Source organism: Bombus vosnesenskii, unplaced genomic scaffold (assembly GCF_011952255.1).
Source record: "Bombus vosnesenskii isolate JDL3184/JDL3185 unplaced genomic scaffold, Bvos_JDL3184-5_v1.1 scf7180000013302, whole genome shotgun sequence".
Taxonomy (NCBI): Eukaryota; Metazoa; Arthropoda; class Insecta; order Hymenoptera; family Apidae; genus Bombus; species Bombus vosnesenskii.
Window position 1 is genome coordinate 5,226 of NW_022882951.1, and position 72,089 is coordinate 77,314.

Below are 72,089 nucleotides of genomic sequence, written 5' to 3' on the forward strand. Positions count from 1 at the left end.
AGTACTAGTAGTAGTAGTTTTTGTTTTTTTGGCCGATGTATATATCGGTCCATCGTCCCATTGGGCAAATCGCGATTTTTCTTATTAGTGTCGCGACAAATTAATTACGGGTTGTAGTAGAGTTGCGAAATAACATCGCAGCATTTCGTTAGTGTTGCGAAAAAGTGAATACGATTTGAATTAGAGTTGCGATAAAATGATAATCGTGTTTGCTTTCGGAATTTATTCTGTTTTCTATTGTTTAAAATGTGATTATAAAAATGTTAGCTTCTAATTAATTTTATAATATTGCAAGTAGCAATACCAGAATATTTAAAGTAACTTTTTCATATAGTAAATAACAATTTTCATTGAATTCACTGTAAAAATTAACGTTGCGATATTGTTCCATCGCGATTTCTACTAATTTTTCCCTTTAGCGTTGCGCTAATGAATGATCGCGTTTTGTTAAGTAGAGTTGCGTTTACAAAATGCCCAAACCCCCCGACTGCATTTGTCGGGCACTGTTCCTGGATCACACGATACAGCTGCAAGAGCTGTACAAGTGTGATCGTTCATCAGCAACCTCTTAAATGGTTGCACTTCGATCTCCCGCTATTAGTGTTGCGTATTGCTTAAATACGAGTGCATTAGCGTTGCGTATCAAATTTCGGGAATTTTCAAGATTTTTCTTTTTTTTTTTTAATAGTAGATTAATTGATATTGAATATAACGAGGCACTCGTCGCGTTTTATTCTGAGAATTTTCTGCTTCATAAATATTAGTAGTAAATTAGCGTTGCGAAATAAAAATATTCCGTTCCACTCACGGTTTGTTGATCGGGTTTATATAGAGTGGAAGACGATCGAATTTTAGTAGCCCTTCTGGCTACTGCTTTGTTTCTTTTTCAGCGCCCCTTATTAATGCGCCCCTTTTTACTACGTTTATTATTGAAAATACTGCTATAAAACATATTCCTTTGCCAGCGTTAACGTTACCATGACTGCTAAAATACAGAATTTTGTTTCAAATGTAATATATATATACACGTATAAAATTGTGAGGGATTTCATGCGTAACAAAGCATTATAATGAAATATATTAATGTTGCTATGAAGGCTTGAAATATTTTTTAAAATTTAATTCATCGTTATTAGAATTAATGCTGGTGATTGTTCGTTCTTAGTAGCATAACTTTTAGAATCTTTTCGACCGCGATATTTTTAATCTTTTAACAGTAACGTAGAATTTTATAAATATTCGAATTTCATTTGCATGAAACAAAAGTTCATTCGCGATCATCGTCACATTTGTAGTAGAAATTCTGCAAAAGATGATTTATGCTCATATCTTTCGGTTTACTATGTTACTTATATTGTTGTAGGAAATAACAGATACTGTTAGAAGTTAAAAGATAAAGCAAGTGATTTTATAATAATCGGGGTTTCTCTCATCTTAGTTATTTCAAATGAAATTTTCAAGTTTTAATTCACTTTAAATTCAATTACTCACAACGTAACCCTAACTTTCAACGTAACCCTAGTTTCTCTATTTTTGCTCAAATTTAATCAATAATAATTTGATATCAATAGTAATTTGATATATAATTGATCGTTATTAGTAGCTTATTTTTCATGTATAAAATGTTCTTGCTTTAGAGATTCCTGTTTCTTTTATATACTAAATCCAATAAATGAGTTTGTTTCAGATTTACCAATTTGTAAAAAATACATTTCAGTTGTATATTTGAGCATCTTAAATATGTATGCTTCAAAATAATGAGAGAAATAATGCAAGTGAACAAAAGAAAGAAGCTAATATTACGAAATAATGTTTGAGCCTTATACCAATCAGGGAGTAATTATACATATTTTATGGAATTTTAAGCATTCGCAGATTGAATTTGTTTCATGGTCTTTTGTGGCATCAGAGCAAGAGAACTCGTACTCCATACAATTCTAAATCATAATCAATTAGTCTTCGAAGTATTTCGACTTCGAGAAGTTGATAATTTTAATCCATATATAAAGCAGTGCCCCACTAAATTTTAATCTCACTGTAGAATTACAATTAGATTGGGCTTAGGTTGGGGTTAGGTGATTGTAGAATTACAATTAGATTAAAAATTAATTTAATTGTTAGATTTCAAATTTTCATAAACCCTAGTCAGGTTTCTAGTTTTCGCGTCGGTTTTTCCTCTTAAAGCTCCTTTTGCTGTTTGTTTCGAACATTGTGCAAACAAACACCAAAAAGAGTATTTATTTGATGATAAATACATTTTAAATTTTTTTGCGTAAAAGGAGGGTGGATGGGTCGCGATTAGGGTGGGTCTCCATTCGCAGCACTAATTGTATCACTATACAGTGAAGCAATTAACTGTGTAATTGATATAATTATTAATTATATGGCAAGTAATATGAGCTAATTGGCTGCGATCCTGACTAGGTGTTAATATCAATGTATTTATAGTATATCACATTAGTGAAATATAATTCGGATATTAATTTAGAAGTGTGACCAATTAACGAGTACTTTTGGTTACTTAGTAAAGTATAAATAAGAATGGAATATTCCAGAATTAAATAACTCCATCTAAACCTCTTATGGATTTCCATGAGTAAGCAGGTTTAATATTCATCCTACCATTTCTTTTGCAAAACGTCGTGCGGGGTCGTTTACGTCTATGAATACCATGGTCTTCTTCTCTATGACTTGTACGAGATAAGCTGCCGACCATCTGTCGTTCGAATTGAAGATCACAATGCGCTCCGCTACTTAGGCTGACCTCCTTTCGTTTATGTAAGGAGGTTCGCTAGTGTGCAGGAGTATTTTGACCGATTTTTAATTGATGATAATAATCTTGATTTTCGCCTTATTTCGGTTTTAAGAATCACCCCTTAAATTTCCTGACACCTGCAGCCAAACATCTGTTCGTTCCATATAATGCTGCAAACCCCGGTTTTGCAATTTCAGTTACTTTTGCTTACTTACTTACTTACAATATTATTATTGGTAATGTCTGATATTGTTGAGTCTCATAACTATGGAACAATCGATTGTAATAATTTGTACACTAATTTAAGGCGGTATATATGTAATACGTGTTATACCAAATAAAATTCAAGAAGAAGGAAGCTTCTTTTCTTCTAGTGGAAAACACTCTTCTTTTAGAGAATGAATCAGATTCTCATCTGTGTGAAATAACACGCGTGGCAGAACGGCAGTCTCTTCTAGACGGAACATCCTTTCAAGTAATACCCAGAGAAACAAACATAAATGGAACTGTAACTGCTATTTGTAAAAAGTGTACAAGAAAAGGAGTGAAAGTTAAGAGATCTTTTTGGTCCCACTCAAAAAGGGTACATGGAGGAGAGGAACTCAATAATTTTATTGAATATAAAGAACTAAAATCCTCAAAGGAAACAGTTGACGGACCAAACACATTCTCTTCTACATCTAAAAATATTGTTTCTACCTCTTCTTGTAAACTATCATATTGTCGACAAGAGTTTGAACAAGACATCGTAGATTCTGTTATTGACTCTTTTCTGTCTTTGGGTATTATAGAAAATGAAAAATTCCTGAACCATATTTAAAAATATGAATCTCAGTTCGATCTTCGATCGTAGAACATTGTTCTGGAAGACAATAGGTGCACGTAAAATACTACTCACTGATGTTACAAAAGCATTGCACAACGTAGGATACGTTTGTACTATTATTGGTATTTGATCTTCGAAACATTGGCGATTTTTCGGAATCACAGTTCATTGGATTGACGAGGATACATATGAAAGAAGATCATTGGCTTTGTCATGCCGTCGCTTCAAAAGCACGCGTTTGTTTGATCGTATTGCTCAGAAATTGCAAGAAATTCGCGTTTTATATAACAAGATTTTTTCTAAAACTGTTGCAATAGCGATTGTCGACGATGCGAATTTTTTCAAGCAAGAAATTATTCCAATTTCAAGAATTCACATGTACTGTGTGGTGTACTACAAAAATGTGTTCAACTTTGGAATTTGTTATCTCGTTCTAAAACTTGTGACATTATTAAAGAGAAAACTGGAATAATATTTAGACGACTAAGAGCGACAAGATGGAATTGGACGATTGATTATCTCAAATAGTAGCTAATAAGGAGAACATTCTTTTGTTACGTGAAACATTAGATACCTTATATAAATTCACAAATAAAGATCTCTTTCACTTGGATGTTTATCCAATTGTCAATACGTCTGTGCCCTTTTTCGACTGCTCCAGATAAAGTTCAGGCTGAAAATACTAGACACGTATTATAAATGTTTAATCTCATCTCTTCTATATCTTCACCGATAAATTAATAAATTAAAACTTCAAAACAATTATTCAATTCGGGAAACTTATTCAATTTTAGACGCAACTAGCACAAGAATGAAAGATTCAGAATGTTCCTGTCTTTCGAAACCAGTTCTAGGTTTAAAGGGCATTGGCTATCAGAAGTGGCAAACGAGAAACCGAGGTTTACTACGCATAGTTTTCATTAGTAAGATCATGGCAGCAAAGCATTAGCACGAAGAAATTACTAATTCTACCGAGTAATCACAGGTACATGACGATTTCGAATTTGTCGAAGATGAAACAGCAATCAATTTCACGTTTATTATTCAAAGACGAGAGGAAATAAATGGATTAACATTTTTGCAAGATAAAAGAACCGTTTTGTCCACGTTAAATGATTATCCGATAATAGGAGACATTTTTCTGAAAAATAACTCCTCTCTTCCATCTTCCGCACCAGTGGGACGATATTATTTTCTTTCGCGACAATATTAGACGGACTCAGGCGAGAACCTCTCACGTGCGAGCTTTTTTTGAAGAGAGAGTTTTGCGTAAAGCAAATTACTGCAAAGATTTCTGAAAATAAAATATTTTTGTTGCATACTCTGAGGATTATTTCTCTTATGAAATTTAAAATAAAAAAACAACGAAATAATTCATTACCCGAAATTGCTACTATTTCGAACGAATCGATAGTACTTTGATTTTCAAATAACAGTATTGAAAATAAATGTTCGCAATAAATTCTCTCAAATAGTTGTTTCTCATTTGTACTTCAACTAAAATTTGCCCAAATCTGCAACCCCCTGAATCGTTCATATAACTAAATTCCCAGATTCCAGATTCCCAGATTATATCGACCATCTACCACGCTTATAGAGCTTTTAATTACAATAGATTAATATGCAATTATAACAACTACTAGATAGATTTTCATTATTGGGCAACCTCGATCATCAACAGATTATTTAGACCTCCATAGAAACGAAACGGTGGCTCGATCCAACCTAACTTTAACTCGAGTAAATCATACTTTTTTTTAGAATAATACTACCACTATCATTATAATATTCATTGGTATATATTAATGTAATATACTTACATTTTACATCTAAAATCATGCGATGTTAATTTACTTATTCATTTTTGTACACATTCCTTCCCCTGTTATCCTTATCCTTTATTTAATATAAACCGTACCAAATTTACGTTATATGTACGAGTGTAATGTTATCGTATTCATAGAATTTCTGTGTGTAAATTTTGACAGTAAACACCTCTTATATATAATTCGCGTTTTGTTTGACCAACTCGATGTTATCAATGATAACGATAAATACCAGCTACGCGTAAAAGGGGACTTCGTTCACGTTAACAACGCAATGATCGTTTGTTAATTGCCGGCAAACTTCTTGGGGCTATATAACCCTGAGAAAAGCGGCAGAGAAGATCAGACGGACGAGCAACCGTGTCACCTTATGTAAGCGCAAAACCCTTTGCCTTAAGCGGAAAATCTTCCATTCGAGTGTTGCCACGCGACGTGAAACTGTTTGAGAATATCTTTGTTCGTCGAAAGTTTTATCTTTAAAACGCATTAATTAAAAGAGTGAATTGCTGAATTTTCTTTTTTCTTTCACGCTCTTTATCTCCTTCGATTCTATCCAGATGTAGGACCTCTCTCTTTACTTCTTTCCAGTGCATATATTTTACTAAATTTCTACTACAGTACAACCTGTTTATTTTTATCTTTATTCATGGTGATTTAATCGTTTTATAAAAACGAAGCAATTGTTTTAATCTAATTGTTTTAAAACATTTCGAAACGTAAAACGTTGATAACAGGACTTTAGCGATCAAATTTATGCAACAGCTTCGAAAAAATCAAAGTTCGATCGTAATCAATAGCCAAAAAGGACTGTGCTCGAAACACACGCATCGATATTTCAGTGGCAGACCCAAAGCCGTTTGATTTTCGATTGACCGTTCGTACACGATAGCTATCAGTACAGCAGGTTGTGTATCGTACAGGATCAGCGTCCATCATAATCCAATTTTCATTGTTTTCGGAATAACCATGAATAAATGTGAAAAACATTATAGTTTTCAACGTCACTTGCGGAAGCTCGCGAAAAAATTTTTACCGAAAAATACGATGCATCGCAAAGCACGCTAATACTCACAGACGAATTATTCTCGCCAAATACAACCTTAAAGTCATTAACGTGTTTCAACAATAAGCGAACTCATTAAACAGGAAATAACGAACAAACGAAATTATGAAAAAAGCGGTACGAAAACTTTTAACTCGCTATAACTCGAGTTCCCGGTTTAGACGAAGTTATAATTAAAAACGCGACGAAAATGAAGCGGTAATTAAAAGGAAGTGGCTACGAAATTGAGATAAACGAGACGAGGTTCATGGTCAACGATTACATTTCATCGATCAAAAAGTTTAGACAAGGATCATCCTTTTTTGTCCTATAGTTATTTCAACGAGATCCTCTGTCGCAGCATCTCACAATGAACACAGCACACAGCCTTGTTTACAAAATGATTCCCAGCCAGCACAATTATTAATCCGTGTTTAATGCACATTAAATGACATTAAATAAATCGCGGAATACGCGACGTTAGTTGGATGGATAACGGTCAGAAAAAGATAAATCCATGAGAAAATGACCGTAGGATGATTGGTTTGGGTTTTGACGGTTTTGCGATTGATAAATATTATAAGGGAACAAACGAGCATCACAGCGACGCGTATCAAGTTACACTCGGGGTGAAGCAGTCTCTTGGCGGCCACGGGGCTGGAACAAAATCCGTTTGGGATTTGAATAATTTTTGTCCCTTATCGTGAGCACGGCAGGAAACGAGGCCACCGGTAGTTTTGCCGGAAGGCAATAAATTATACTTGGAAATATCGAGCAGCTTCGACACTCTCTACATCTAACACGCGCAACTTTCGAATTCCAAACCGGAGTAATTCTACCAAGGATTAACAAGAGTTAATAGTTCTTGCGACGAATTTTCACTTAATTTATTTTCACCCCGGTACTGTCCCACGGTACCGTCGACGTATTCATAACGCGACGATATCTTTCAAAAGGAAACCGTGCTGAGACTTGAGAACCATATTCTTCGCGTATGTTTGAGACTCTCTCTCTCTCTCTCTCTCTTTAGGAGGAAACTTGATTGTACTTCCTACGCGCGCGCACTAACGAAAAAAGTAACACTAACAAATTCAGAAGTGGACAGACCGGCAACTTTACATTAGACGTACTGCCGTACATTTTTTGGACACCGATATTACACGTTTCACGTTACTTTTATTCAGGAGCAATAAGGTCAGAGCTGAATTCTGTAGAAAGAAAGGACTATTTTAGCCACTTTACACAACGTACTAGCTTCTAAACAGCTTTATAGGAACGATTCTCCTCTAATTAATCAAAAAGTCATTTGATCAGCGTCTTCTTATTTGACAGTACAGGACAAATAAATTCCGTGATGAAGTTTCCTACTTGGGGCGACAGTGTCCTGTAGCAATTTTGGTTGGACGACCGTATTGTACTTTCCTATTTGGCAGTGCGGGATTAGCGCAACCCCGTATTCATCTCGACGTATATTTCATATTGCACTTTCGTATTTGAAAGATTTGCGAAGTATATGATGTTTATTTCAAACTAATTAATAAATGTAATACGCATACAGTGGTCTTTTTCTGCAATCGGAATAATGAATTTATAACGGGTAGCACTGTTTCATTCTTAGCGGTACAGGACAAATAAGGTCCGCGTAACAAATCGTTACATTCTCGTAACACTACGGGACAAATAAGTTCCGTAGAATTGTTCACTGTGTTGCGTTACTTTACCCTGCAAACACTCAATTGGTATTTATTTCGTTGAGAAATGTGAAAAATGATGGAAATATCAGATTCGCAAATAGAGAAATTTCAGTGAAAAGGAGGCCACGCAGAAGGAAGGTTCATTACGGGGTCTATATGTCCCGTACCGCAGTGAACGTGTTAAAACTTTCAACTTTGAAGATGAATATCTCCATTTCGGCAAAGTTAGGCGTTTTAAGCATTTAAGCGCGTATGGACAAAAATCAACGTATCGATAAAATTCAAAGAAATTGCAAGAAAGTCAATCTACGTTACACGTAGGTACCATAGTGTTTCGGTGAACCGCGTTTCTCGCAAGAGCATCGATAAATTCGATCGAAGAATTTATTAGGAAAACGTCAATTTTAATCTCTTTCGTTCACTTGCGTCCATTTATCGTTACTAACGCCACATACAACGCTGTTGTATTGAAAATAATGTTCACGCACGTAGCTACAATAACAAATCGAATAAAAGATTTGTGTTGTTCTAGATAGGAAAGTGCAATAGACAGGATTATGTAAATTTACTCGTTTATATAGATAAAGAGAATTTCTCTAACACGATCGTTTACAGCGCAACAGTCCGAGTCGTGCAGCCATTACGCTACACTTTTCCTATGAAAATAATTGACAAGGACGCTACATTCACTTCCCTTGCTATTTGTTCGACAGATCCTCCCGTTCCTCTTCAACCCTGTTGTCTTATCTACCCAAAAGTTGAGCCAATTGATGAAAAATCTAGCCGATTAAATCCAAGATTACTCTTAGTAACCTAACTTTCCATGCACTGGAAAACTGATTTTTCAGAGGAACGCTTTTTACGTGGTCAGTAGTTCTAGTTTTCTTTTCTCCGACGGCCGTTTTTCTCATTTCACGGACGACCATCAAGATCATGCCGCCGCCACGGTCGCAACTCCCATTAGCTACGGAAAAGATGTTTTTCCGCGGGAAATGACATTTCCGACCGAAAGGATGTATTGGTGACTGCGCCACTCGACGATTTTCATCGTCGTATGAAGCGACGTCTCGTTGTGGTACACCATTCTTTCCGTGTCCAGTGCAGCTGCGAATAGTAAAAACACCATCGTGCCATGGATAAAGGATATTTCCATACGGAATGTGCAACTACCGGTTTCTACCAAAACTGTGTAACTTAATTTGCTGGGAAATTCGCCGAGCCAATTCGTGCTACCCGCATCCATTACGATAACGTTTGAAACTTACGCCGAGTCCTTGGTATTACGTAATATTTTTGCAATTAAAAGTTACACCGTTGTCCACGTCAAACGGTAATAATCTCGTTTCTACGATGTACCAAAGAATAACTCGGTCGTGGCAAGTTCATTACTTTATCTGTATTCATCGAGTCATTAATTAAGGAGACGTCGGAAGCAGATTTTCTTCAAGACCTAGTTCAGTTACCATTGCTATAATTGTTCTTCGAGATTCCATGCTATTATATATATATACACTTCATTGTGATATTGAAAACCATAGATCGAGGTTAACAAGTCTAAGAATACGATGCGTACGATTCAATTGTGTTTGTCAAGGTTCCAGAAACCATATGTATTTCGTCGGTGCTCTTCTCTGAAATTCCGTTGACATCGGTTAACAAACGTTGGTTAGCAACAACTGACAGCTGACAGACCGTCGGTTTACGCACCATGGGAGTATTTCTCCGATGTCCTCTATTTACCATGTTACAATCGCAGCAGTGACAGAGCAGCGGCTAAATTAATTACACCGTGATTCGAACGAAAAGAAAGACGACCAAAGAAAAAACGATAGTGTCTTTTTGATACCGAATGCATATGAGAAACGCACGAGCCAGTTTTGGCCAGTGCATATCTATAATTACCGAGTAAATGTAGGTTAGAAATAATTGGCCGCTTGAGGAGGCACGATCCTCTCGTTTTATCGGTGTGATTCATTAACAAATTGAGAAGGAAAAAAAACCGGGGCCCTTGTTGCGTAAATATGTCAAGAATAGGTGCGGTATCTGCCGATCTGGATGCTAATTGATTTACCCGGAGGTAATTACGTTCCATAATTAGGTACGCTATAGCGAGTAGGACCGACCAGTAGCAATTTGCTTTTCTCGATAAGAGCGCGACGTGATTGGCTCGGTACCTCTATTCCTGACCATCAGGTAAATCAAGGCTGCCACGTAAATCCAGAGCTCTTTGTGTGTGAAAGCACCACGACGGCAGAGACGTCAAGCTTTATATTATCACAAGCCAGCCTCGTGTTCTCTGAAATACAATACGGACCGAGGTGGGGCTAGGGTTAGCCCGAATTAAATACGCTTATCCCACGCACGAAGAAAGAGAACGTATGAAAAGACTCGATTAGAAAAGTTGCATAGATCGTCCTTCTGTAATATCATCTTTATAAAGGGGATTTCGCCGTGGCTTCATTACGACTAGCAATTTTTTCAAGATTTATACCAACACTGTGTAGCCTAGGATCGGGAGTATGCATAAAGGCGAATCCGGACCGCCCTTAACCAACGATAAATTTCCAATATTATTTTAACCTCCTTTTCTTTCCACATATTAATAAATTGTTAAATCCCATCATGTGGAACGGGTTAAGGAAGCCTTAACAAGATAGTGGAGGCATAACCAACCACAGTGTTCGGTTAACTTTGATATCGACGTTCCTTAACTCTCATCGCAATTAATTTAATTAAATGAAAACATCGGAAAGTTTTCGCTAAGAAAATCATAACAACGGCGGAAAGCGTTGATCAGAAACGAATGTAGAAATTAGAAGCGAATTTAAAGGAGTTTTCCGATGTTGAATCATGAAATTACAATATTGCTAGATTTTCTCGGGCGTCGTATTACGTCCTATGATAAAAGAAAAAAAATAAGACGTAACACGGACGCGTTGCGTTCGAACATTGAACTCTAAAATTATTACAGTAACAGCTGTGCTCGAAAACTCGCCTCGAACGCGACGTCAATCTCGATCAGTTTGGTGCAACATGAGCGAAACGATATCGTAACTCTCAAACTGGATAGAAGAAGTACAGAAATTAAAGGAACTTTCTCGAGCAGTTGGACGGTATGTCAAAAGTGGTAAACTTATCTTGAGATGATAGCACTAACAAACGTATAGAAGGCGTGAAATTAGTTCGATGAAATTTCTATTTTATAGCGAATTTCGTTACGCGCAAATTTCATAATTAAATTAACTAAACATTGTAATATCGTAACCACACACCGCGCATAACACATATTCCATTCCCACCGTTCTGTAAATCAATAACAGATATAAAATCTTCGACTCTATTAATTCTGTAACAATCACACACCATGCGCATTCCATTCCCCCGCCATTCTGCAAATCATAATACACCTGCAAATCATAATACACCATAATAAAGCCTTCGACTCGCAATAAACAGTTTAATTCAGTTTAACCAAAATCATTCGTTGTCATTCGTCACTTTCCAATACAAATATTCTCTGTTACATCATTGATATGTTAATCCAGTTGGTATTTCCTGTTTGTTCAACGCTACGCTCCTAATGTCCGATCAGATAAAATTAATATCCTTTACGTATTGCGAATATTGTTTCTCTGAACTCTCTGTTTTTGTTTCTTTCGTTTTTCCTATAGCATTTTGTCTTTTCGTGTATTCCGGCAATTTTTTTACTTTATCCTCCTCTCCCTCGTTTGCCCTCGTTATCTTCTATCAATAAACCGGTAGTTTTTCTCGGCATAGCTTTTATGGATGTTTTTCGTGCTTTCGACATTTCTGCATATAACGCGCATAGATATTTAGTTTTCATAAGATTCGTTTACTCTCGTACATTAATATTTATGTATGTGCATTTCACTGCATCATTTCAGGAGGAACGAAAAATATCTCTATTCGATCGCTTTAATTCGATTTGATTTCATATTGACGCGTGATATAACGTCACTCGAAAATAACTTTTTCGAATTGATATAGCACTGTTCGCTTCAGCATCACATTTGGTAAATTGACGCAGTTTACAATTTATTACAAATTTGAATAGATATGCTGACTTTTCAAATAAAGCCATCCGTTAAAACGAGCGTGTTTTTTTTTAAATATGCGTATATACGTGGATATCTGTTTCGATTTGATAATTTTATAGCGTAGTCAAAACGTGACTGTTTTAGGTCCGTCCGGAGGGAGAAACTTTTCTGGCAATTTCCATCATATTGGTGGAATGTAGAGACACGTCCCGCGAGATTAGCTTCGTGCGAAAGAAATTCTATGTTAAGAAGCAAGTTATTTAAAGTATTGTTTCTTACTGCAGTTTCAGGTTGTATAAAAATACGACACGATCAATATGAAACGCATTATGAACTTGCGTTTACATCCTATTTTTCAAGAATTTTTCTAAAATCTTTCGTTACTTTTACCATTGAAGTTTCTTACGTAGCAAGACAAAGACCTCCTCGATAACTTGCGTCACGCGATATCGAGCTTAACGAGGATTTTCATGTAAGTTGGAAAAATGGTTTCTATAGGTCGCATCGCGTGCTTTTACACTTGATTTGCTAACGACGATAAATCGAAGCAATTACTATTTGAAAAGCAAAAATGACAGCCCAATCGAAATTCTTTCGTAACGATTAATTTGATTATTTGATAATTAATAATCGTCGGTGAATACAATTTACAAAATGAAAACGCGCGATATCGAGACCCCGTAAATTCTCAGACTTCGTCGTAAAGTCGAAGCAACGTAAAGATCCCAAGATCTCTTGTAAACTTGGTACATTTGACAGAACGAAATGGAATAATCGTAAAATGGAGTGGAGTGGAAATTTCAGTCGATCCTAGGGACGCTATCAATTGACCTGAATTTTCTGGAAACATCGACGGGACTTCATTATTAGAAAAGCATATATTCCGAGTCTCAAAAGTGGTACGCTGTGCAGCAAGTGCTACACCATTTACGTATTGATATGCTGTACCATTGATCGTTATGGAACAGCACAAAGCACGACGGTTCGCGAAATTTCCAATTCCACGTTCGACGTGTAAGGTTTAGCAACGGCCACTATACGATCAAACATTATCCCGAACGAAACGGATCTGTTTGTTTAACCAATAAACGTTACTACGTCTGATATTACAATTCAGACCTGTTCAGGTAGACCACTTCTCGCACGCTTATATAAATATTATTCCCCTTTTATGTAAAACTTTTGAAAACGTTTAAGCATTTTGCTACTGTATTTTTACAATTCTTAACAGTTCATTGTTAAAGAAGCAATAAGGACTCTGCTGTTCTCCACGCAACGAATTATAATAATCATAATAAGAACACGTTCGATTTACAGCGCAACCGAAGATTCCAAAAATAAAATTCTTATTAAATAAATCATATACAGTCTAGTCCCCTATATGAAAATAAATGCACATCGAAATATTCGATGAAACGTGTCTTAATGGAAAGGCGGTTACACCAGGTCCGTACAAACGGTAGTTGCTCGCATCTACAAGCAACTGCTACCAGCGTAACGAGAACAACGGAAATGCCACAGATGCGTTGCACATAGGCACGCGCGCCGTACACGCGTGTGCAAATGTACACGACTAAACGCGAGGATACGCGTGGAGTAACAGTCACGGTACATCAACCGATGCTGACGTATGTCCCAACATGCGCATTGGATTAGTAGGAATCTCCAATATGTTGCGGAATATTCGCTCGATATAATTGTCGTCTTATTCGTGCGTTGTCTATGCCCTAATTTTGACAAAGGATCTCAAGCCAGCGGAACCGTTCGCGTATCTTCTATCGATCGTCACGAATAGCTGAACGACGCGATGTTTCGCCAGAGACGACGCGTTTACTGAACGTTCGTTAAAAATGTTACACGAAAATTTAAGCGGAACGTACCTACTCATTACCAACCGACTGGTTTGTTTAACGAGCAAGCCCTTCTTTCTCCGTCTCGCTCGCGAAAAGTAAATATTTGTTTGGAACGTACCGCTCGCACACGTTAACTTGCAGTAAAGCGAATCGACGAGATGTGTAGCTACACGCCAACGAGGACGAAGCTTAATCGCACCCTCGTACCGCGCTATGCCGCGCCGACGAGATTTTGTTCCAGTTCGCTTGCGTGTGTTACTTCTGCCACTGTTACTCTTGCATTATCCCAACTATTTGTATAATCATCCAGCAACATCCAAGAGAACTCCAGTTCATGAAGATTTGCTACATCGAAGCTTGTGACGCGAAGCATATACAATCTCGGTAAATTACTAATGGATTTCAATTTACCAAAGGGACCATTCGGTAACTCGATAGCGAGCGCAAAGGGCGCTTTGAACAAGGAACTGAAAGATATTGTCTTATGAAAGGAGAAGAAGGTGTGATTTCTATCTGATGCTACAAAGGATGTTACAGTTGGTACGAGTTCGTGCAAAAGATAACAAATGCAGACGAAAGTAATTAAAAGTGACGATATCGCGAGTTCACGCAAGAACTGCAAAGGGAGCACTTGCAGAGATCCATCCAACGAATTATTTTCCCCTGTTTCTTGTTCAAAAGGCAAGGCGCACAACGTATACGGAGGGCTGGTCGGTAAAAAGGACCGAAGCGGCAAGTCAAATAGAAATCAGTACGGGCGAACCCTCCCCTTGCCTCTCTTCGCACCAACATCTACTTCTATAAGCTCGCTCGTTCATTTTCTACTCTCCTCCATTCTTTCCCGCCATTATTCTTCGCCTCGTACGATCTCTAATACCGACAGACGCCGTCTTCCCCCAGTGTTCTTATTATTTATGGTGAAATTCATCGGTACGAGCTCACTCCCATAGTATTCATCGAGCTGCGAGGAAAAAGAGACAATGATCTGAAAGAACGAGCTTCGCTTCAACGTGACGCAATGTCCAACGATGATAAATACAAAGCGATCGAAAACGATGCACGAGATCAAGCGAGTTCCCATCGAATCAGAGAGAAATAAATTTAACAACGAAGACGTTTCTTCTATTTTCTCTTCCGTTCTTTCCCGACGCATAATCTCAATCTTATTGAAATCTGTGCTTCGTAAAATGCGTTTGACCAACGTCAAGACATTCCAAGCCCTTGCGAGGATAACGCTTGAATTGTTATTAAAGGCGGGAGAAGATGGTAAATAACCGGTTTTCCGTCGCATCAGTTGCACGACGCGACGGCGGCGTGGCCACATTACGCGACTCCTCGTCGCGTGATTCGCGTTCCACGTACGATATAATGGCACCTAGCCAAAACAATCGCCGGCTGCTAAATTTCCAGTCAACAAACATTGGACGAGAGCCAAGTGCTCTCCTGCTGGCTGCTCTTTGGTCCGAGAGACTTTTATCCCAGGACCGTTGCCACCAACCTTGCTACCGATTTCTTGTCTCAAGGAAGGGCTTCTCGGTCTTGTGAATAAGTAATTCCGTTTTTCAGGCAGACCGATTCATTGTCGGCCAACTTCACTTGCTGCGACGACAGTCTAACCATTTGCTTCTCGTCCGTTGCCCGTTTCTTCTCATAGACAAAAGACGCTTTCGTACCTTGCAAGTCTCGCTAATGCCGTAATCAACGATTCATACAAACAATTAAAGCCAACAATTTTCGACATTTATAAAAAGGTATCGAGGTAAATATGTCTCAAGACGAAAGATCAAAACGATGGAAAGTCGTTTGTCGCCAACGATATTAGGAAAATCGCGTCCAGTGAAACCGTGTTCCGGATTTCCAAAGCACGATCGGTGCTGCATGAAAAGTTGATCTTCTTTTTTCGTTAACTTTTTCTAACGACCCATCTCCGACGCTTTCTGTTCCCTGTTGCGTAAACGAATCATCGGAGCATCGAGCGCAGCGTTTTCGCTAAAAAATATCAATAACGAACGTGCATACGTAAAAACTATCTAGAATTCGTTGATAGACTTAAAACATATATGTACATTGCACAATATTAATATCTCTGCTAATAGCGTTGCAAATAAATCAAATCGAATAAATAAATGGAAATTGGAGCGAAGCTCTGGTTGCTTTTTCCGATGTTTCGATTACATCGTTATTATTGTTATATATTAGATTCTTAATGGTCCTTTTTCTTTTCGACTTTTCTTCCATTACATCTTTCTTCTGGCTTTTAATTAATAAAGATAATTAACGAGTGTGCAGAACAACGTGAATTTAGAATAAGAAACATAAAACGTTGGAAATTGAAAGATCGTAAATTCGTAAAATCGTAAATTCTCACGTTCGAGAGCCACAGAATCGGAGAATAAGTACACGGAAACCGCGAGACAGCTTGTCGAATTGTCATTCGACTAAGAAAAAGCACGTGTTATTTCAAAAATTATTACCGTGCTTTCTACCGCTTTCGCGTTTAGTCTCCTCTCAATTTCTGATACCTTATTAAACGCAACGTCTTTACTCACAGTTCAATTGTTAAGGCTCTTTTCTGATAAAACTATCGATTCTCCGATGTAAAAAAAAAAAACTATTCCATGGATTTGATTAAATCGAATAAAAAGAATTGTCTTTCTACTGCCGTTTCAGACTTTTTTACACTCTCGGTAGAAAACGAGGGAGCCACTTTTTCTAAAACAGATACCTATATCAATCGTGATCCTACTTTCCAGCTACAAGAAACAACGTACGAGATCAGTTTCCAATTGACCAGTGCCAGTAGTGTCCTCGTTCGTTTGCTTGGACGGAGTTTGGAAAAGTTGGACCGATCCGGTGATTTGTCAACGAAGAATATCGAATCCCATAGTATCGAAGTATAAATCGTTAGCTCGTAGCCGTTTTTGAAGGAGCGCAGCTAGCGTTCGTTAAAGTTTTAAAAGGATTCTTTACATCAAAGGACCGATTAGTTTCTCTCGTGAGGATTTCTAATTATAAACGCGTCAGCAAGAATTATTCAGCTCGATGGATAGGATTTACGTCGTTTGGTGAAGATAAATTTCTACACGCAAAGTTTGATGATTTTCGTGCGGTAAATTCAGCACGGCTATCGAGTTTCATTGATGAAACTTTTGAATATGCAGAAGAATTGAAAAGATCTCGTGCTTGTAGCTATATAAATATTTTACGTTATCGTCGAAATATAAATAGGTTGACGTCGAAAATTGGCATAGGGATCGACTCGAACAAACTATAAGGAACATCAAAAGGAAACATCAATCGTCGTGATTCACGTTATCGTTTCTATCTGAGGCGGGAATGAAATGAAGCACGGACACGAAAGATGGACGAGGGTGTTGGAAACACGGAAAGAAACTGGAAGAATATTTTTGTGATATATCTATTTCCACCTGTAGAATAAATTCAACCAGCCGTCTATCTAACTGCGATATCTCGAAGTGATCGAGTAACTTTATCGAGATCGTTTATCAAATTGCGCCAAGTATTAGTATGACAGACATAATGTATCTACGCCAGATGAAAGATGATCCTGACTCTCTAATTAATAATTAAACACATCAAAATGATTGTACGTATCAGTACTCCAAGGCACTAATTACGATAAAAACATCTGTCATTAAGTCTAAGTTCTATAGCGGACGCGTACACTGTTACTGTTTTTTGTTTTTTCAATATTCACACATATCGAACACATATCCATAAGCGAAATTGTGTCAGGTGCGGAAGCAGGAATCGCTCGTCAAGTATGCAAAACTTTTCAGCACTCTGACAATTTACAATGGAAATCGGCTAGCACGAACAGCGCTGTGCATCATATAAACGTTTGAGACAAAACGGAAGAATCTTTTCGCAAGGATTCTCGGCTCGCCTAATCCAATTATTCGGAATATTTGATGGCCGTGAAGATTCCATTGGTATCGATTGAACTTGCGAGTATCCTCGTTGAAGACAGTAAGGCATGTGTGTGCACGGGATTACGAGCCTCCCATGCAAAACCGCACGGCCGAACTAAAATATACCGAGCGAACATTTTCGCAAATATTGAGTCACATCGCTACGTCCGTATTCATAGATCGAGAGACACGCGGCTGCGATTGACAGCTATTGCCTTTAGAAATTTGGAATGCTCGGATTGTCCCAAACGCGGACAATGAAATAAAACGACGAAATTCGAAATTAACCGAAATCGTATTGCTTTTAGAAGTTCGTAAGTTTAAAATACAGAAAACTCAAGAATTCAAGAATTGTTCGGAAATTCATAAGATACGGAAACACAGTTGAAAGAGATTGGCTGGCGCTGCATATTTCCTGTGAAAAAGCGTCGAACGTGCAACCGAAATATTCCTGCACTATTTTGGAATCTAATTTGATCGTATGAAAAGCAAAAGCAGACGAAAGAGGACTCGAGAAGAGAAAAATAGTGGCTCGTTGCGAACACCTTCGGCTCAGAGTCTCGCGAACAGAACGAAAGAAAATGGAAAGAGTAGGATCAATAATCAGAGAACGAATGAAGGAAGTCGGAGAGTGATTGTGAACTGTGGTACATCCGGTGCAACGAAAACAGCAAAGAGTGGATAGGAATCGGAGAAAGGAACGCAAAAGGAAAAAGACGGGGAATGAGGAGGATAGGAGAGAAGAGCACGACCGATGCAACCGAGACGGAAGAAAAATGCGACGATCTGAAGAAACATTCCTCCCGCGTGCTGGGCCGCGTCAGAGAAAAACGGATAGAAAAGAAGCAAAGTTAGAGAGTCGGCCCTCTCCCATTCAATGTCTCGATAAACAAGCCTGAGAAACAAAGGAATGGAGAAACCGGTAGGATCGGTGGAAGGAGTTCCGTTTCGAGGTCCATCGTGTGCACAGACACTCCGTTGCATTTATTTATCCGTGGCAATCGTAACTCTCACGATTTCCTTGCTTTAACTCGATGCAGCACACCAAGGGTCACCGAAAGAACCCAAAGTGGAGTTTAAACGCCCCTGCCTTTCCTTTCTGGAATCCGTATCGAGATACAGTCACGTTCTTTCTTTTTCTAAAGGACCCTATTGCTTTCGTATTTGTCACGTTCTTCCAAATGTTTCGCTAAATTCGTTGTAGAATAGATACTTTTCATTATGTGTTTGACATTCTAAAAACTGTCATTTCGCGATACTTGCCAGTAGACTGCTCAGTCCCTTTGTTGCTCTTTAATTACGCTTCATCTACGATCCGACGAGGCGTTACGACGTTAATTAAATTTTAATCTCAGAATTTTTCCTGTCGAGGAAAGTTGAGATTATCCGCAGCTTTGCGTTACCCCTCTGTAAGTAAACTTTTGACTGCTGATACTCTGCGAATCCTTCGATTCCTCTGGACAGTTTCGGTGGTCGTCGCCGCAACATGGGCGTGTCATCAAGGAGATGTCGCCTTTGTATTATCGCGCGGCTGCCACCTACGTGGCAGTGAATGCATGTGCAGTCACTGTGCACTAATCGATGTGTGTATGTCTGATCATCTTCGGAGCAACGTCAAAGAAATAAACTCTTTCAGATACAGCTGTTTAAAAGGAAATCTTTTTCGGATTCGAAATACGTCGATATACTTTGTACGCGTGTTGTAGAAAGAACAACGGACTGATCTGTCTAACGTCATCATTATTCATCGAAGTAATGAATTGAAGCGAAAAACGAACAGCCATGAAAGTCACGTGTGTTGCACGAAAATGTATCGAGAGGTCGACGTAACGAACCAGAAAATAGCAAAATATGCTTCAAGCTTGACGTGTCAGTAGTTTACGAGAAATCGGTCAATTACGTGGCTATTTTTGACGACGACGACGCGACGACGACGAGAACGAAGACGACGACGACAACGGCACGACCGCACCCGATCGACGTACCCTCGGGGGAACCGCGTCGCGAAAAAGAATCGCACGTTGACGCAAACGTAATTATCGTCAGAGAGAAGTCGCGTCGGCTGGCAGCTGTCGTCCAATCGAATCATGCCATCGCTTTTCGTTCGCAAGATTTTTATCCGTCCTGGTGACGGACGTTTCACCAAAGCACGGAACTCTTTCTATCTTACGCTCAATTTCTTTTATGAACGCTCATTCGCAAATTCTACGTTGTTCTACATCGTTCTACATTTCCTCGGTTGTAAAATATCGATTAAGTTTTCATTAGAACTAACACGCATCGATTCGTCATCGAGAAAGGTATTGGTTAAAATTTTCAACATCGCAGAGCAAGCGTTAATAGCTGCAAAAGTAATTCGGATTACACAAATTTTCACAAAAGCTCAACTAATAACGTTAATAATAATGTTCCGTACAAATAGCTCTATTAATTAAAAGCTGTTCATTAGTAATTAAAATGTCAACGAAAGACTCAAATTCCTATAGAAATTACTCAACTTGGTCATGAATAGTTGCACGCTTGCACGTATGGCAATTACCATGAAGGTTTTCTCAATCAACGAGAATAGGTCAATGTTTTGTTTCTCCCTCTCGCTTTATTCCTATAGAAATAAAGATCAAAGCGTCGACCAACTTCTTAGTTATCCTTTATCCATCTTAGCGTTTACACTGAATAACCGGTTAATCGTTACATTTATTTCAAAATGGAAATATTTCTTACGAGCACGCGCTGTTGAAAAGATCGCGAATCGCACATACATCGGACAAGAAAAAATACTCTCAAGTTAAATCATGAAGGACGAACATTGGTGCTCGCCCCGTACAACGTTCCACCACTCTGTTTTCTCGATTTCCTTTTATTTCAAATCGCGTCTGAATCACGCCGTTGAGCTATCAGCCCTTTTTCTCCCTGTGACTATATCGACTTTATTTCAGATAACCGAGCAGAATTATCGAGCCGATGAGGATGAATGGATATTGATTTGAATGCTAACTCGACTGTACTCGAAATACTCTTCGTTTTGTCTTTAACGAGTACAGGATAAACGCGAAAGACGGAGACGACGAGGTAGGGCCGATGGCGGACAATTCCAGATAGATAGTTTGAGAAGAGAGAAGGATAGCGGGAGTATAAGAGCGAGTGATCGAGAGTAGAGCGGAGAGAATCGAATGTCTGCAGGGATCCAGGATAGGTACTACTCGATCGGAATCTATTTACCAGGTGCTTAAGTGGACTCGAACTACCGTCCAGGATTAAATTGACCTGCAACTAGCCCAGTACGGGTTTCTCGCAATCTCGCGTGCGCTCGCTTTCTATCTCTCTCTCTCTCTCTCTCTCTCTCTCACTCACTCACTCACTCACTCACTCTCTCTCTCTCTCGTCGATTCTACGAAACACCGTGCTTTAGTTAGTTACGATTCAGGATAATGATGGAGATCCACAAACGCAATAATGTTCGTTGCAGAATAGGTATAGTCGTTACACGTCCAAACCTAATACGAATTAGAATTTATTTAGGTATTATACTAAGAAGATGTTCTGTATGCAGAAAATAAACACAAAGAGCAGTAGATTTTGTAGCCATCGAAGATCGACGGTTTCTCGTGTTCGTCGCGATCGCACGATAACCACAAATAGTAGATTAAGGGATCTTGCGCGTAATTGAGTGAACGTTATTGGATTATCACAGAGCGCATTGTCCTAATTATTGACAATGGGAGAACTTAATGCGTCATTACTCGAAATCGGTCCAACGTGAACAGCATCGACATCGAGCATTGCTGGTGTACGATGGACTGCTGGGAGTTCGGTATAATAACGTTTCACGCGAATTACCTTATCGAGATATCATGCGAGAAATCGTAGCTCGAAGGGTGAATCAGAAATTCGTCGACGAAATAACGGGAGATAGCGATATAACGTTCTTTATCGGTTTATGAATTTTATTGAAATAACGACAAGAGTATTTCTAAAACCGTTTAAATTAAAGATATTTTAAACTGTTACTACACTGTGGAATATAAAAACGGAGCAGAGACAGACGTTTCGTACAAAGGTGACGGGCCGTACGAAACAGATTTCTTTGACGGTCTCTTCGCCTTTTAACAAATCTTCTTTTGAACAACGTAAACCGTAGACACGACTAAGTTCAGAAACGAGACACCAAAGCGGGAAGAAGCATCTGTTACCTGCCGGTTTGAGGTTGCGGAGATTATGCATTTATGCAACACGGTAGATTAAATGCAGTGCTTAGCTCTTCTGCACTTCTCCTTTCTTTTTTTTCTTCGTCTGGTTAGCTGCAGTCACACCGGCTTCTTGTTCCTACACCATTTACGTACGCGTAGTAGCTAACTGGTGTCGCGTCTCCTTCTTCCCTTTCCTCTTTATTCTTTAGCGCTTTTTCCGCCTCCCCAGTCGTTTCGAGGCAACGACAACGAATCTACGTTGTAATTTCAGGCTCCCTCGTTCTGTGGCCAGCATTACGAGTCCACTATTTCATTCCTCTGAATTCATGCCGCGTGTATACGCGCGTCTACCGTGACGAATTCTACTACTTTTTCATCTCTTTCGCCTCTTGGCTGTTTTCAAGCGGCTCTTTCGCTTTACGGCTACACCGATTGTCTCAGATAGTTACGCAAGGACGCCTTGCGAGTTTTCTTGGAAATTAAGGAGTTAATCGTCGAATTTAAGACTGGCATCGTTGAATCATTCGACACGTTGTTAATTAGCTGTCAGTGGCACAATTAATAATTAGTAGCGTTTGAAATCCGGTTAGCTACTCTTCGACTTACAGCTCGCTTGGAATTACTTAATTACAGAAATTGCTTAAAGGACAGACGTCGGAATGATCGCATTGGAAATGCTCACTCTATCATGCTTCTAATTAAGATCGAATTACCGAGTCAAAATTCCTGTACATTCAGGCTCGAGGAATCGATGATCTTTTGATAGCGATGTTTCGCGATTCATTGCCGTCAAAACAATATTTAACTATAACACGACACTTGCTGTTAACACGCTTGAAACGAGTGTTTTCCAAAAATCGAATGAACGCTCGGAAATTTCGGATAAGAGCCAACACCGTTCTCGTAAAGCCAAACAGTTAACGGGGAACTTTTCCTCAGCTCGTGCTGGTCCAAACTTAGATTGCGTCTATTCTCTCTCCCCTCCTTAAACCATAAGAGCGAAAGCATTCTTGGAATATTTCATGATACGAGCCCATTGCCAGTAAATAGACTCTAAGGCATTTCCGGTAAACGTATTGTTAACCACACAACGATTAACCGCGTACGAGTACATCATAGCACTTCATGGTTTGGAGTTTGTAAGTGGTGTTCGTGTAAGCGATTACAACGGCAGAGTTTGGTTTCGAAGATCTCTACCGTGCAAACTCTCTGCCATACAAAAGAATATTCTCTAAGTGGAAGTTTTAACTGGTAGCTTCAGGATGGTAAATACTCTGGCAAACGACACTCGAGAAAATGTCTTGTTAAATAGTCATTGTAAGGCGAGAAAAAACCGACGGTAATGGCGAGCGCTGGCTAAAGGAGCAAAAGACCACTCGAACAACCTAAAGCGTAAAGAATGACAAAGAAGAAATTTAGGCAAGCCATAAAATTAGAGAGGCAAAAATAGAAGTCTAAAAGAGGTGGAGAATAAAGTAACAGACTAAGAGATTAGCAGGTTAAGCGTGCAAATGCTAACAAGAAACGTAATGTCTGTAGTAACGTAACTGGTCGGTCGTTGGTCATGTGCCGATAAGTATTCTCCTTGCTTCAGCATGTACCGACTATTTCTGCTCGAGAAACTGTACGCGCAGAGCAAATGCAAATTGCAATGTTGCATACGTAATATAATTGTACAGGCTGGCTGTAAAAGTGGATCGGTTTAGAGACACGTGCGCATCTACAGGAACTCGTCAGCAATCTTTGAGAAAACAACAAAGAGGATACTGGACGGATAGAAGACACAGAGACTTGCCGACGTTGAGAGTCGAGCAGGTGTTTGCAACACGAAGACAGAGAGAGAGAAAGAGCACAGCATAGAACTGAAAGGAATCTCTGCATGCGTAATGGGTGAGGATTATCATCGACCGGATAGCGATGAAACGACCCGGAAATCCTGAGTGACGTTATAATACCGGAGAAAGGGCCGTATTGAAGATAGGAAGCTAATACGAAGGGTATCTGTCCATTGTCTTCAGCGGCCGATTGATGGATTACGCGAGCAAGAAGATACATCGATCTCGCTACGGCGACGCGCTATATGTCGATTGGGCCGCTTTTGCGCCAGTTCAATGATCATTCACCTCTGCGTCCTGGTTTCCAATTCTCTCGTCCTATTAATCGCGCGATAAACGACGATACGTTTGCTTTTTAACGTCCATCAGAAGAGCCACGATTAATCTTTTGGATCATTATCTTCTCGGATTTCTATCAATTCGCTTGTCAACACAGTTCGAACCAGTCTATCGCGTGGCGCGACTACAAATAAACCTAACGCTTTGTAATTCGTTAGTGTATTAAGTAATACGCTAAAATACCCTAGATAATTCTCGCCGAGATTCACGATACAGAGGTTCTATGCAACAACGTGATTTATCGTTGCCTCTCGGGTATACGTTAATTTCAGGGAATCGGCACTTTCCTCCATCCTATCTCTAAGCAACAACATGCAAGATCCAATTCGTAAATCTTACACGTTCCAGCGAGAGTATAAATAAATCTTAAGTTACGTTCCGTTCCTCGCTGTCTGATTCTCATTATCTGATATATGTATTCATTTTCGAACGATTATCAGTCTCACTTACGATCTGTTATTTTTCATTTCTGTCCGTACAGCATTGCAATATTTTATTAAAACGCCCGAATATTTTAAATGACTTTCTCCCTTTTTATTCCGTAAACGACAGTATGCAAATTTCCAGCATCGCTTTTTCGTTGCACCAGTATCTTTATCGATTTTCATCGCTATGTCGAGTAAAAATTCCAACATTATGGTACTCAAAACAAATTACGGAGCATTATCCTTCTATATTCTTACCGCGTATCTCTGCTGGAATATTCTAAGGCTTCATACGCTTCCTACGTCATGCGTTACTTCGATCTTTCGCCTTTTAATTATTCCAAATTGTCATATGGATTGTATTATGTCCTTCTTTAGAAACGCGACGAAGAACGTCGATGGACCACACAAGTCCAATGACTTTTTATTCAAATTGATAGGGTTGCTACCGCAATACGATTTCCTCCTTTCGAATTTTTTCAGCCAATGTAGAAACGCGTACGGAAGCGCACGCAATATGACATTTCTACTGCATAGAAAAGTATGAGCATAGGCCCACAGTGAGAGACAACGATAGGAGACCAATCGGCATTATTACTGCTCTTTCCATACGAATCGAGGGATTCGAATCAACATACACGACCATAATCCGCATTGTCACTGCGACTAGTATCTACGCAGTCGCTGTTGCCGCGTTTAACCAGACAGGACGAGCCTGTGCAACTGCTTTTATTCTCCGACGTATTCTCCGCGTTTTATTCACATCGCATTCCCTTTTCAGCTGAGCATTATGTAAAAATCGTCTGATTTTGTATGTTTTCATGAAACATATATTAACATATATTAGGCGTTGCTTCCAATGCAAATACTAAAGTGCAGAAATTTACGTGAAAGTTCGGACAGTTAAGAGATCAGAGAAATGGGAGTACGAGGTTGCACGGGCAACGTCTTTATTTTCGATGTCATTTTCGTTCTTCCTTCTATCCTGTTTGCGAAAATCAGTTAACCGCTATTCACCACAGAAAACATTTCTGCGATACATCTAAAAACCAGCGGCTTCTTTCCAAATATGTACTATCTGTTACGATTTATGATAGCAGTATACACGAAACCCCTAACGAATAATGGTATTGTTCAATATTACGTGTGAAATCTGCGATGAATAGAAATCATACTCCATCTACCACGCAGCTTCCTCGTCATTATAATCTTAACAATGCGCTCTTCAAATTGACGTTGCGATTAACCGGCAATCACCGTGGCGTTTAATTAAATGGGCTATATCTATCTTCGCATCAGTGTTCAACTATGTCATGACTATGTGTACCATTCTGATCTGCGAATTTTCCTTGTTATCAAATTTTCCAAGCGTGTTGGCTGATTTGATATAGATACGAATCGATTTGCCGTTCAATTTTAGAAAGATTGATTTAAACGTAATTTCTACCTCGGTCCGCCGTTTCAGCATACGTCGACGAAAAGAAGGAGCGATATAACTTGGAAACTTTTTCCTGTAAAAGATGTGACAAAAATTAAACGACGTAATATCACAGAATGATTATGACGTGTTTACGTGCAATATGCGTTCAAGCAAATACGTGTTTGCTTAAGTACACTTGTGGAAGAAACGAGGTGAAGTTGGTCTGCCAAATATTTGGTGGCAAATAATTGTTTGCAGATGGCAACGTAATAATAAACGTATGCGTCACTGCGAAAGACACGTTACATATTACAAACATACCAAACGCAAAACCACGTATAAATTCATTAATGCTAATTCATTAATATTTTTTACGATCTAAGCTGTTTATTCCGCATAAATTTTTTACTGCGCTATGTAACAGCGGTATGAAAATCTCGGATTTATATATATTTGATTTTTCGTTTAGTAAGTATTTCAATCGGATATTCAGGGATCTCGAATGTAAAACAAAAATCCTTTAAGAAACTTTGTAAATACACAAAGTAACTCATACAAGCAGGATCATAAACCAAGTGTTTGAAAGAAATCGAAAAGAGCTTCGCGCGTTCATTGTTGTACGGCCAATGCCTTTACTTACGAATTAGCGAAGAGAGAACGTCAGTTTCGTAATTATTCGTAGTCTTGATGTTCCAGCGAAACCGCAAGGTAGAAGACAAAATTATGGTTCGTTGTTTGCCACGATCGTTTTAACGGTGATAGATGACAAGGAACGTTTCTTACCTCTTCTGGCTTTGACCGAACGAGATTGATTGGTATTCGATGACAAATTACTGATGGCAATACTTTTTGGATTCGATTAACTTCGAGCTTACTAATTCGATCATTGACAAATTCAATTTGCTTCGCTGAAAATAGTATTTGATCGACATTCCAATGCTATCTCTATTGAGAATTCTACGAATTTCAAGAATCAATTCAATCTCTTGAACTGGAGAGCGTCTCTGAAATTTCATACATTCGGCTACATTCAACAAACCGAGTTAACCCGACGAACGTCTGTGCACGTGATTTTGGTGCGCAGCTTGAAACGTTGAATCTTTTAGGAGAACAATCTCGCGAATACGAATACCTTGTCAAATATAAACCCCTCCTCATCAGGCTTCCGATCTTTTTTCTAGGGAATACGAAACATTTCATGCCCGAATGATTATTTGAATTTGTCTTGCGCGGTGAAGTTGAAGCGTACTCTCGCGAGGCAACGAAAGCTACTACCATTTATTCGAACAAGCGCATTAAATATTACGGAGGTATCGAAAATACGAAGGCGGAAGTATTTCGATCGAGCGAACACGACCCATCATACTCGAGATTTCTCGCGTTCCATCTTCCAGTACCTCTGTTAATATCGATTGGCAATGCATCGGAGAAATTCCCCGACCATTCATTAGAATATTCGCAGACAAGATAAAAGGACAAGCTCTGGCTCGCAGCGAGAATTTCTGTTTCGAAGAGGCAGTAACATTTACTAGGGCATTCTTGCTAATTACTTTGCTTTTCAGGGATCGGAGTTCGTTTTCTATTTTCTCCCTTTTCCATCTTCTTTTTCCTCCCACTTACTCCCTTTTCCCTATTTTATCAATTCCTCTCTCTTTGCATCTATCTTTACCTTCTCGCGTGATGTCCCTTTATCCGTTTCTTTGCGTGTCGACGCACCGTGTCATTGCTAAATTATCTTCTTCAAGGCCCAAGTTGCATAAACATGCTGATGGAACGTGAGAGTAGCCTACGGCGAATATGGAGCGAAATAATTATAACGTGAGTCAAAGAAATAGCAACCCTCCGTTTCCTTTCTCTCTTTTTTTTCTTTTTTACGACGCGCGGCCTCTTACGCGAATTTTTTACTCTTATAACTCTGTAGTATTTTATTCCGTGTCGAATTATGTATATTGCATCCTTTTGCATCGCAAAGAGACATATAAAGGGCTGAAATTCGTATTATTTCTAACATTCGCTAAATTTGTCTCGTTTCATTCGTTTTCTTCTAATGGCAACCAAGCCTGGGAATTATTTCGTATCGTTGTTTGTATTGCAAATGCGCGTATACATGCGTAATAATACGCAATAATACGTAATAATGCATATTGAAATCTGACAATCTACACTTTATTATCGTTGTTTGTTATTTGAACGCGTCTATGATACGCATTTCTTCTTGGGAACAAGGCAGAAGCTAACACGGTGATAATTAGCGATCATAATTGCTAAAAAAGACATAATGTATGAAATCCATTAGTTGTTATTAATGCGCTTGCTTAAAGGAAACGAGCTCTCGAACCGTCTCGCAACCTTTGACTAATGCACTTCCTTGCTTCTTTGGAAGAAGAAACGAAATATCCGTTGTATAAAAGATTTTTACTACTTCGGACGCTACGTCCCTTTCCCTCGCGTGAGAGCGAAGGAATGAAGAAAAGAAGGTTCTACGCGTCGGCATAATGCGAGAAAGGCCCGAGGCCTGGTATGACGGAATTTAACGTTTAAATTTAACGTTCGTAAAATCAAATTCAATGTACCAAAATGTTTCCCTTGACTACTTATCTTTTAAACAAACGTTTTCTTTCAAAATTCTGTGATTTTACTTTCAAATTACGTTCTTATAACGTAACACAAATACCTTGCAGTATAATACTAGAATTTACAACGATATGCGAAAGCGGAATTAGAAGTTACAAGGTGTGCTAAGATGATCAAAGGTTTGATAAGAATAATCAAAGGTTTTTAAATGAACGCTGTAAAAATTAATACAACAACGATGAAGTTATAATCTCCTCGTTCAAATAGCACAATGAACAACTTGTTGCGGTTCTTTGATAAATCTTGAATATCTGCGCCCTTGCATTCTTCGTATCATTTCATACGTTTCGTATCGTTGAAAATATTCTTCTTGGCACGTTTAATGCATTCTCTCGAAATTATACATCGCGTTGTGTTTATCCTCTCGTTCGTATCACGATCATCGAGCGAGAAGCGTTCGTTTTTCGAATAAACGAATAAACGACTTAATGCGATTACACGACCGTAAAACTGTCGGCGGATAATTTGAATGGTCGTTCGGGTTCGGACAGCTTTCCTTTCCAATGCGATGGCCATTCATGAGAAACAAAGGATCGTCCATAATCGAGGTAAAGTACAACGAAATGCGACATTTCTTTCGCTGTCCTTTCGTTGCAGCACATCATAACGATTCGAAAGAGAGGAAATCGATAAATCGATGCTGCTGGGCTCGTGCAGCGCGACCCAGCGCGACGTAGAGACGTAGCGTGGACACCGCTTAAGCATCTGGCGCGATGATTTAATCGTGGTGTAACTGCGCGTTTGTTTACCGAACCTAAACAAGCTTCGAATCGACGCGGACATGGACCATCTTGCCGATGTGTACTTGCATTCCGAATGCTCTGGCATTCTCATTAGTCCAGGCGTCGTAGTAAGACCACTAAACCGAAACTCAAACGAAAGTTTGATAGCTTGCCTGTTTTCCATTTTATATCGTTCCATGTTATTCCGTTTCGTGGGAATTTTTAGCTCAGAGTGTTTACGGTTCCGCCGAGAGATCGTAATTTCGTAGCAACTTATCGAAACACCGGCCATCTCGTTAAACAAACGTCTAACTTCCCATTTAATCATGACAGAAAGCTGAATTTCCAAAATAATGTTCTCTCGTGCACAGCAAGAGGGTCGTAGCCAATTAGTTTTTATCCATCGAGAGACACGCAGCGCAGCTTGTGCAATTTACTGTTATAGAAGAAGACCGAGAATGTGCTGCAATCGCGAATATAATTTCGGTCTCGGCGAATATTAAGGTTTCGCTTGTCGGCAGCCGAGTACCACGGCAAACTTTCGTTTACTCGTGAAAAACACACACTTCTTTATGTGCCCGCGGATAAAAGGGATTTATATTTCACGAGATCCGAGAATACAACGGAGAAATATTTTCCTCGCCCGCTTGCGACACCGTGCAGCGATTCTGTCAAGTAACAGCAACGATTTTTAACACCTACAAAGGAAAAAGGAAAACCCAAAGTCGGTCGTGATTGTTCATTCGATGACATCTCGTTATCAAAATAAGTGGTAGAATTACGGGGAAATATCTGGGTGAAACAGGTTCTCTGTGTGTGCATTGTCAGGCTGCCATGCCATGTAAGTTCGGATACGCGGTCTATCTTTTCTCGGCTCTTTCTCTTTTTCCTTTTTTTCTTCGCCTCTCATCGACTTCTTTTCCATCTGTTCGTTCAAAGGTGAAATTAAACCAGATAGAGAAGTGCCGACACGACGGTGCAGCCGAGTGTCAGCACTATCGGCACGAATCTAACCATGCGCGTTAGACTTGGCGTTATTCGAATCGTCGGGGCGTAGCTCAACCCTCGATGGAATTGGCATTAGAAGCAGCCACGAAAACCGAGACGAACCAACGAAAGTGAAAGTGGAACAATACGTTCGCGAGAATTTCTATCGAGAAAAGATCTTTTTTCGATCTCCTCTCCTATCACAGAAGTCTGTTCTTTCTGTAAAACGTCAAATATGTACCTTTTCTCGACAGATGGACACATCTTTCTGGATGGCGAGACCCATAGTGAAATTAAATTCAGTGTGAAGCAAGTTTTTTCTGCCGGATAATGAAAAGAGTGGATCGCTATCCACGCAGATAGAAATATGATTTGGACAAGACACGCGGACGTGGAAAGGCATAAGGCGTAAAGTTGATTTCCATGAACAGAAATGGAAACTTCGACGTTTTTAACGGCGAAAGAATTTCTCGTCTTACGACCAACGAAACCTCGTCGATCTGATCCCACGTACGTGGACGCTGTACAAAACGAACACACGTAACTTTTATTATAAGACGTCGAAGTCTAGTATCCGTCGTAGATGTCGCGTAACTCCGTCCGTCGAATGAGATTTCCAGAAACTTCGACGCGCTTCGTTGAATCGAAAAATCTACGGTCCAACGCTGTGTCGACGTCGAGATAAAGAAGAGAATTTTGATCATTTATTTAGTACTATTCTTGATCGATAAACTCGTCCTCCAACTCGACGGAAGCTTCGCTTCTCATACTTCAAGTTGCGACTCGCGAGAAAAATGAAAAGGAACACGCGTGACAATTGAAAGGGAGATCAAAGGAATTTGGTCTACAACCAGGAAATTTGGACGCCAAATTTTCCTAATCAACAGAATACGGCGAAGAGAAGTTCGACGGTCTTTGCACGTGCACCAGGCAGCCTCCTCTCGTTAAACTTGTAAATGAGTCTTGCACAAATTACGCGGGTTAAATGTCAAATACGAGTAAACTCGTAGAATTCCTGACGATCTAGTTTCATTCGATAAACGCAATCGGTAACAATGGCAGTGGCAATGGCGCAAGGTAGTAAGGAAGAAGGCAAAAGACTAGTCAATGAAGTGGTTGTCATCGCGACGACAGAATTAACAAATCCGACAAACCGCTCCGAATGAACTTAATGGAGCGAACAATACGCGTCAATCTTCTCGTTAAGCACGTAATCTAGTTACAAACTTTTTTCATTTCGCTCAAAGCCCTCATCTCTTCAATGTTCACGTTCCTTCAGACGGATTCCAATTGCAGTTGAAAACGCGCGTCATCAAATACTTTTAAACCAGAAGTGTCTTGGATCGATAGAATTTTCTGACCTTTGACCTCATCCCGAGAAATCTTTGCCAAAATCGTGTCTTTCTTCTGCCTGCGTGAAAATTTACGACCTCTGACGCGTTATAAATCTCCAACTCACGCTTGCAGCAGCCGTAATTTCATTATTTACGTGGTTCGTGTACCTGACGGAAACCGCTAATGTTATTGGCGAAACGCGTAATTAATTTCCAGCCGAGTTAAACATCGATTTCTTGCTTTCACGCGCCGGCTAATCTCTTCTCCCATTAAACGCTTTAAGAATATGTTCAAAAAAAAAAAAAGAAATAACAAGAAGGGGAAGCAATAGAAGCATAGCCATCGGTAAACGATGACTCAATGGGCATTGTAGGCAATGGGTTGCTCGGTGAATTGCCATTTTAATTGGACCGGAGAGCGTTCAGAATGAAATGATAGAACATCGTTAAGTGTACACACATAGCGCACCTCAACGATCCTTATCTTAATTGTCGATAAAACCCCGAAATGCGTCGATATAGCGGGACATGTTCATCGGCCGCTTCCCAGTCGCGTTCGGGGTATTGGATTAACGATCAGAAAACCAGTGAAATTCAGCCTTTAATTGTAGTCGCAATTGTCGGAACACGTCGAACGATAACCGGCCCTCGCGTGCTTGGCAACTACGAAACGTCAAGCAAACTTGTGAGATTTTCTACGTAACGACCGAGACCGAACGATAAGCCGCACGAATTACCACGATTCTCGTCCATCTAAAGAAAGAAAAACTATATTCCCCGAAAATTAGAAGAAAAAAGGGCGTCGTGCAGGCTTTCGTGCAGGATCTCATACGCAATTTGTAATGTTACCGAGCATAATATAATATATACGTTCTGACAAAATTGACTTTCCTCTAACGAAACTTCGAACCAATCAAAAGCTGTTGGTCTCGTTTCTTTTTCTAAAGTTATAATCAAGTTTAATCCCCGACGTTATTCTCTTAGTTTAAGAAACATGTCGGGACAACCGAAAATCCAACTAAACGAAAATAGAGTGCGAGTGGATTGGAGCGAGAGTTAATAAAGATAAAGTTTTCGTTGGCAACGTTTACAGCTAAAGAACAGCGGAGAACGCTGTGCATACTATCATCTCAGGAAGTTCCCTTTCCGCTGAACTTCTTTTCTGGCAGCTTGTGAAATTCAATTCTATCGCGAGCAAGCCTGCGTTCGCAAAACTACAGTTTCCAAAAAATTGTCCATAATCCATCAATGTAACGTGGTTGACTCAGACTTTAAACGATGTATGTATTTTTCTTTGCGCCATTGACAATTTATTTTCGCCGTATGTGTGTATGTGTGTTCTCTTGTTACCCATCTGTATACGCGCTCCGTAATGATACATGTATATCAATATCTGACATTGTCAGTTTTGCGTACACAGCTTACATTCCTCTGACATTGTAGCACTTTCTTACCTTTTCGTTGTCTCATTCATCTCGATGGTACGCCACGCCGTGTCGCTCGCGCCATAAGCAAACACAAGTTCGTCAGTTTCCACCAGTATTGCCACAAATGGTGGCGGTTTGTATGCAGTGGTGTAACGCGCAGCCGAACTGAGTCGAGGATGCAGTCTTTGCCATTTACACGAGCTGCGAAGCAGCGCGTTTCCTCATTAGGTATACTTAATTAGAAAACTTGTGCGGCATACGGCACGCGAGTAAATCTCTCTGTGACAACGTTCGGTTGCTTCTATCGTGGTAAAACACGTACGTATAACCTTTTCGCGAGTTTACCGTTGAGAATACACGATGCTCTGTTTTCGATCCAACTCATTGTCTACGAACCGACATTCTTCTCGCCGAGCATACCGTCACGTCGTTGCGCGACGACGAATTGCAGCAAACGCGAGGTCACCTGCCACTGCGATACGATTTACGGATCTTTAGTAGACGTGATTCTATACATATCGCGCTATTGCTCCCTTTTTGGTCCAACGATCTCGATTCTGGCACCACTAACAATAACAGTTTTGATTATCGAGTTAAGAACAGAGACGCGCTATTGATAAATTTTATGCGCTATGACGTTGATCGTTAATGCTGTCAGTTACGGTTACCAGGAATCCATGAAACGTCGTCGGAGAAAGAAGACGTGGAATTCGACAGAGGATTGAACGATGCGCCGGTAATCTAGCTGATTACTTTAGGAGCGTGAATGGAAGCGAAGTAAATGACGTTGAGAAACTTTTCGAGTTTCATCGAAGATGTCAGCGGCAACGAAGAGGGCGTTCAACGAAGCTAATCCCAACTTGTTAGCTTTCACTTTTGAGCGAGATACTTGAAATTTAAAAAACCTGAAATTTAATCAAATTGGCAGGAATTCTTTCACATCCCCATACGTTAATTCTACTATTTAAAAGCACGAACACGTTTCAACCGGATAGATTGCGATGCGAAATTCAAAAACTTTCCTCCAAAACTTTCCCTTGTGTAAAAAAAAAGAACATAAATCAAAATTATTTCAACATTGCCGCTTAATTACAGTCGCTACTATTCTGTAATAGAATAAAAATTGAAAAAACGTATTTTCAAGGCAAACGCTTGCGTTCGTGATAGCGAAGAAATTGCTATCAAAATGCAACGTAATTAAAGAAGCAGGAGCGTATGCTAATTAAAAGCTAATATTGACTAATGGCCGTTAATCTTTAGCCGAGCAAATGAAGTATAAGTCACGCTGTGGTGCAATATATTTGCGCGTGAATAGTTTACACAAAAGCATATTGTGCTTCAGGTACGTGCTAAGCGATTTAAGCGTCTTCAGTTTCAGCAATGCCGTTCTATGACGGTAATTACTTAAATCTGTTATTTTTTCTTTCTTCGGTTTATAAATGACAAATCACTCTTTTTCAAATTAATATAATACAACGAAGAGTATGTTCTACCGGTAATGTAAAAGCTAGAACGGTAGCAAATACGATTACCTTCTATTTAATTTTATTGTTTTTCGTCCGTAACTCCAATTCCATATCGTGTTTGCATATCTTCGTTGCATCTGACAAGTAGCTACGTCTGTTCCGCCGCTGTATCGTATAGTTACAGCTGTAAAATTACTTTACGAAGCAATCTATGCTGCAGGGTATGTAAGGCCGCAATCCTAAACCGCTGATATGTGACTAACGATACTCTGCAAATGTACCGTTATGGTGAGACTTAACTTACAGATAATAAGAAACAGCTGTGCCTGTACTTACACGTACATATACATATTATCTTCCTAGTTTTAGCTAGAACGAAATGTGCGAGACTGTAACACGAGATCTAATTTGTGAAAAGCTGGCAACATAATATTTTCCAGAAAAACGTCCGTTGAATATTTTTAATTGACGCTCAAATAAATTTGAAAGTTAATCTCGATGAAAAATATCACAAAATGGAACCGCGACGATCGAAGCTGTCCAAGACGAATATTTTCAGAAGAATAAGCGAAGGTTTGTCGGATAAGATTCGTGCATTTGAAACAAACAGAAGAGAAGTTCGCTTTTAATCGATACGACACGGTTTCAATTTTGGTTTGGTAGTAAACTCGATGGATCGTGATACGTTAACTTTGAAGCGATCACGATACGAGCAAGAATTTAAAAAATCTCGACAAAGTCGATGCATCGTAACGTCAATTTATCGTTATCCCTCGAGTAAAGTACACGTGTATTTAGTTTAACCTGCGACGTCGATAAATTTTCTATAATTTAGTTATAGGAAAATTAAAATTACCCATTAAAATTACCGATTTCGCTCAGCGAAATTGAAGAAATCTTTGATCTCGCAACAGAGGGAACAGAAGGTCGCAATTTAAATGTTTCACAAGGGTCGTGCCGATCTGCCCTGCGAAAACCGTTGGCACAGAATTCCGCATCTTTACACAAGAAATCTATGCGTTTTCCTTTCTATTTGCGTAACCGTTTGCTTCGGAATAATATTCTACCGCAATATTCTAATATTCTCCAAGTCGAACGTAATATGAAATATTCCTTTGCAAATGGCATGTTTACTATTACTCAAATTAATTTGGAACTCTTATTACCCTTTATGTAACAAGACGCTGAAGACAATTGATACGTACGTACGTATACAGGGTCATTGGTAACTGGTGGTACAAGCGGAAAGGGGGTGATTCTACGCGAAAAAAGAAGTCGAAAATATAGAATACAAATTTTTCGTTCGAGGCTTTGTTTTCGAGAGAATCGTCTTTGAATTTTCGCTCGGTACGCGTGCACTTTATCACGTCTCGTTATAACGGATCTCACTGTAGATCGTTGTTTCGATAGAAAAATTAAAAAAAAAAATTTTTATCCTATATTTTCGATTTCTTTTTTCGCGTAGAATCACCCCCTTTCCGCTTGCACCACCAGTTACCAACCACCCTGTATATCTATAAATTAGAAGGCGAATCCTCGCACCACCGTATCCATCTCTACTCATCAGAAGACGAAAAAGTAAATCACTATAGCGTGAGCGAACAGCTGCGAGCACATTACTACTGCTGGCTCGCTATATCCAAAACAAAAAAAGGACAGAGAGAATCCTGAGATCGGCCGTCGTTGAAAATGTTATCATTCCGTAACTGTACTCGACCTTTTTCGCGTACAAAATCTATAATGCCGTCACGTATCGAGCATCTCAGCTTCCAAGGGCTAAGACCTACATCACATCCAGACGAAAATTGGAAGATGTTCTTCAGTTTCGTTGGTGCGAACGGGTGAACATCTCGCTTCAGCTGCAACCCTGACGAAATGTTTCCAAGTCGAATCTACCGACTCTGCTAATCTTTGATCTCGCTCGATCCTCGTTAACGTTTCGCGCAGCTCTGTGCGCCACGCCTCCAGCCATCTTCCTCGCGCTTTCCAAGTTTCCCAATAATATTGCAAGGAAATTAAATCGATAAGAAACGAAACAGGCGCGTGATAGACGTCGGTTTTCAAATTATTTTCGAAGCTATCGCGATGAGTTGATCGTATATGAATAGAAGCACGAGCATCTCGTTCTAGTCGATAAATCCTTTTTAAAGTCAAATTTTCAATTGGACGGTCTCCAAGTGTAGCGCCATACCGATAGAAAGGTAGAACGACCAGGGGAGAAGAGGAATCTGCGAGATCACGGAAGGGGGATATAGCGTAGCGAAGCTGTGGCGGCGAAATTGCGGAGGAGGAAATCGGGATCTCCGAGCGTAGCTGTGATATTACGTAATAAATCATCTGAATTTCGCGGTGTCATACAATATGGACTAGTGCAAGCGAACGACGTCTATACCAATTTTCATTCCGAGCGACATTCGACGTTCCCGTTGTAGTTCCAGTCCTTTCAAGTTATGCTCCCTTACTACTTCTCCAGTGCCTCTACCAGCCTGTCCTCTCAACTATACATATGTATAACCGGCCTGGTCTTCCAACTCACGGTGAAAATTAATTCATCCTACACCATACTGTACCGAGGCGTGCCAGTTCAATTTCAAATTCGATAGTTTCAAAAATTTATAGCCATCGAGGATTTCTGTATCAGAAAGTTCTCGCTTTATCCGATTTAAAAAGGTTGCTTGTTTGCGAACAAATCGTCAAATTGACTTAACTCGCTGAATTGATACGCACGCGCAACGAAGCAATCGCTTGATTTCGACCTATATACACGTGTATCGCAGTATCAATTTTTATATAGAAGCATATATAATGGTCGTTATCGACAAACTTTATAACGTGCACACGTAAAAATATTTGGAAAAATGTTTTGCGCCTATCGTATCAGATCATCCTGACCATTGCAATATTAAAAGAGACGGAATGATCGGAATTCCACCCACTCGTATCGGGAAATTCGACCCTTACTTCTATTCGTTTCCAGATAGGATGGTCATTTATCCCTCTTTTTTAGTCAAACGGTTAACGAGTCGTTTCGTTAGTTGGTATTAGCGCGCTTTTCAGACTTTGGCCGCGCCATCCCTTTACCTTGATCCGCAAAGGTCGAGTCAGACAACAAGGCGAGAAGAAGTCGGTGCGCTTTGTCCTCCGTGATCTTTATTGAGAAGATGGAAAACGAACAAGTCTCCTAGGAACTTTTTAATTTCCCGATACTTTCGACTATCATTGAAAAATCAATAACTATAAAGAATAACTTCGAGATGCTTTTACGACAGAAATCCTTCGTGATTAAATATTGTTATTTCAATAGTATTGTACTTCTTATTCACAACAGAAGAATATGAAAACGGACCAGGTCACACCTGTAAAACACTTTCGCATTTTAAGATAAGGACTTAATCGTAAAATTAGGGCACATGCGAAACATACTTGCGACGTACTTTATAGCTGTCAAAGTTGGAACTTTGCGCGATCATTTGATACGAAATGTTAAATCGGTGAAAAAATAAAGAGAATCGTACAATCTCAGGGAAATAGATCGTTACCGTAGTTAGAAAAAGGATTTGCTGACCGTTTTCACCGGTGTACTCCATCGATAAATTTACAAGTATAAACGACGACACACTGGGGAATCGGTATACATCGTACCGTATTTAATTTCGCAGTATGCCGTGTTCTCCCATTTCGAAACGCGTGGCTACGTATTTCGTAATTATGCGAACTGTTATGAATTTCTAAATCAGCGCTTGCCCTTGATCACAACACGATATGCAGGTATATGTACGCTGGGCTGAAAACTCGTGATGCACGAGTCATTACGACAACATTTGGATGTTTCAAAGGAATTACGAACTAATTCGTAACGATAATGCTGGCGATAACGACATGGTATATCAGAGGAAACGCACTTTAATCGGGAGCAAATTCTGGTAGATTTTCGTTTTGACCAGCGGATCGTTAACTCCGATACTTTGCAGCCGCACATAAATTTAATCATACTTACACGCGCGTACTGATATCTGCGTCATACGAACCGAGTGGTGGATTTATACGTGTACGCGGATCGAGTGGCATTTTAACTTTCCCGTGATCCACGAGAGTCGAGCCATTAATTTTCACAGGCGGTTTCCATTAATTTCCATCAATCTGTCAGTAATTTTCGCCAATCAATCACTCTTCCCGCCAACAGATTCGGAATTCTCAGCTAGCGACCTCTCTCTGCATCTATACTCCAGTTCCCCTTCCTTTCCACGCATATAGAAAATGCACATTCCCTTCGATAAACTTCTCACTCCTTCTAAGGAATTTTTCTTTTTATAACTATAACACCACTATCTACGATTTCTCTACTCGAAGCATATGAGTAGATCTGCATGTACTTCGCAGTGGTACTGTGTGTGTACTGTATAACAACTCTATAATACTATATAGCTATATTTTATAAGTATTTGTATCCGATGACAAATTTGAATCGAAGTTTTCTAAACGCGTAAATCCAATGTTTGCGTTCCATAAGGCACACTCCTCTGTGTCGTATTATATTTCGCGTCTAAAGCTGAAATCCGCTTTCGTTCGAAAACGAAACGCAGAAACTCGGGACGTCGACTTCATTCAACCGGCATGTTCGTACTAGCCGCGCTAGTCAAGCTTCAAAGATTCACGCAACGACTCTTCGAGCGACGTGCGAATGTCCTTTATCGTATCGAAGTATCGGATATCGAAATGTTTAACGATGTCCTGAATAACTTTAAAAAAAAAGCCTGGCCTCCCTTTCGGCTACAATTTCGTCTGGCACGCTTCGTTGCGATGACTTATCTCTTTTGGACGGTCTAGCTGATATTATATGAAACTTATGAACACTGTCTTGGCTCTCCTATTCACCACTTCTGCCAGCACATATATAACGGCGTATTCCGTGGCGGTTCCGAAGAGGGAAGGCCTCAAACTCGACCGAGATAAAGTTAAAATTAACTCTTCAACGTCGATACCGAGAGAGCCTTCGGAAGTTGCTAAGTAGTTTTGAGACGACGCGACGCGACGCCGCGCTACTCTGCGTTCCCATCTACCGATCCTCACCGCTTCCAGAAAACACTTGCATCCTACCGATCTGTCGAATACCTGCTCGAATTTTCGATCTTCTTTCGTGATCCGGGGAAATTCGTGTGCTGTACGGAAACGCGCCAACTGCTTCTTAAGTGTAACAGCGAAACACGAGTCATCGAATTAACTAATTACCGTCGTTAAATCGATGAAACGATCGATGAACGCCCATTGAAAGAAAACCAATTAAATCGAGAACGAGAAACCATCGTCCGGACGGTGAAAAAGTTCGATTCACGCGGCATGACCGATATTGGAAGAGCTTCAAAACGGAGACCAGAAAGGATATCCGATAGCAAGGAAGTCTCACCGCAAAGAAAAACTACGGCAGCCTGCCAACGATGAATCTTCTCTTGGTACTCTCGTTTCGTGCCTTTACTTCGTCCCTTCTTATTTCCTCCGAACATTCTTGCAGACCTTGGACTCTCCGCCTTCTCCACGTACGGTCACGTGACACGTAACACAACCCTGTTCCATCTTTCTCCTCCTAATCCCTCGGCAGTCATTCGATTCGCCGAGAATGAGGGATCTTGTGTGTGGCTCGACAGAAGATCGATAAAGTGGTCGGTCCTTTAACAAAAAGATAGCCCCTCTCGATCTTCCATGCTAGAACCATCTCGTCCGACTATGTATTTACACGGTTGCCTCTTCTCGCTACTCTCTTGTCCGTCTCTGTATATACGCTATTATACACGTTACATCGAATTTCTGCCTTCGAGCATCGCGCAGAAACACCTCGTTAAATTCTAGACAGAGTCTTGTGAAATTTAATACCGAACCTTTTACGTCGATAAAGCCAGCTCTCATTCCAAGGTACGCTCGTGTGCACCAACGATACGCGCAATCGATTTCATTCGATATCGAAACGGAACTTAAGCAATAGTATTTGTGTCAACCCGGTACATCCGTATCATTAACGATGTCGAAAAGTCGCACGACGATCCGTTCGCTTTTACACACGCGCCGAAGGAAAGGAACGAACGACGAGCAAAAGGCAATGTCACGAGACCGGCCAACGGTAAATTATTCCGCACTGTCGACAGAAAACCGTTTCAAATTGACAAATGGACGAAGCCGCGTACTCGTTCGCTGGCCCAACTACCCTGTTTCTCTTAATTCTTCGTATGCACATTTTCCATTCTGGCATACCAATGAAAAATACGCATCATCCAATTGGCTGCCGCGTATGTTAACGCGATCGCGATCCTATGACATTTGCATTCAAAATCTGATGTACATCAAAAAGGATATATCGTTGGACGAAACTTTCCATTTAGAATATTTGTACTAATTCTATGTACATATTCTCACGGTGCAACGAGAAACCATTACGCGTAGAACGTAAGCGTCGCCATGAAGATTCGATGCTTATCAACATGTGTAATTCTGAGATTGGATGTTCCGGTTCTTCGAGGGAGTAGAATATAAAATTTCACGAGTTGGACCGACTCCCTTGGCAAAAGTAGCTGGACAACCAAAGTCCCGTACTCCTCGTGTTTTTCGCTCTTCCCCAGCTTTTTACCATGTAATTTTTCCCTTCGCCGATACGCAACATCGCTTTCAGCAGCCCCTGCCTCTTAAATTGTTTACAAGCATGTACGAGATATTTTTCGAAACCAAGGAAGGAACAAAAACTAGCATCCAGCGTGTACATAACGTCACATGCACGCGTCCGCGCGTAGCCAGCCTGCTTACAACCAGCGTGTCGACTCGAATACAGCAACGGGGGTACATTTTGCCGCAAAAGCGACAAGAGCCGAGGGGCTGGAACCCGGCCGCATACATAGACCTGCTAACAATAAACCTGGTGCCAGGGTTCCTACTACTACCGGCCATTGCTGGTCACTCACTCTATACAGAGCATTCGTGGATTTGCTATTATCGTCGGTATTGCCACTGCGGTTGCTGCACCGTTAGACCACCGACGTACGCCAATCGATCTGCTGGAGTTATCCATTCTCACCTTTCTGCGCGATTTAAATACCTTCGATATAATTTAGAATCACACGGTTATCGTATTGGATCGTGTTATCTCGTCCGTTCGTTGACCGATGTACATTTTTAGCCGGCCAAAAGCCAAATGAAAATGGACGCGCGAAGTAAGAATAAATGGGCCACGATGTAGTTCTGTCGTCGATTATTAAAAGACCGAGGAAGCGAACATTTTTCGTTGCTGGGATACACGAGAAAGCTCGATGGTAAAAGATATCGCTTTTACTAGAAACTCGATACGATCTATCCTGCTACTTCATAGGCCTCGTATCGTATGTCACAATTAATATGACCGGAAAAAAGCACCGAGGTTCGAAATAAGGACAAACCCAACACTACGGTATCTAAAGCTATTGATTGTACTTTCGAGTTTCCTCTTTGACTTTTTTAACGATGTTCGGTTTTTGCTCGTAGCCGTCAAAGTTTCCAACTTGAACAAGGTCGTCTGAGTAAAGTAAGAAGATATTCACGGCAAGCTTGCTAGTAACGGAGCTTTACGCCGCTCAACTGCGGCGTTCGTTACAACATCGTACAGTGCTACAGTATCGTGACAGCGTGGCGCGCCTCTCGTCGAAATTCGCACGTATACTCGTATCGTGAGTGAAAGCGCGATGCGAAGACGCAAAGCGAAGATCAAGCTTCGTCGTCACCAAGAGCGCGACTTGGCTAGAGGAATATCCTGCGGATATTGGCGTGCCTTTCTCTCGTCGACAGAATATCGATAGCAGTGCTTCGATAGTTGTTTGCTCGTTTGCGATGCCCGGCCCGTAACCGTACGATATCGACAGGAAATCGTCGTTACCTCGAAATTCTCCATGGAATGGTAAACGAACAGACAAGCTACATATCTTTCATACAGACCAAACTACTCTTGGGATTTATACAAACCTCGCACAACTTTATCCGCGCATGAGTCGGCGAGTCGAGTTTCCCTTTGATTCGTGATTCGATGCGTGGAATACTTCAGCGGAAAAGTATGGAATTACAAGAGAAACGATATTAGCAACATTTCAGCATCGTTCTTTGTTGCGAATGTCATTTCGCGTACCTACCGCTCGTTAACAAGGATATAAAAGCTCATTGATCATAGAAGGTTTTACGTTTCAAATATCTGCATAATTAAATTCTCATTCCAACGATTGAATTTCGTTTTATAAATTTACCGTAAATCTACTGGGGTTTCGTAAATGCGATACTAACAATAAGCTGATTATCGTACCAGCGAGAACCGAACTTGCCACGTCGGTATTATACACTCGTCCCCACGATCTCCGATAATTGTCCTTATTTACTTTTCTTGTGATATTTATTCCCGTTCTACTCTTGCATTCGTTATCTGTATCAATATTCCAAGCACGAGTTCGTATCGATTGTTTACCGATGAGAAACAGAGAAACAGAAAAACTTAATAGCGAAATTTCGTTAGGCGAAGGTATCGTAAAGCTAAGTGGTGCACGCCTCGGACGAGTCTGGCATTAGCAACGAAAATCAGCTTGATTCTAACTAGCTTTATCCAACTTCCAGGAAACGGTCAGCAACCGTAAACGCATGAAACGAGTAAATTAAAATTGATTGTTAGTTCTTTATAATCCGAACGACTGAAAAACGGCATAGACCCGAAAAGACGAAGCTGAACTGTGGCAGATAAAAACTTGATTACGTTCCAACGATTTGCCTAAATGAGCCAATAATTGCCATCCCAGTGAATATATGGACGTCCTCTTCTCCTACAAAACCTAGATCTCAGATTCTGGGATTTGGATAACGCCGAGGTTAGGACTAATTGTAAGGGAAAAAGACGATTCTCGGTTGGACGAAACGAAAGGTAAAAAGATAATCTCTGCTTATCCGTTTGTCTATCGTTATCGTTCGAGAAAAGACCGGTCGAACGATCTTTTTCTACCATATTTTCTTTTTCTTTTTCTATTCGCCTTCCAAACTTGGATAAGAGGTAAATTAAAATAAATTTCACAGCAACAGAGTGGAACGATTTGTAGGTGGCTAAAAGCCGTGTAACGAACGTTTATGTTCGTTTTCAAAGCTCGATTACGTCTACGCTCGATGAAACGTAAATAGAAAAGACTCTGAATCTACTGTACGTTCGCGTTTATCAGAGATCTACTTTCTTGGGCACGTTTTACCCAGCAGTATCGTTACACTAAGGGTTACCGTGGTAATACAGCTTTATTATTCGTACAATATAGAAACGCATTAGTGGAAGCGGTAAAGAGGACTCGCTACTAAAAACAGCTGTGCTCTTTCTCTCTCGTTCGACCCCTTCTTTAGATATAGAGAACCACGTACTGTTCCCCGCAATTGAGCCTTGCACCACGAAGAACAGAGAAAAGAAGCGGGAAGATAAAGAATGCTTGAGGGAGGTAGTTCGTCTACTCGCCATAATCGAGGTAAAGAAGGAGCGGTTGAATACCAGAGAGTGGCTTGACATACGTCCTCGTGCGATTGTTTTGTACAAGACCACTACGTACGTTCGCCTTTGGCGGTTCTTCTCTCTGCTGGTCAGAGCGACGAATATTCTCTCTCGTCTCTTAGCCGCACCTGTGAACGAAACGTATGATAACGCACGATAAAACCGCTCCCTTTTTCGTAACGCTTATTCATTCCGTTGGCCACGAAAAGAGAAAGATTCTTCTCATTCGCCGCCGTGTATTTTACGGCGAACCACGATATATTTCATCTTTATCGGAATTTTCCTTCCCGGTCCTTTCGGCCTGTTTTCGTCGAATTGCTCGCACCAATGAGAATTTCACATTCCAAAGGAAACCAACAAAAAGATTGGTATCGACGATAGTAACGACCGACGATAATACAGAAGCCGTGGCGGAAGCTTTGAAAGCAACGAGTGGAATCGATCGCCCCTCCCCTCCCCCTAGGCGATTTTTATTCAGCCGATCAACGCATTTGCACTTCGCAACCTGGGAAATGTAATCAATTATTTAAACGCTGCAGTTGATGGCCAAGCTATCATTGTCGTATCTTCGTTTAACATTTAGCTTATTTCTCCCAGTTAGGCGAATCCGTTCGAGCTGCTCCTTTCTATTCTATTCTTCTCTTTCGACCCATTTAGCCCGTTCGCACCATGTAGCACGGAAGCGCAATTAGACCGCGTCGGAGGAAGGAAATGGTGAGATGGCGGAGAAGTACGATGACGAAGCAACGAGGAAACAAAAAGCGAAACACGAACATAGATTAATATAACCTGACGGTGCATTTTTCTCAGACTCTCTAGTTGGCGAAAAATCAACGCGATATCAGTCTAAAAATAGTTGATATCGTCTACCATTGAAATAAATTTCGCTTACGATCGGCACTACGTTGCTCCTTTTCGTCGTCAACGTTTCGATCAACTCCGAAGATCCATCTACTGCTTTCGTTTCTCGTTCTATTAACACGTCGAGATTCGAGATGCAGCTGCAAAAGCAGTCTCAGAAGGAAAGCGAAGTAACGCCGAACGAGAACGATGATAGAACGATGAGAAAAGAGTGCGATAGCGTAACAATGAAATAACCGTAACAACGAAAGGGAGATTTGCTAAGATGTTGATTTCTCTATAGGATACGCAAGAATATACTTCGTTAAAGAGCAACGTTAAAACGAGCAGCAAATAAACATTGGCTAGAAGCTGTATCTTCTTATTTAATATACGGCACTTACTCACGCATGTAATCATCCTGTTAGTTCGTAGAGTCGAGACGCTGGCTTCCTTTTTGAAGAAAATTACTCGCAAAGGAGTATGTAAAGAAGGAGGATGAAGGGTTTCAAGTTTGGTTGCGACTGTGAGATAACGTAGTGCAGAGAGGCAGTATAAAATTAAACCGGAATTCATGGAAACAGGCGAGTACGGATAAAAGAGAAAACGGAGAAAAATCAACAGTGGCCAAGAGTTTGTGTTCTCCGGTATCTGAAACGGAGGATGCGTTCACGAGATGCATGTATGCGGGCCACGAAACAAAAAAGGGCTTTCAGACGATTCGCGGCTCCATTCATCCGCGATGCTCCGCGTTGCTCTCCGTTGCACCGTGAAACAATGCGCCCGTCCATTTACCGAATGAAAACACGGACCGTAGACGTAGACGGAAATGCGCGTCGCCTTGCAACGAGCAACGAGCAACCGGGCGCCTATCGCAAACTGTTATCGTACCTGGAATAGAGTTCTATATAAAGTCCCTAACAGGATGAAGTCTAGGGGGATGCGAGTCGCGTACGCCTACACTTCTACGCATACGTTCCCTTATCGATGTCCCGGTTAATCCTCATACGTCTCGTATATAATACAACAACACCGGTACAACTGGGACTTCGATACGATCTTGCCGAGTATCGCGTCACCTGCTCGATCGATTGGGTGAAACTCCGAGAACACTATATTCCTGTGTTGTTTACCAAACTCTCGCGCACCATGGACGAACGAAATTAAACACGCAGAATTATTTACCATCGATGGTCGACGAAATCGCAGTGCGAAATCAAAGCGTTCCGATTATTATTAACACGTCGTATCATACGTGCGAGGTTTCTAATAAATTTTATGTACGGATAAATATTTAAACGCGGAAAATAACCACTATATCTACGTGTACGCGTACCTACGTCTACAAATACGCGTCCATCGATGTTTCCGCGTTATTCGTTATTGCAAACAAACACTTGCGGTGGCGGAACGCGATTTACACCGAACAGAGATTGATTTATCTGAAAACTGGCTCATGAACGTTCTATGTACATACATTTAAATTCATTGTCACTCGCTATTCGATAATCACGCTGTACCGCTATATACCGCATTATCTACCTCACCAAATTCGCGTCAATTACTAAAAATCTCTCGTCAGTGATCGATTAGTCACGTATCGGAAGGGGAAATACCGCGCTCCTCGATACACAGAGATTCGTTCGTTGTTTTGAAAATACATATTTTACTATCTCGATCAGTGGCGCGATTGCGTCTATAATATGATGCGTATGTAATTGGCTTTGCATTTATCGTGATATCGTTTTGATATACGTATGTGGTATAGCGTATATTTACGTATTGCGTACACAAGTATAGTTTTGAAACATTTTTTACGAATTTGCGTTCCTGCTGATAAAGTGCGGGATTTTCTGTTGACGATATAACGCGAGTATCATGTCGCATGGAAAGCGATCGATTGTTACTAATAGGTTCAATATCCGTCAACGAGTCGCATTTAGAACAAGGATCGACTCTATGGAAGCTTCGAGTACGCTACTTGTTGCTCAAGAGTTTACCCGTTTCACGCGAGTATATACCAAACCAGTCTCGTTCCGCAGCTGGATATCATTCTGTATCTTTCAAGCTGACAGAAAAGTTAACTGGTCCAAGTCGAAGGTCGATTCTCCTGTTGAAACAATGTTTGTGAAATTCGTGGGACAGATGGACAATTCGAATCGGTGTATTTCGTAAAAAGAGCCAACGATGGGAAAAGGGAAAGAACGCTTTCGCTTGAAATGGTCGATAAGAAGTTTCTCCAGTTTCTGTCGGCGCTCTACCTCATTTTCATTGTCCCTGGTTTCTACCAGAAGCCAGCAACAGAAAAAACGCCAACGCCTAATTGCTAGTTGAAAGCATTCAAAATATATGACAGAACGATGTAATACCTCAAACGAAATGTTAAAAGATCTGAATTATCGATTAAGCGTTGAATGATACGTTTAAAAAAATGGCCGAAATCTTTTTCGATAAATTCGCACAACGAAACGGTACGCGGTTTACAACGCGAACAAGTGCGACAGAAATCTCTCTGTAAAACTGTCGGCTAAAAGTTCACAGAAATTCGGCGGGAACACGCGATTCCATGTTCAACGATATACCGATCTGTTTCCAGCGATCGGGCAACGGAAACACTGTCTTCTCAACGCCAAGCAATCCTCGTTTCCAGCGTAACAATCAAAGAATTTTATCAATAGAAACTGCTCTGCCGGTTCTTGCTTCGCGATGAATACGTTGCCAATTAAATTTCGAAAAACGCTCGAGGTTATTGATATTATCAGGTGTTCCGTTTCAGGGCACGTGCATTTCAGTAATTCATTTGCAGCAATTGCATTCATCCCGTGCGCGTATCCATCCAATTAGCATTTCGAATTCGGTTTTAATTTTCAATTTCAGCTTCTCATCTTCGATTTTACATGGTAAAATCGAATGGTTGATATTTTGAAACGAGAAGGAAGGATTGATGATGGAGAAGAAATTAGTTCCGCTTGCCATCAGTTGGCAATATTTTGCCGCAGCTGTTTAACAGCAGCTCGTTTATGTATCTCTATTGTTCGATAGCATATTTATTATCAAGGTGCAGTTTTGTACTTTTCGTGTACTTCGACGACTTGTTTCGATAGTTTTGTCGTCCCAGTGGAAGACCCTCGTAATAAAAGGAGCGAGCTCTGGGACATCGATCGGTGAGCTAACACGACACGGCGCGGCACGGCGCATCGAAACTCGCTCCTCTTGTTGTTTTCGTCCGCTGTATGTACCGTTCATATACGGTGCGAACGTATTCCCTGAGGTAAGCATCTACGTACCGAATGGCGTTTCACAGCTAGTTTAACGTTCTCGAATGGCAACGAGCTAAATGGGATATCGCGCGAACGGATTTTGGATGTACGAAACTATTTTTCTATTCGCGAAACCGTAATTCAATCTCTCTCGATATATGTTCCTTTTTCTTTCCTCTTTTTTCGTGTTTCGGGGAAAAACAATCTGCTCGCTTTAACGGGCATTTATCATCCTAGACGTAGAACGTAACAGATCGCAATCCGATCTGACTCTCCAAATAATCGAAAAAGGCATTTCGTTCAGAGGTTTAACACTGAAATTTCTTTCGGGGGTGATGACTCTTCTCTCGGGAAATAACCAGGAAGATAGTGACACCAGATTGCTGGAAGAAAACAACGTGACAGGAAAAGAGAAACACGCCGTGGTCCCGCTAAGAAACAAGAGTCTCGGCGCGGGTGCGTAGGCGATCTCAACGGTATCGATTATGCAAATCATGATTGCCTCTGTTTGGTCTCTCGGCGCGAAAAGTAGGCGAGTACGAGTGAAATCGACGGCGTGTAAAGTCGAGTCAATTCGCCAAGCGGTTGAATATAAACGAGAGCAACTTTGACAGGGGTAAGTAGAATCAACGTATGTTTGCCGGCTATCTCAAAAAATTGCAGGGAAAACAACACGAAGATATCCGTCTCTCTTTCTCGTAAAGCGGAAACCCTCGAGAATTCACCGCGATCAATTTAACAAAATTAATATCGCCTGATCGCTTTTAATTCGATTGATATTTTAATTTCGTATTAGAAGACTCGTTGGTAGTTAGCCGTCTTTGATTGAATCTCATTGGCCGCATCGGATCGTTTATCGTCGCCGCAAATCCGCGGAGAATTAATTTACCGATGGTAGAATATGAAAATCTTTCGAACTATCTATCTTATCGGATCTTGCAGAGTCCAAAAATATTAGGAGTCTCGATATATCCGGAACGCAATATTCCTGCTTTTTCTCTCTCTCTCTCTCTCTCTCTCTCTCTCTCTCTCTCCTTTTCTTCCTCGTTATCTTTCCCCGTTGAACGGATACATCAAGAATCCGTGGAATCTCGTCTGTATGCAGGAACAGGATCGGCGTTATTATGTGATACAATGCGCCGACGAGTATATCGCCGATCAAACAAATACCAGAGTCTTCCTTTGAATTGATATTACCATCATGGTGTATCTTCTCGTTACGATGGATCATAATTGAAAATCTCTAGTCTGACGCGGCTCAGGCAGGTATTTGGTCAAATATTATACTAAGGTCGTTCTCGGTACAATGAAATTACAAAAGTTCGATGTTAATCCCGTCAAAAGTGCGAATGGTGATCGATGCTTTCTCGAGTCGCGATGGCGAGCGAAATTTTCCGCGTGAAAAAAAGCTGCAAATTCGAGAGAGAGAGAGAGAGAGAGAGAGAGAGAGAGAGTGCTCGACAAGTTTCTGTATTTCAAGCGAGTCAAACGAGTCAAGCGAGTCTCCCGAGTCCCGATACAGCAGTTGGTATTACCATTGCACGAGATACGAGATGGAAAAAGCTGACAGGGAGCGGCGAGAGGGCGAACGGCCAAGAGAAGTTCGAAAAATAAGAACAATCGAGGAAAAGCCAGTGGTTCTGTAACTAATGGCGGAATAGCTGGGGCCTGCGAGGCAAAAGTGCCGCTCGTTGCTGCTGCACGGGATGCCACAAATTCTGTCCGTTGCCCATAAAGCCGGAGAAATGGGAGCGCGGCCAAAACAATCGTCCGACGTATCCCGTAGGACACTGCGCCATTTCCGCATCCTCTGCCGTTCTCTGCGGTGTGCCGTTCTTTTCTACGCTCGAGAACCTGACCATACCTTTCTTACATGTCCACGCTTTTCTGCTTTTTACCGCCTTTCTCCCTATTTTCGAAACGAGACCGCCACGCGGCAGACCCTACATCGAAACAGCAAACACTAGACCTGAATAGAATGGCGAAATGAAACATACCGTGTTGATGAAACTGCGATATTTACGACGACCAAATCGTCGAACAGCGAATGATCGATGCTCGTTAATTCTCGTAAAATTAAATCTAACTTTTCACCATGATAGAGCGATTCTACGTCGATCTCGCGGCGAATTTCCAAACACGGGTCTTGCATTCGTTGGGTTTCCGATACGACGAGCAAAAACGTAGAGTAATAAAAAAAGACACACGATTTGCGACGTTAGTCGATTCGTACGCTTCAAAACGAATCGATGTTAGCTGGACGATGCGAAACTTCCGTCGACCAAACTTTTTTCAACTAATTATCGGTGAAAACGGTTGCCATCGAAAAAAGGTAATATTTTGTCCAGCTTGTGGAAAACTCTTACGTCGCTCGTACTAGACATCTTGTTTTTCTCTCTAGCGAACATAATTCACGAGCATCTGTGTTCGTTGAAAATTCATGAGGATCAAAGTTCAGCCGCGTACTACTAGGGACTGGATTTAATTATTGACCTCCCGAAGTTGTCCGTGCTCGGAACTTGGCGCAAATTTCCAGCGATGGTTCTCTTTGTGCTCGACATTCCGAGCTCGACCTCGGAACCTCGTCGATTCCATTCTGTCGCTACCATTTACCGCCACCAACGCTTCGTCCAGAATCGACGCGTCGCTCGAAAAAAAGGTCTTCCTACGTATGTGCGCGACACTTTCTCGCTCGAATAAAAGGTAGCGCGATGCCTACAGCAGAGTACAAAGGAGAAACCTTACTGGAATGGGGGGTTGTCTGTGAATTTTGGACGTTGGCCAAGCTAGTTATCTGCGGCTGGCGACCGACGCCCGGCGATCGGCGCCGCGGCGACCACGACGAACGGGTGTGAACGGGCGGGGGGACGAACCGGGAAAAGACGACGACACCAGGTTGGCTTACCCTGCACGAAGACAGAGACAGGGATAGGATTAAGCCATCGGTAGAAGAGATAATATCGGCCATCGCAACTTCTCTTTGAACTATTCTGACCTACCATCGCCATAGAGCAATTCCTTTCCTCTTGCCAGATCTAGTACCGAAGCCGATGCTAACTATAAGTACGGCATGGCAAACTCCTCGTGGCGCAGTTAAGGTTAAATGCAACCCCTGCTCCCTTTTCGCTTCTCTCCGTAAGCTGATCCACCTTGCTCGAGGTACTCGGTAACGAGTCAGGGAGGGTAAACCATTGAAATTGGTCAACACGAGGTTAAGTTCGACGTCCCGGCCAATAAACTCGGTCTCGTTGATTAAATTGTTCGTGCCGACGGATTCCGCTTCGAGATTCACCGACGAAGGTCGCAATTGAGATCGTCGCAGTCAGATACGTGATACCTACTGTCCTGTCTCGTTCCAACTTAACCGAAACGCGTCCGAAACCGTTCGACCGAATTTCAATGCAGTCGGGTTCGTCCAGGTTCCGTATGCCGTTCAGTTTCTTTCACGACGATTTGTTACGGTCAAAGGAAGGAGATAATTGCTTTATAGAAAATTGATTTCAGCTTGGAAGATCTTGGTCGAGGTAACGTGGCAATGATCGAGCGAATGCCTCCGTTCTAGAGAACACGGTAGGTACAAATTCAGGCAGCAGCTACATTAAGTTCCATCGGTTAACGGACGAACAAGAAAATTAACGCCAACATGGTTATTCGCCCTGTCCGTCGTTCTCGTTCGCAGGGCAAACGAGCCTCTCTCGACGGCACGACAGGAAAGTCCAATTGAATTTTTGTCCGGAAATTTTCCCAGGATTTCGTATCCGTGAGGCAATTATCGTGTAAAAGACCATAACGTTCAAGCCCAAAGTGCTGAATATATTTGTAAATGGACGAGCACGCCAAAGCACCGGATATTTGGGGGATAATGTAGGATGAAAGGGGATGAAGAGGAATGAAATGGGATACGAAGCGCAAGCAAATGATTTTCCCGTCAGTATTTACCAAAGTTATTTGATTCTCATTCTCGGGGCTTCCTAAATTTGTATTCGCAATCCTAGTAACCATCTCCACCATGATACCGTTCCCGCTAATACGCGATCGACTTCTCAAAAGCTATAGTTAACGTCCTGGCTGATAAATGGGCTGAATCTCGATCGCGAAAGATTGTATTTCATGGAACAGCCGCAACGACAATCTTGAATAAACGCGAACATAGCGGAAAAATAAAAATTCCTCTATCGATGGTATACGATGCCCGAGGCATAAGATCGTGCACACGCCACGATAAATCTATCGCGCGGTGGCATAAAACAAAAATTTGTCACCCTGGTATGCCATGGATCCACCAGACACGTCCAAAATAAATCGTGGAAATTTACGATTCTATCGGCGCGTTTCGCTGGTATTTTGAAGGGAAGTTGGCCCGCGGAACGTTTCGCGAGGATTCCGGTTAGTTGAATAGGAACCAGCGCGGTGGAGCGAGCGGTGTTTCCTCTCGGTCGAAAAACGCAATCTTAACGCGAGCCGGTTCTTCACCGGAGAAGATTTACGCTCGCAGCTCATTGCCGATGTCGAAAGTTTCTCCTTCCGGCCGTGACGGAACTTTTGCAATTGCGGACGCTATTCAAGTTTCTCGGCATTTTTTTCTCCCAATAGCCGCTAGCTACGCGTTAACTCGCGCCCACCTACGGACTAATGCCGTACCGCACCGCGGCAAAATCGCGCGGCTCAACTCCCTGAATTTACTGGAAAACTTGCTTACGGTAACCAACCTCGACTCGTTCCTCGCCCTTTTCAACTCTCACTCCCATTCAACTCAACCGCCACCGTACTCCGCTTCGCTCTACCTACCGCTTCCTACCAGCAATAACACCGACATTTTTTAATCCTTCCACTAGAAGCGTTGAACCTGGTTCGCAAGATTTCTCTTCTATCCAGTCTCGAGCGTGTTTTTCAAGACGAGAATTGTTTACGCGATAGAACCGTTTCGTACGAAACGTTTGTAATCTTTGCCGCCAAAGCGGGAAGGAAAACGAAAAGGTGAGAGACAGATGTCGTTTAAAATTTTATCTCGAGTGCAATTCTCTCAAGCGAACGAACACACGGCTTTAAAAAATCACCGATGAATAAGAAACTGATTCAACTTTGAAAACGTATCGCGCGTATTTCGTTTCGCTTTGAGTGGACAAATTTCAGGAAATACGTTTCGTTGAAATTTTTTAAAGCAATAACCGAACGAATTGGAAACCGCGAGAATAAAACAAATCGAGTTGAAATTCACGCTTACATCCCGCCCCAACCAGTTGCGGTGTGTGTTGAAGAAAAATATCACGTAATGGTAGTAAAATGCTCGTAAAATGCCGAATCATTAATATCGTTTTTGGTTTGATCGTTTTCACATGGAGTTTGTAATTCTCATCATTTCGTGTTGAAACGAGGGATTCGCCAACACAATGAAAACAAAGGTTGATTAAATGTAATAAAGGTTAATCAACGCGTGGATAAATAGATGGTAATTGGAAACAGTTTATCGAGGTTCAATTGATACATAGCAACAAAGAATTTATTACGATAACTGGACACGTTGCTTGCCAAACGAACAGATTAAAGATAGAGTATCGCGGAGTGTATCGTCGATACTTGTAGCGTACGTTGGTAGATAGATTTAAATTACCACATCGTTATGTCAAACTTTAATCACGACAGAAACTCGTATCAAAGTTTTCTGCAGCGATCCACGTACTTCTCACTATACGCTACTTTCCCATGATTGATACTCAAATTTATTACCGCATTATATATTTCTGGTTCATAGCGATGGACGTAAATTAAACTAACCGCTAAAAGCTGCAAACTTTACCAGCGAGACATTTACGAGTAAGACGAGACTCGACTGTTAAGTCGAATTTCTTTCATGAAAACGTTATTAAAACGTGATTTCGTTTCCAGTATAGAGAGAATATAGAGAGTATCTAGTACAGTGGAATTCGTGTAGATTGGGAATTATCCTAACTGCAGATAATCACTTCCAGAGTCTAGTAACACGACTCAAACTTCAAGCGCGATGATTAAAATTGTTAAACGAGTCCGACAAGGGATGTTCGAACACGACGCTGTAACTTAAATTCGATGAAAGCAAACATTTCGATTATCGTGGTTGCAAATGAACAAACATCGAATATACAGGCAATTGCAGAGTTACAGGAGCGCGATATTTAATTGTTTATCGACTAACACGTTCCTCGTTACCTAGTAGCTCGTTATAAATCGCCGAGTTGTATTTGTACAGACGAAATTTCACAGAATGTTTTGCAATCGAACATTTGTAATTATAACAAGTGCTTCGGTTCTCGCAAGCCAAAAATATATACGTAAACGAGACGCGCGAATTTCGTAGATTCCAAGAACGGTATCGTTACGATCACTATCGAATATCGATAGATTGGGCAAAAGGGATACTGATACTACGTTTACGAAAGGCTCGTATCGTGCAATGAAAGAGGCATCGTAGCGCGGCACGTACCGAGCCTCGATTGCTCGAGTTTCATTTAAATTAAGCAGGCCATTAGGCTGTAAACAGCATCGTTAAACGTCGATTATCGGCCACTGCTTCGAGCTAGATAACGCGGGAATAATGAAGCCTGGGGTAAGATCAACCCATTGTCTAACCCCTTTCCTCCTCACGAGACGCGTAACACGCGAATCCGACTGTCTTTTTTTTATTTCGTGAATATTCTACTTAATGATTAATAATTCTAATGTATGTACATAAATTTTAAGTACTCAGGTACTTACATTTCTTCTGTAACTCGTTTCACGGGGCTCGTGTTCACGTAATGTTCCAATCCTTCGATCTTACATCGCGGCTCTATGACTTTTTCATCGGTTAAAACGTTATCTTTCTTCGCGTTATACAGGGTGGTTGGTAACTGGTGGTACAAGCAGAAAGGGAGTGATTCTACGCGAAAAAAGAAGTCGAAAATGTAGAATAAAAATTTTCTTTTTAATTTTTTTTTTAATTTTTCCATCGAAACAACGATCTACAGTGAGATCCGTTATAACGTACCGCACGCGTACCGAGCGAAAATTCAGAGTCGATTTTCTCGAAAACAAAGCCTCGAACGAAAAATTTTTATTCTATATTTTCGACTTCCTTTTTCGCGTAGAATCACCCTCTTTCCGCTTGTACCACCAGTTACCAACCACCCTGTATATTTTATACGCATATGTAAGAATGTATATATAATACTCGAAGTAGATAGTTAATTTTTCATTCATTCCGCTTTGATTCGCTACGTTCACGCGTACGTATAAAGATGGAATAAATTTTCCGCGATTGCACGCCAGTCGTCGAAATCTGTCATCGTTTCTTTCTGATCGGAACTAAATTTGTTATCGGATGCTCGATGATTCGAAAACTAGGCTAACCTCGTCTGCGCGTCATCGGGAAATCGATAAATTTTCCCGAGTTAAGACCTTAATAATCACCATCGACCGAACAGCAGCAACAGTATAAATTCACGCGCGAACTCCCGTTCTCGCTAGTTAGCTGAAGTTCGCAGGCTACGCGTTTCTAGAAAAAGCGCGCTCGCGTCGAAGGAAAAACGTTGCAGAAAATGCATATCGTGTTCCGTTCGACTCTTTCCGCGACGTTCTTCCAAATCGTAAAGTTTATTCCATTAACGAAAGAAAAGTTGAGAAATCTCATTCTCCTACGTAATCATTCCTCATTCACGACGCGATAGCTGTTCGTTTCCGAATTGAAATCGAGTTGAAACTCGCTGTTAAAAAGACAATGGAACAGCTTTATGATACAGCGAACCTTCGTCAATTTTTAGTTTGTTATTTCGTAAATTTCGTTAGTAGATTGGCCTGCAGCTGGGTTTAACGAAAGTTCCTTTATCAGACACCGGTTTTGTTCATTTCCATATTTCCAAATATCGTAAATTCCTATTCCAAAGGTTTCTTGGAATCCAAATGCTCTGTGGTATCGAAGCTAACGATTCTCCGCACTTCGTAGTGCCGAGATTTGATCTGATGATGGACTTCGTCACCTCCGCTTTCCAAGCGTCTATGGACTCGCTCGAAGAGAACGACTCACATTTTAGGAATTAGTTTATCAAGGAACGCGCTGCTCTCGGGCCTCGCTTTTCATATTAATCGAAAATCTGAGAAATGGGAGAAGCGCGAAACATCGAAACACTTGGTAGTTTCTTGTTACATCGCCAGAAATACCTCGTCTCTCGCAACGATCAATTGCAGAAATACTTTGGCTCTCGCAGCGATCAATTCTAGGAATAGTTTGTCTCTTGTAGCGATCAGTTCTCGAAGTCTAGTAATCATAGTTTTTCGCAACCGTCTCTCAAACTCGTACATTTGATCTGAAAATAAGTAGCACTGAGCTCACGGTTCATTAAAGATTACTACTACGACTGCACAGTCGATCCAATAGTTATTTCCTACAGTAGTAAGTGCTCTTTCGAGTTAGTTGCCTTTATCAGTCGGCACATCTTCCTGCAGACATCGATAAATCCCGAACCATCGATATTTCATCAACCACGGAAATAAACACTCGGCAACTTTGTCGTCATCCGTAAAACTTCTCAATTGAGGACAGATGAGATGTGATCTGATCGAGAAGATTATTGATTGCAGCAAATCTCTCGGGTATTATATTAAAACTGTCGAAATATTTTAGATCAAAACACTGGTTCCTAAATCTCGTCTCTTAATTTTACAGACCAATGTTTCTACGTTTAATTTTCTAGTCTGCATTCGATCGATTTTACTACATGATGAATATTAATGCAAACACGTAATTTTCTTCAGAATTGCACTAAAGATATACCAGAAACAGGAAGCTCATCCGCTACATAATTTTCAAAGCTGAAATAATCGCGTATCGTATTATTTTTTAGCTTCCATGAACCGGCCGACACGCTATTAAGCTAGGAGCGTAGAATACAGACTAGATCTTTTTTTTTAACTTTATAAGTTGCTAAGAGTTTGTTAATTATTGCAAGAGTTTGTTAACTTTTCATCGTAGATGCGCTGAATGATGTTTCTCTTCGCGCAAGAGAAAACTGTGGGGGAAAAGGTTACACGGTGAGGTCGCGAGCACTCTTCTAAAGTACATAGAACAGCAAGAACCCTTCATCGCGATAGCAACACCTTCGCAAAATTCACGTCGTTCTCTTTTGCTTGGAACTTGCTTTTTGTTTCAATGATCATCGACCAAATCGAATCCGTAACGATTACAATTGAGTCGCGCGGTACAACAGACTTCGCAGTCGCTGAATTCATAAATTTTTGGGTCTCGCTTGTAAAATCTCTAGCTAATCATGGCTTGGGGGTAACAAAAATGAGACTCGAGAGTTCTCTTATCGTAAAAATCGATTGCTGTCGCGCAATATGTTGCGATAAGAAAAAAGAATCTATCAAGTAATAAAAAAGAAGCGAGGCAAAGCAAGACGAAGCTCGTTTACCATTTCTCTCCAGTTTAAACCGACGACTAAAATTTGTTTATGCAAATTTTAATTGCGACCCAAGGCGTAACTCCTAATTCCGTTGAAATTAATACAAATTGCGTTCTCCCGGCAACTGCTCAGACCTTCCTTCCGTCGCCCCACGTTCTATATGTATAACTTGACTCCCTAACGCCGCGAGGGACATTTATGCAGAGACTTTTCCTTCTTTCGCACCGTTTGCTTCTTTTCCGACAGCCGTGCACCGCCCGTTGTCTCCGGTTTCGCTTCTTGCGAAACCAGCCTTTTCTTTCCTCTTTCGTTTATTCGCGCTAATCTCGCAACTTCTTAGCAAACTCTGAAAGTTCAACTCGATTCAGCTAAATTCAAGATAAACGTTAAGCAAAGTACATTCTAATTGTCCGCGTAAGAGAACACGATTGCAAGGATGTCGATAAAACAGTGAACAATCGAAAGATAAGGTTCTGACCTCGATTTCGATTTCGATTTCAGTTTCGAAACGCGTTTTCAATCGTTGCCACGCTCGTACGTGCATTGAAAACTCTACGGGTCGAAAGCGTCAACAGTACGCGATTCTCTATGTATACGCGTATATGCAGATGCGATGTGCAAGCCACGAGAATTTTTTGACACCGTGCATTTCGTTTTTATCGAAAACGCTTCGTTCGTGATGCGAATTTATTTATTTGAAAAGATTTAAATCGTCGCGAGAAAGTGTCGTTATCGGCGAATCGAAAAACTTTAGATCTCGCGTGGACCGCGTGTTAAGCATTTTAGTTGCACGGTTTAGTGTATTGTTATGGAAAAAGCGGCGGCGTAAAGTGTGTCCATGATCGACGATTTTCAAAGCGACTCGTTATTGTTCGGATCGGGACCAAAATTGTAATAAAGAATGTCGGCCAATAACAATTCCATGTTTACGACAAACACATGTAAAACGTTGTGTATGACGTTTCGCGTTGCAATGGCGATGGATCGCAATGGCCTAACGGACGTAATTTACAATATTCGGTCGGACTGCTTCGTTAAATTGCCTTCATTTCGTGGACAGGCTGTCGTGTTTATCACGTCGATATTAGCATTGTACGAATAATGGCGAATATTCAGAGTGGCTGCGAACGCCGAATCAACATTATCGTTTACTCGATTAAATTCCACGTTTTCGCTACGAATATTCCAACATTCTGTGTTTGTTTGCGAAAAGGCGGCATGGCAACGGACTTAATTTTTTCCAGGCTGAATCGACTCGATCCTATCGTTTGACTGATCTTCGTAACGTTATCAAGCTGATTTCTCGTTAATAGCGTAACACAAGCGAAACCTCTGAAAAGCAACTCACCCCGATTTTACTTTCCGCTTGTTGCAATTGTTGCATCAATTTCCGCTTATCTTGCTTCGTCATCGAACGAACGATTGTCTCGTCAAATCTTGCCATCGCAACATTTATGACAATTCCGTTCCAATTGCCGCGTCGGTGAACTCGATCGAAAAGCTGACAAAAAATTGTATGTCCAAGCCAGGCAAAACTTTTGTCTCGTTTGTTTAACGCTGTATTTTCGTGGAAGGTTTCGATGCCAGTGACAAATATAAAAATCCAACGATTTATTCGAACAAAAGATACGATGAAAATCAAAATGTTCGCAAAGCCATCTCCTTGCACCTCTGTATGATAATACACGTATCATACGGGAAATAATTTCGTTGACAGACTTGCAGCTCGCGTATAGTGATTTTTCACGCACGCTGTTCCTGCCAACATCCGCGCTCCTGCTATATCCCAGCCTTACTCTCTGCGAACAAAACTGCGTTTATATTCAGATTCAACCTTTTGTAATATTAGCCCACTCCTGCCGCGTTACGCTCACTTTGATCGATCCGATTCATTTCAATCATTTACACCGATATCCCTTCGTTTTTTACATTCTTCTCTGCTTTGCGCAACGAATCCATACGAATTCGGAATAAAATCACGATACAGAGATAGACAGCACTCTACGTCAAAATCGCGATTGTAAATTCGGTACGGCACGTAGCATTTTATCAATATACTTCTTCGATAGAAACTGAATCGGGTTAAGCTATTACATGCGAGTATTTATCTTTTCAGATTTTTAATTCGTTTCAGATTCGCAAGCTACGACGCCACAACTATTTGATGATCGTGCTGTGTGGCGAAGGACTATCGTTGATACGAAAAAGTAACGAGAATCCTATTTTCGACGAACGATACACGCTTCTTTCTCGCGTAAAAGATCGGTGAAATATACCGCGAGCGTATCTCTTGTGTCCTTGGTAAATGACGCGTCTCTCCCTTCTCATCCTCCCACTTATATCCAAAATCGTGTTTCGTTGCTCCGAATGATAACAATCTTTTTCTATCCGGGCGTAGCGTAAATTCGGCCGCGATATTTCTTAGAAAAGAAGGCTGTGAATTCAAATTTATCCTTCCACGCCGTCGACCGTTGGTCGCATAAATCTTAGGAACGACTCTAACAGCGAGTCAAGATTTTCCGTGGTGGCAAGTCGTGAAATAAAAAGCCCGCACTTATCGAAATTGCCTGGAGATGATCGCGATCGTACGGCTGGTTCGACGTTACAGCTACTGTACGATATCTACATTCAAACGTTATTAAACGCCACACGTTTATTATTCTCGTTCAAATATCCAGAACCATTTAACGGCAACTCGTAAAACTGCTGTGAATCGAACGAGTATTTAACTTCAACGAGAAGGATTAAGCTAACACAAGAATCAAACGATATCCACTGACTGGCCGATCTCGAAATTTAACAAACAAGTTGTTTCCATCCCTCCTATACCTGCAACAGGGAAAACGACCAGCTCAAAGGACGAGTAACTTTCAATGGACAAACAGGCACGTACGTAGCTGGCGAACAGCGGAACGCGACTCAACGCGATGGTCGATCTATCCCTCCGTAACGTGTATTCGTAGTGTACACTGGTGTACACACAAGCGTCGCTGTTATTGCATGGAAAGACTGAGTTAATACGAACGTTCGGCTCGTCACTGTGTTCGAGGGGTAACACCCTTCCCGTGGATACGGCTCAGTCTGCTTGCACTCTGCATTCGTGGTATTAATAATGTATCGCGAACAATACGCGGAAGAGCAAGATCAACATCGTGGAAAGAAGAGAATCGAAACAGAGCCGTATACCACTCTATCGCTAGCTGCCGACGCGTTCCGTCTGCATTGTTCGCCGGCTAACGCCGGTGCTTTACGATCGCACGCGTTTCTCCTTGCGAACATTTTGTTTCTACTGCACAAAACCGAAACGTTCGTTCCGATTGTAGTTTCATCTTGCACCCTTCGCGCGATAGTTTCTATCACACATACACATACACACACAAACACAACTCGTACACTTTGCAAATTCACGTCAATTCTTACACCAGTTGTTGCCGATTTGTCGTTCCTACCGACAAACGGACGATAATCGAACGAATTAGCATGTATTGCAAGACCGTTAGGTGTGACTTTCGACTCGTTCTTTAACCAAAGAATTTCGTTACCTATTCTGTTTCATCTCGTATGCTGCAATCTATCATCTCGACCCACGCGGTTTCGCAGAAGCCAAACCGTCGGTATTCCGATACGAATATTCGATTTCGAGTCATGCATATTCATCATCGATTTCCTATTACCCTCGTTTCAACGTGGCCTGAACAAACTCATAAGAAAGGTCGCCGTTCGCCGTACAGTTCACCGTACAGTCGATCCGTTTCAGTTACTATGAACGAATTTACGAATACGTTCGTTCATCGGATGGAGACGTGCGAGCATATTACGCGCAACTGATATAGAACGCGTATAAAACTGCGCGGATGTGTCATGGAACAAATGGAATCGACGCTTGCAACGGAGACCTACCCCATCAGCCTCGGGACCGTACGTAACGCAATATAGCTCGGCGTAAAATTTAATTGACAGCGTTACATTCAATTATGCCGACGTGTTTCGTCCTTGCAGAATTTATCGTTCACCTTATACGCGAAACTACACCAGATCTTATAATCGTGTCTCCTATTTTCACCGAGGAACAGAAAAGCACTTAAGAAATTAATCTTCTTTTAAAGGGAAAACAAAGAAAAAAGAAAACAAAAAAAGATAAATTCCTGTATAAGAAATTCGAGAATTCCGAACTCGTGTAGCTCACAGTTTTGATAGCAATCGCAATTTTGCTCTCGAAGGGACGAGTTCGTCGTTGAAATTCGCGAATAAAGTCACCGCGAGAGGAAAGAGAAAGAGACAAGCAGACAGCGTGTAAACGATAACACCGAAAGAGATACGTACGTCGACATTCTTCACAAATATCTATATTTTGTCAGAAACCAGAGCAAACAGCGGATCAGAACTCTATGATCTTTGGATTCGGTCTCTCTACTAAAGTACCAGACGCAACGAGCGTGAGATCAGAAGATCTCGGCGCTCAATCGTTGTCGTAAACACAAGACAAATACACGCGCATTATGAAATATAATTCAAGCAATATAATCATGAAGAAATGGATAAGCAGTGAAAAATAAGTTCCGCGACTCTCGAATCGAATAATTTTAAAGGCAACAAACTGTGTACGACTATATTCTACAATTAACGAGCAATTACAAAAGTATAAGAATGAAAAAAAAAATGAAAAAGAAAATATATGTACTCGTCGAATTGAGAATATACCTTTCTTCTTTTGCGAAATCGCTGCAACAAATACGATGCAATCGCCAAGTTTCTATCTTTAGAAATTACAGACTGAAGATAATCAATTCGCGATAATAAATTGATAATTTAAGTTTCATCGATACGACTGAAACTCGCATGGACAATAGCCGGCGATCCGATCCAATTGAAAAGTTTATTTCCAACGATACGAATATTTGAATACTCCGATTATACCTTCGACCGATTTCGATCACGCAATAGTATGTACACAGCAAATTTAGCGTTAATGCGCGCTCGCTAGTACGTACCGTAGCGTCAAATGCATAATAATTCGACTCGAATAGCTGGGTATCCGAGGTTTATACATTCCCTTTATGCTCCAGTTAATTTTAATATCTTTCGCACATCGAAATAAATTCAGTGGAACTCGTCGTCGATCAACGTCACCGACGGAGTATAAATTGCTGTGTCGCGAAGTCGAATCCCCATCTGTTCCACTGTTCCGGTCTCCTTCGGCGATCCATCGTTAGAAAGCGATTAATTTTACAAAGATCGGTAAAAGATACGTTTTCTCTGAGAAATCCCCGGTGCAATTCCCAGTAGCGCAAAGACTATTACCGTGACACGCTACCCTACAGGCATTCGTCAAAGTATCCGATAAAATGAACGCCAAAGTTACCAGTAACGAAACTTGCTTGAAAATCTCTTGTACTTATTTACGTTGCTGCTATGAGACGAGAAAAGCACGATTCCCAGAAACAGACGTAAGGAAAAGGGGGAATGTTAAGGAAAGGGGAAGGGGTGGACTACTACTTTTCCGCAGTCCCGAAGGATTTTAGAAGAAAAATATATAGGATCGTGGAAGAGATTCGGATAAAAATAGGCAGTCAGCCAGGGTAAGAAATCCGGGTCCTTGAGAGGATTCTATATCGAAGATACAACAATGTCGCCAAGCAAATCGAATCGACGGATACGAGAAAACGATAACGCAAGCGGCGTTGTTTCAGCGATCGTCTCCAACAAACATACCGGTGATACAAGAACAGAAATTGGTTACGCGAGTCATTAGAGAAACGAATGTCCACAAACGATACTTGACACGGCTTTATCATCTTTATTTTATCGCCCGTTTACATGTTTATGTTACATTTTATATTTTTTCTCTGCAAGTTTAACTTTTTTACGATTCTCGTGACGCGGCAAACGATCGAAAAGTTATCGGAAAGCGAAAAGACCTGCCCACTGTCTATGTGCTCGTATAAACGTACCTACGAAAGTCTTACTCCTTTTTTCTACAAAGCACGAAGCTCGCGTAATTTCGTATCATTCGGTATTCTCCGTAAGCAAATGTCTTTTGAAGTATTAACTCTTCGAAATCCTTCTTTACATCTTCTTACGAATGCTATCGTAAGAAGAGATTTCTCTCGGTCACAAGAATCAACCTCGTTCCGTACATATTAGTCTCGAGGTAAAGGAAAATATCCCATCGGTCCGTCCGTTCGATCGTTAAATTTTATGTTACGTTCAGCGAGTGCCTTTACTGCACAGACACCGCCCCGAGTTAATCCTATAGATTTCTTATTACCCTAGTTTCGATCTCAATCTCTCCGGTTGATTCGTAAAATCCTCGGCTATTGCGATCGTATTTGCGATCATCCGCTGTAACCAAGAACGACTATGGATTTGCAAAAATCAATAACGGACACGAAACTAGACCGATCAACCGGCGAACGGTTTTTCTTTAATGCTGAAAAGGGATGACCAAATTCAACGATACTAAGTTTCTTTCTGTACACAGTTCTGTCTCGCACAGATAAGATCGCACGGGTCGCTCGATTGCGGTTAAATTTACTATTTACATGCATTGCAATATTCAAATTGTTTTTATCCATAAGATGTTATCACTTTGTACCGTGGAGTGGCTCAATTTTCAGGTAGATGACATAAAGTTTATCGAAGGACACGCAGGCACTCCCATCGATCATGTTCTCCCGTCAACAAACCTTTTCCATTCCCGTCGTAAAATAACCTAGAACGGGCGACAGATTTTTATGTTTGAAATTCAATATCGACAAAGAAACCGATTGCGCGTCTTGACGGTTTTAAATTAAAATGCACGGTATGTTCTTTTTACGTTTCAATTATTTTCCGTTAAACGAATCACGGACAAGCGAACAATTTTACTCAAAAGGGTTCGAATCGAAAGTCGCGTCTCTATAAATAAATAAATAAATAAATAAACGTATTTTTATAATTCAAAATTGTCCGTCATCTCTCTCTCTCCTCCACCAATGTTCTGCGTCGACTTAAAATACACAATGGTGAAGCACGATACGAATGGACGATAATGATTAGTCATACGAAAATACAGGGAAGCGCAACTATCCGTGTTCCGATAAAGCATACAGAGTAATAACAAATTTTCATTGAAATACGTGAAATTAATTTCATCGAATTATTTGCTACGGTCCTATGAAACGCCTGTTGCATTTTCATGCCGTTCAAAAAGAAGATTAATCCCGTAGTTAGATTAAATCTGTCGCGTAATTACGATGAAAACAAATTTCGCTGCTACACCCACGCCATTGCTATCACCGTTCTCTCACTACGTTACAAATGAAATCTGATTACGCATTATTAAATAATTTATCGCGTTATTCGATTAACGTTGCGACGTAATTTGTAATATTATGTGCATGTAGCAGTCGAACGAGTGCGAATCGCTTCAAATTGACAATGAGGAACGCTTTCTTCGTGATTAATGCGTATTTTTACCATTCTTGCGTAATAGATCGTACAGAATGTAAAATCATAAAATCTCTTAAAATTTCCACGGGCTGGAAGCCAAGCTCGCGACTTTTCATTCAAACGTCGATGGATAACATTCGATTTGGCGCGAGAAGCAACGCGGCGTAAACTGTGAAAATAAAATGACGACAAAAATAAAGATTTCAGCCATGCGCGAATAATAACCAATATACGTGCACGTTTTGTTTATCGCTTTATCTATCGTAGTTTTCGTTCGAAAGGAAAAAGTAACCCGAAAGGTAGAAAGATAGAAGGATTGAGAATTATTGAAGGAAAATAAAACAGTTTGCGTGGGAGGAAGATCGCGGAGGACCTAAAGCAAGCGACAAAAACATTGACAAATACGAGGCATGTAGCGAAACGAAAGCTGAAAAAGAAGAAAAAAGGAAGGAGCAAAGATAGCGTCGACGTAACCGAGCAAATTGTTCCATCAAGCAGCAACAGCACGTCTACACGATATTTTTTCGAAAATTAAAATCATGCGACAGGATCGCAGTCGCGTATTCGTCGGATACGACGCCAACCCGGGCAACACGCTCGTGTTTCCTCTACTCTTTCCTCGAACGAAGTATCCACACGTTTAACGTAGAGCTCTTTGCAACTAGAAACGTTTAGCAAGAAGAATAAATCTGCGATTGTAAGTGGTAAACGTCGCGACGGGCTCGAGAGTACGAAGTTTATTGGGTCGCGAAGCGAAACAATGTGGCGGGACGCGACGCGTCGGGTCTACGTGTCGCAGGTTTGACCATAAAATCGATCGCAGCTTGGCAAACAATTTTTGCCGATATAGCACACACGTACGCAAGAGCGACGCGCAAAATGCTCGTACGAAGATAATCGAATCGGTGTCTGCGCTAAATCAAGCTATCGAAGCGAGCAGACCGGCTCGAAACGAGTATCCTTCCATCGTTGTCTCGCAACCAACACCCCTACTGTGTTGTCTGCGAGTCGAACTCTGGCCGATTCTTCCGCCTCTCTGTTCAACGCTACCCACACACTCTCGGCTCTCTCGACTCTAGAGAAGGCACGTTAAGTGGCATCGATTATTCCGTCCGCGAGATATGCAAATCTCCTTTTCTGTTCTCTCCTATTTCCCTCTTTCTCCCGCGCTTTTCCGTCTCTACGCTTGACACATACCTACCTACTTTCTCCTTATCTATCTACCGATTTTCTCCCTTAGTCTTTCTCTCCGTGCAAATCGCAGTACGCTTGTCGTCTGATTTACGTACCGAGAAATAAGAGATCGTATAACCCATCTCTAAAATAAAGTGGAATTAACGCGACGAAGAAGAAAAGGAAAACATTCGAAACCCGATGTTCTTGGACGTGAAATACGCGATTCTGCCGCTTCTCTCGTGGAAAGTACATATTTTCTTTTACGCTATCGTTTCATTTCCGCTTCGTTTTCATATTTCATCAACTTCTCTTCGAATCGCTTTTGTTTCTTTAAATAAAATTGGAAATGAAATCTCACAGGACAGTCTTTGTCTGCCGTTTTCACTTACTCGAATGTCGAAGAGAAAACGGTACTACGCATTAATGAGTCCGCTGGGAAACGCTATGCAAATTCAGTGCAGTAAAACTCTCGTTAGAATTTATCGGATTTATCGACGATTCTTCGGCAATTGCGACTTGTTGCGAACGATCAAAACAAGGTACAAACGTATCGCACTCTGTTTTGTACGCGAATAGCACTAGACCACTGGTAATTTGAAATGATATGGTACGAAGAGTATTCCGATAGTCATTCGATTACCATGGCCGATGTTGTACACCGAACAAACAGAGCGTAAGAAAACCTCTCGCGTTATTTTCCATTGATGAGGAAACAACGGGAGAAAAATGCGGCAAAATAATTACTACACGATGAAACGTTCGTGCGGGCTAGTGACAAAGGGTTGACGCAATTTCAAAGATTGTGTTGGCACGTTCGGTCGCGACTGCCAACAAATTTGATTTGACGCTCGTGCCTCTAACGGAACATGCACTGATACCTCTCACGTTACGCGTCATCGTACGTGATGCGCGATGCAATTAATAATCGAGCAGTCCGCGTTGCTAGAAGAGTGTCGTAAATCTGGATGTCCGGTCAACAACCTTATACAATCTATGCGGCGAACCATTACCCGATCAAGTTGTCCGGTTACATTGACTGGTTAGCTCAACCACCATGGAACGTTATACTAGCAAAATATATACTACACGTACACATAGATATTTCTACGAGACTACGTCTACGTCTACGTCTACGTCTACGTCATGTCAATCTCATTATATATAACTCGACCATTATTCGTATCCACGATTTAACGTTCAATTAATTTAAAAACAAAGAGAAATAGTTTCTGCTGCAAGCTACGAGTGCTGCCAGAAGTACCATTACACCCAAGAAACTGATAACTATTTAAATGATTTACAATCATTATAAATATCGTAAAAAAGATATTTTGGAATAATATATTCTTCTGTCTGACAGGTAATCGCAATTACAAGGATAATGTCATGAACTAAATAAGGATTCTACTTCGCGGTGTTACTTCTGGCCAGCTATATTACAAATTATTCATTTATTCCGAGTGATCCGATAGTTTGTCGACCGACGTCGATAAAAATATACCGAATTTCCCTCGTGTAAGATTTGGTACGGTTTCAAACATCGATCGGATAGTATCTCGGCCGCGGTAAATCGTTACCTGCAAGAACGAATGCAGTGTAATTTTTCTTGAATCCGCAATTCTCGAGGATTTCCCGCAAGATCGTTATATTATTCGACGAGAGATTACGATATAATTCCCCGTCATGAGTGGCCGAGTTGGCAAACAGCAACATTCCCGATTACCTGTAATCTGCGTGTCGGTGTGGCCACTCCGTGTATTCGGAAATGAGACGAGCCGATTATCCCGAATAATTACAACCGTTACGTGCATCCGTTTTATTAAGGTAATACGTACACGTACACGTACACGTTCACGTTCACGTACACGTACACGTATATCGATACGTTTAATTTTCTTGATGTTCGACGTAATGAATATTCATTAAGCGATACGAGTTAGAAACTATTCCAACGAGTAATCGCACGTTTTAAAACTATTCGAGTCACGAAAAACTCTTTTGATTGAATTTAGAATAACCAAAAAAGGGTTTACATGATAAGTAGATTAAGTACTGATTGCAAGAAGCAGCCACAAGTCAACCTTAAGCTACAGAGCAGCTTAGCAAGAGGATTACGAATAATAGATAAAATAAGTAATGTAGCTAATTTAATGTAGGTAGAGAAAATAGGAAATTCGTGTAAAGAAGTTTTACCGATCCTCTGTTCGTTCTTAAAATGAGGAAAAATTTCGCGAGCAAAGAGTTGGGCCGTGCACATTGACCGCGAATCATAGTGTAAATCAAGGGAAGGCATTAAACGTGATCAGACAGAGGTGCTTGTTCGAGGTGCTATAAGAATCGCCGTAAGTTGCAGGGCGGTGCGATAAGGAGGTCGTAAAAGCGTTCATGGAACGAAAGAGCGGTTATCGGGCACGAATTTTATCACGTCACTCTTGACGCTTTCAAGAGGAACGAAATTCTAGCTGCTACCACGAAAGTAGCTGCCACTTAAAGCGTCGACAAGTACTGACCAAAACGTCTCTGATACAATAGCATCCTTGATCGTCTCTTCTGTTCGTCGGTTTTCCGTAATTTGACGATACCAATTAATTCCAACACCGACGGAAAATCACGGAATAACACGTGAAATTGGTGATGCCGCGGATAATTGATCAGCGCAGGTCGACACACATTAGTCGGAAGCTCGTAACACTTTCCGGCAAACTCGTAGCCAAGAATCTCACGCAACTTAACGTTATCGCGTTTCAGCGTTTCGGGTCCTCCAATTAGAAGGCTCGTAATTAATCGGTAACATTCGTAGACCGTGTCGAGAGAATACTTTGCCACAAGTTTCTCGTAAACAAGACAGATACGTGTTCGCCCAACGAGGCACAAGGATTGGGGCAAGTGCCGAATTAATTGAAAAGATATAAAAATAGACAATCGAAAATGATCACGGCAAAGGTACTATTATACGCGTTTGCACGAATTCAAATTTACGAACCGACGTTACAGCTTTATATGAAATCCACAACACAGATGGATTCTTTGAACAGCATGTTTCCTGCTGATCATGAATATAATGTGACCATTAGCGAACAGCGTTAATTTCAACGAGAGCAAATTGTAAAATGTAGCAACCAAGGTCTATTAAGCGATTAAACGAACGTTTCGTTTGCTCTCGTTCTGAAATAACGATTAATGCGATATAAATTTCTGTACAAATTGCGCTATCACAGCACTTTAATATTTCTAATGATTACGCGTGGTTGATGACCGCGCGATACGACGTATGGATCCGGCTTTACATTTTCATTTACCTCGTTTTCATTTGATTTCCAGCGACCTCGAAACCGTGTCACTATCGTCGTTAACATTGCATTTCTTTCGGCTCTAATTAACATCAATGCGTTCCTGTTATCCTGTTGCGAGGCGAAACGAACCTCGTACTATAATGAATGGCGCGCGCCTGCAACAACGGTTTTATTATTGTACGAATATACAAATATTGGCGAAACGCAGCTGTTCTTTCGGTAGTTCGGTATATCTCGCTATTTCGCATTAAACAAACCAGTGTTTCGTTTACTGGTTTACAGAAACTCTGAAAACAGGTTCGAGTGGTTGATAAACCGATGCGCCGCGAGAATCACGATACGACCTCGATCAAGTCTTTTCCCTTCAAAAGTTCACGATAACTGAACAATCAAGTTTCGGTTGGTTAGGCGAACGCGAGATAGAGTTGCAGATTGTCGCATCACGAGTGCCGTTCGACCACTTGCACATCTATCGGTAGTATTGAAACGACGACCAACTCGAGAGCGATAGATCGGTCGAATCGTTCAGAAAATCGTGTACACGGGGTTGCGAAGGTCATTGCTAAGGGACAAAAGGCTTTTGCCGGTGTTCGGGCTAACCGGCAGCGACACAAAAGGACTGCACACTCGTGGCCTGTGATTTATGATCCATTGGTGCGAAATAAATGCTTCGCGATACAATATTCCACCGTGCGAAGGCCGTGTCTATTCTACCTGTACAACAACGTAAAAGAAACGATAAGCCGAGTTTGCAATTTTTCTCAATTTTTTGTCACGGTTATTATAGGAAGTACACGAACCGTGAACGATCTTTCATTATTTTCTCTGTTTGCTTTCGAACGCATTGTTGTCGCGCCACCAACCGTTACAGTTTCGTAAATGAAGAAGAAAAGGAAGAAAATTTATTCCTTCGAGCATCAATGAAAAAGCCGATGTTTTTTTCCAACGGTGTCTCGCCAACGCAACGATGCCGCTAACACGCTGAAAATTACCATAAGCTTGCCGGAAGGGAAAGCATAGTAAACCGCGAGAGAAATCGATAAACCGCTACCATGAGATGGACGAGCGAAAATGATCGAACGACGACCGTTCTAGCTTTACAGGAAGAGACGATAGGATAAACTCTTAGGAGATCAAGGGATAGGAACAATTTCCTGAGGGGCTTCACAAGTCGGAAGTAGCGCCGGGGTCTTGATTCTCCCTCTTCGCCGAAGCACCGTCGAAAACTAACCGCGCACCGAGCTTTTCTAACTTTCCTTATCTTCCCGTTCTATTCGCCTTTTAAAGAACACGCAGAAGAATATATTAAATCAATTCTGTAATTAATACAAATGTTTCTTTCCTCTTATTTCCACCTATTTCCTCTTCTCTCTCTCTCTCTCTCTCTTTCTCTCTCTCTCTTTCTCTCTTTCTCTATCTATCTATCTATCTATCTATCTTTCTCTCTCTTCGACAGCTCACCGCCTCCGCGTTTAAACATTTTATTTCTGCAGTTACAAACGTTCGACGAACGAGATACAAACAATATACTGACACATTTCGTCTTGTTCGCCTAGTCTCTGAATTCTGCTTGCGAACTTCTTTGCGATTGTTGGCACAAAATTATTTTACCGTCCGAACAAACGGTCTCGTTAATCTTTGGGACAACATTGGGAAAATTGCAATAAGAAGCATATACGAGGAACGTGTACCACCCCATTTCTCTCGACTGTTCCACGCAATTATCGTATTTGCATAAATAACGATGCTGTGTTTGTTCGTATCGATGTGTCGTAACGAATTTCTATCCGCACGTCCGCAGTTATTTTCGTATTATTGGAATATCAAACCCGATCGGACAACAAACGATCAATTCGATTTCATGAAAAATCTCGAGCAACCACGCCGCAGGTACTTTACACGAACGTGTTACATATTTTAATGTTGATATTTCGACGTAACACATCGATCTGTGGATACGAGTTTTAACAAAGGGAGAGAGAAAGTGTCGTTCACGCAATGATAAAGTTTAAACAGGCAATGAAATTTCTAAATGTATTTCATCAGAGAGATGTAAGTACGCGTAGTAAAAATTTTGCTGCAACAGTTCACGACTCGACTTCGTAACGATAAACCTACCGGAACGTTAGCCTCATCGATTCCAGAATCACGTTACGTACATACGTCTATGTTCGTGAAATTGTTGCCCACTTCGTTGCTCGATTTCGCAGCTGTTTGATCCACTCTGATCAATCGATGGAACGACGGAGAAATTGGACGAGAATCAATTAATCAGCATTCATTACGACTATGATGGACTGATGCGAAGACAAAGAGAACACATTCAGGCAACGCAAGAGAAACTACTAAGATTCAAGCTGGGTCGAAATTGTTCCGTTATCACGGAAGGGTCTACGAACC